Below are 72,089 nucleotides of genomic sequence, written 5' to 3' on the forward strand. Positions count from 1 at the left end.
GAATCAGCCTCAGTTGCATAAATTTTCTGGTCTTTACCAGGTTTCGGCTAAATAAATCTAGCCTTCTTCTGAAGCATAAAATTACTGTAACATGTTGTAGTAATTTTATACTTCTGCAGAAGGCTAGATTCATTTAGCCGAAACCTGGTAAAGACCAGAAAATTTGTGGAACTGAGGCTGATTCTTCAAAATATTAGTCTATCACAGTTGCTGACGGTGCTGCAATATGTTAAAAATTCTTAAAATATCTTTGAACTGTTTTTACAAACATGACAGTTTTGCGGTATTGCAGTGCCTTTATTTTTTACGGTATAGTCTGCAGTGTCCTTCATGCCTGCTTGTCTGAAGGACGTTGGAGAGTACATCGCAAAAACACAGCCATTACAAAATATTACGTCAATCCAAGACAAAAGCACGACAATAATCATAAGTCTCTCCCCGTGCGGGAATCAGAGAGGTAGTGCCAGTGCAGTTTGTGTCGTTCCTGGAGGTGTGTTCAGATGGGCGTGGCGGATACGGCGATCGGTTGCGTAAAGCGGGAAATCGGGGTTCGAGCCCTCGTCCGCCATAAATTTTCATTGTCAGTAATACATTGCACTCCTCGGGTCCGATCATACAATTGCGAATACACTTCTTGCGTGGCCGCTTTGGCGAGGTTAAGTCGGTGGATACATGACCTGATTAGTGCCCTCTATCGAAGTAAGTAAAGTACTGCGGGAAAACATTGCAACAGTGTATGGAAGGTGAACTAATTTTGTAGTATACTAATAAATTTATTAAATACCTTGAGAGCGTCTGGGTTGGAAAAATAGATACCAATAACAGTTGAGGACGGGAGAGCAACTAATCCCATATTCGTGAATATTAAGGGAGTCAATCAGAGTATATCTCAGTCTGCAGTGCAGACATTCAATTCGAGTGGTTGTTAGTACCCATAGAGTAACAACCTTCAGAGACAGATTTACGGTGAACACATGAGGATGACGATTCACCAAATCTCTCTGCATGCAGCATGATGAAACAAGGTCTGCTGACCTCCAGGTCAAAACATTATTGTATGCCGTATGACATGCATCTCTGGCTGTGCTCCTGTTAACCTCATGAAGATGAATCTCTACCAGAAACTGATCAGTGCTATGACATAAATTCCACTAACTGAATAATGTTAGTGGAATAATGTTGTCATTTAAACAATTTCTCTGGGTTTTGATTTTTTGGTGACTTCATTTGTTTCTCAATGTCGTTAGTACCGATGTTGGCATCTCTCTTGCTCGTAATGATATTTGCTGTAAGCTGAAACACATTTTAGCAATCTCTCCACATTAAAGAACATTTAAGAACAAAATTTACTCTAACATTTTCACGTAATGTCGTTGACTTAAGTTTTTTATACCTTTACCAACTGTGTGAATACTAACTATGGTAGCTCTGATAAGCTTAGAAAATCAGCGTTGTTTGGTAGTTCTCTGTTAGATTGCTTTGACTGTAGGTTATCTGTAATACTCGCTGAGGACTCAGTTCATTTTCTCTGCGAAAATCAATCAACGTGTTTCAGTTAGTAACAAGTACTTGTCTGGATTTCAGTCCATTGCTTTAAAACCGTAAATGTCAACAAATAGGCCTCGGCTGTTCGGTGCAGACAGTATAATTAAATTAGGTTAATACAGCAGCTGTTGTAGTCAGTTTTACGAGGATATTTTCAGAATAGTTCCCCATACACCAGGGTTCTCATTGTCTCTTACAAAACAGTAATTTGCCCGCTATTATACGAATAGGCAGCTGAAGTTTCCCCTGGATTCTTCAGCGATGGAATACCCATCGACGTAATGGTTCGGCATGTGCAAACAGTTTTTGACGCAACACTCACAATTCGTATCTCGGCAGGTGTACGAGACAAAAATGTGGGCTATCGACACACACTCTGACTTGTTCCACGCGTACAGTGGCCCACGGACCCCGCGCAGTAGCCGAGCGACAAGTGCGCAGGCCGAGCCCGCCTGAGGCCGCTCGCCACTCTCATTCCTCGCCCTGCGTCCTGCAGACGCGTCACGTCCTCCGCTCCTGACAAATGAAACACCGGCGTCTGTCCAGTCCTGTGGCGCACGTCACTCGGAACCCATCATTAGTCATCATTCCGTGAATTAGGCTCCGAGTGCTAATTCCTGGCCACGATCCGCCAGGGCTGATAATTCGTCGTGATCGATACTTCCGCTGTCTCTGACAGATACTCGGCCAGATCCTGGGCCGCCGGTGGTTCTCAGCTCTCCACAGCCCACCTGCGCGCGCTGTAATTTCATTACGACGGCCGAAATATTGCCGCATGTAACGGAGCGAGAACACTGGAACAGCAGAGCAGCTGTCATGCTTGGTGTCTCGCACGTAAATTCGAAAATAAAATCAGTCACACAGAGGACATTAGAAGATAGCGTGATAAATGTAACACGAAGAGACAGGTCACAAGTAAAGATATAAGGAACTACTAAAATGGCGGTGGGTAAAACATCTAAGAAGATGTGATGACAGGTGGAGAAAATTACGCCTTCCCAATAAGGACAAAGTAGTGGGGGAAGACAAAGATGAGGGACTGCCATGGCCAACGATACTACGCGGCATACATCAGTGGAACATGCTGGGAGAAGAACTTGCCCAGAAGTGTCTCACTAATGGCTAATACCTACAACAACATATAGAGACGTGGATTGTAAGATAACGACAGCGTATGGAATTTATTTAGATAAAGGACTACAGAGTATATGCGTCTAGACTGTGATATTTATTTATTTCATTAGGCAAGATTAGAGTCTTCAGGTCTATCTAACCAGACATCCGCAGTGAGTTAACATTGCAGTACGTGTAGTACATGAGCAGTACATCCCAATAATAATAATAACTTATGACATTCGCATGATCTAACAGAAATAGAGCATTGAAAATTTGTAAACATGGGGAAGTTCTTACGCTGGTCACCTGAGTGCTGTTATTGCCCTTGAGGGATGGAAAAGAGGTTGTGTGTAACAGTTCTTGCAGAAGAGTTGGTTGATTTCCCGGAGTTGTCTCGATACTTACGTACCCAAATTAGATTAAATAGGGAAGGGAATGACAGCGTTTGCCCCACCAATAAGGGTGAAATGTCATTAGCACTATCACCTACCAGCCAAAGACCCAGAAGGCAACGTAAAACGTCCCCGATTATTTTTATGTCATCCCTTTTCTACCTCCACCCTCACCACACCGCTAGGTGTGAAATGTCGTCTACACTGTTGCCACAGATATGGAATGTTTTGGGAAGGTCGCAGTTCGTAGTAATAGACGGCAAATCATCGAGTAAAACTGGAGTGATATCAGGTGTTCCCCAGGGAAGCGTCCTGGGACCTCTGCTGTTCCTGATCTATATAAATGACCTGGGTGACAATCTGAGCAGTTCTCTTAGGTTGTTAGCAGACGATGCTCTAATTTACCGTCTAGTAAGGTCATCCGAAGACCAGTATCAGTTGCAAAGCGATTTAGAAAATATTGCTGTATGGTGTGGCAGGTGGCAGTTGACGCTAAATAACGAAAAGTGTGAGGTGATCCACATGAGTTCCAAAAGAAATCCGTTGGAATTCGATTACTCGATAAATAGTACAATTCTCAAGGCTGTCAATTCAACCAAGTACCTGGGTGTAAAAATTACGAACAACTTCAGTTGGAAAGACCACATAGATAATATTGTGGGGAAGGTGAGCCAAAGGTTGTGTTTCATTGGCAGGACACTTAGAAGATGCAACAAGTCCACTAAAGAGACGGCTTACACTACTCTCGTTCGTCCTCTGTTAGAATATTGCTGCGTGGTGTGGGATCCTTACCAGGTGGGATTGACCGAGTACATCGAAAGGGTGCAAAAAAGGGCAGCTCATTTTGTATTATCGCGTAATAGGGGAGAGAGTGTGGCAGATATGATACGCGAGTTGGGATGGAAGTCATTAAAGCAAAGACGTTTTTCGTCGCGGCGAGATCTATTTACGAAATTTCAGTCACCAACTTTCTCTTCCGTATGCGAAAATACTTTGTTGAGCCCAACCTACATAGGTAGGAATGATCATCAAAATAAAATAAGAGAAATCAGAGCTGGAACAGAAAGGTTTAGGTGTTCGTTTTTCCCACGCGCTGTTCGGGAGTGGAATGGTAGGGAGATGATTGTGGCTCGATGAACCCTCTGCCAAGCACTTAAATGTGAATTGCAGAGTAATCATGTAGATGTAGCTGTAGATGTAATTTATAGCTGACACAGACATCCTTACTCATCCCCACTTCTAGTGGTGCCACAGATGTCTTACCCTCCCTCACTTCGTTTTTCCCTATCCAGTCACCCAAGTGTGTATTAAGTATGGGTTCCAGGCCTACAATAGTGACTCTTAATATACACTACTGGCCATTAAAATTGCTACACCAAGAAGAAATGCAGATGATAAACGCGTATTCATTGGACAAATATATTATACTAGAACTGACATGTCATTACATTTTCACGCGATTTGGGTGCATAGATCCTGAGAAATCAGTACCCAGAACAACTACCTGTGAGCGTAATAACGGCCTTGATACGCCTGGGCATTGAGTCAAAAAGAGCTTGGATGGCGTGTACAGGTACAGCTGCCCATGCAGTTTCAACACGATACCACCGTTCATCAAGAGTAGTGACTGGCATATTGTGACGAGCCAGTTGCTCGGCCACCATTGACCAGACTTTTTCAATTGGTGAGAGACCTGGAGAATGTGCTGCCCAGGGAAGCAGTCGAACATTTTCTGTATCCAGAAAGCCCCGTACAGGACCTGCAACATGCGGTCTTGCATTATCCTGCTGGAATGTAGGGTTTCGCAGGGATCGAATGAAGGGTAGAGCCACGGGCCGTAACACATCTGAAATGTAACGTCCACTGTTCAAAGTGCCGCCAATGCGAACAAGAGGTGACCGAGACATGTAACCAATGGCACCCCATACCATCACGCCGGTTGATACGTCAGTATGGCGATGACGAATACACGCTTCCAGTGTGCGTTCACCGCGATGTCGCCAAATACGAATGCGACCATCATGATGCTGTAAACAGAACCTGGATTCATCCGAAAAAATGACATTTTGCCATTCGCGCACCCAGATTCGTTGCTGAGTACACCATCGCAGGCGCTTCTGACTGTGATGCAGCGTCAAGGGTAACCGCAGCCATGGTCTCCGAGCTGATAGTCCATGGTGCTGTAAACGTCGTCGAACTGTTCGTGCAGATGGTTGTTGTCTTGCAAACGTCTCCATCTGTTGACTCAGGGATTGTGACGTGGCTGCACGATCCGTTACAGCCATGCGGATACTATGCCTGTCATCTCGACTGCTAGTGACACGAGGCCGTTGGGATCCAGCACGGCGTTCCGTATTACCCTCCTGAAACCACCGATTCCATATTCTGCTGACAGTCGTTGGATCTCGACCAACGCGAGCAGCAATGTCGCGATACGATAAACCGCAATCGCGATAGGCTACAATCCGACCTTTATCAAAGTCGGAAACGTGATAGTACGCATTTCTCCTCCTTACACGAGGCATCACAACAACGTTTCACCAGGCAACGCCGATCAATTGCTGTTTGTGTATGAGAAATCGGTTGGAAACCTTCCTCATGTCAGCGCGTTGTATGTGTCGCCACCGGCGCCAACCTTGTGTGAATGCTCTGAAAAGCTAATCATTTGCATATCACAGCATCTTCTTCCTGTCGGTTAAATTTCGCGTCTGTAGCACGTCATCTTCGTGGTGTAGCAATTTTAATGGCCAGTAGTGTATATAGGGTATCCCAGATGGAATGGTCAGTATTCATATATGACAGGAACGACCATTAGAAGGAAAAAACTATGGTAAATGTGGGCTACAAAAATGTATGCCTTAAGGGCTACGAGCACGTCTTCATCTTCGATACTGTGGAACACATCTCTTCTAGCGAACAAGTGCTCTTAGCTCTTAAGGTTCGGATTTTAGATCCTATGTTTCCTTGACAATCTCTTCTCCTCCCAAAATATGTAAAGCAAAGATATTTACTTCGCAGCATCGATTATGAAAAAGTGCTCATAGAAGATAATCATTTAAGAGCCTATGTGTATTGGATTCTTTTGCTATGAATGATCGTTCCTGTCACATCCCTGAATACTGACATTCCTCCCAGGACGCTCAGTATAATGTTGTACCTGTATTTCAGAACCTTGGTCTGAAGATGGTCTTGGAGGCCATCAGAGGAGTGAGTGCGGCTAGATTGCATTCGTTAACTTTATACGGACCGAGTACCTTGGGTCATCGTATGAGATGTGGATATTATCTCTGGTTTACATAGCTGGCAATTAGCACAGCAGGTTTTGAATTTCTGATCTGTTTAAACCAGTGGCTGTACCCTATCTTACAGCACTCCATGACGCTGTCTTCCAACAAAAAAATGCAACACCCCAGGTTGATCGTGCTACCCTGACCGACACTAGGCAACGTACGCTGGACTGTTGCCATGGCCAGTTCGTTCTCCAGATGTCTCACCCGCTGAAAATATCTGGCAATGGGTTGCGAAGAGACTGGCACGCCACCGCTCACAGCCCTGTTCCCTAAATTTCGTAACTCGTACACCCTGAACCACCTACAAGTTTAATCGCGTATTCGCCCTATTAACTTTTATACGTGTAAGTCAGATCTCGTGGTTTGCTATCTTCCCTGGTGTTGCAATGTTAATGTCTAGCAGTTTACACAGGGTGTCCCAGGAGGAGTGGTCATATTCAGTGATTTGACAGGAACCCTCATTTGAAGCAAAAGATTTCATGTCGACTTATGCGCTACTCCGAACGGTATCCGAACTACTGTAGTACATTTGTTTTTGGGCTATTGGCCCTCATGTATATGTCTCGCCCACTCGATCTCTCTGACGTTTTATTCTAGCCCAGTCTGCCTCGTTGCTTTCAATCTCTTGGCTCGGGATGTCTTTCTGCCGCTAAACTGGCCCACTGAATGCGCAGTCGTCCATAGTGTATTGCGAGTGAAGTGTTGCGAGGGACTGAGAGTTTATCACAGAGAAGCATCAGTTAATGTGTTTGTACAGTGTACGCTTACCGTTTCTGCGATGGTAGTGCTCCTGTTGCTGTCGGACGATACCGCCTGCGCTTTCCGACACGTCGAATTCCAGATCGTAGAGTTTTCAGCACAATGCGTGAAACAGGTATTCTTCCAAGTTCTCATTTTTCTTCTCAATGTGTACTCCAACAACCTGTGCGGGAAGAGCAACACATTTTTGTACAACACCTGTAATGTGACGTGTATGATAATGCTTAGAAGTGAATGTGTTAAAAGCACGTACCTTTCAGTCGGTACTTTTAAAAGCCATATTGTAATGTTTACTAACTGTTTTATATGCTTCAACCCGAGAATGTACTGAATAAGACAATGTACGTTAAATCTCTTCCATCTCGGAAACCATTCGGAATAGCGTATACGTCCGTATGAAGTTTTTTGCTTCAAACTATTGTTCCTGTCATATCCCAAACATTGGCCATTGCCCCCGGAAGACCTCGTATACAGCGGGGTCCAAAAAATGTAACCACTGTTTAAAAGTCCATAACTTGCAAAGTAATTGACGGAGTTGTCTCATTTTTGGTGAAAGTGTAGCTTAAAGTCCAACTTAAAGATATCACTGTAGGTGTTCGAAATGGTCTCCATTAACATTCACACACAAACGATGCCGCCGAACTGCAGCACGAACTACTGACTGCAACGTGTTCAGTTGGATATTTGCACATGAATGTACGATGGATTCTCGAAGTTCAACCAATGTGCGTGGCTTTTGTCGATAAACGACGTCCTTTAGTGTTCCCCACAGGTAAAAGTCCAGAAGAGTTACGTCTGGGGAACGTGGTGGATACTCCACAGCACCTCTACGGCCTATCCATCTTCCTGGTAGATTTTCGTCGAGATACGCCCTAACACGATTTTGGTAGTGGGCTAGGGTACCATCGTGTTGAAAGTAAACTCTTCCGTCTCCATACAAGTCTCGGATGGCAGGTAAAATGGATGTCTGAAGCTTCTGAAGATACACCTCAACGGTAACTGTGCCGTCTAACAAGAATGGCCCAATCAAGCCCCGGTAAGACAACCCACACCACACATTTACTCCTGGCAAATTCACGGCTTTGTCTACATGGACGTTCGGATTTTCGGCGGCCCAGTAGATGCAGTTGTGGCGATTTACTGTACCATTGAGTTTGAACTGCGCCTCATCAGACCACACAATCATCTCTGCAAACTCTTCATCGTTGCTCACCATGTTATTAAACCACTCGCAGTACTCCACTACGATCTGGGTCGTTCTCGTTCATTGCGTGTAGCAATCGTGGGATGTAGCACTTCCACTTTGCTGTCTTAAAAATTCGCAGAACACTTGAGCGACCCACTCCAGTTTCACGGGCACACTGTCTCACAGACTTCTGTGGTGAGCGAGTGAATCGTTGTAACACACGACGGGAGTTAGCTGGACTTGTTACTGTTACAGGTCGTCCAGATCGTTGTTTGAGTACATATTTAACACAGCCTTCGGCTTCTAATTTGTCTCGAATGCGACGGATCGTTAAACGTATCGGTGGCTCTGTTTGATACTCATTTCGCCATTGCTGTTGACCCTCATTAAAGTTTTCGTACTTAAAATACCACTCCAAACTGACTTCCTTTCATCGAATGTAAGCCTTGCGGCAGCCATGTTCAATCGAGTAACTAGGTGCAACTAAGAACAAAACACTGACTATCTGGCGACTGTCATCTGACAAAACTAAACGACGCAATACAACGCTTGTGTGGCGATTGCTGGAACTACAAACTATTACACTACCAAAGATGAGACAACTCCGTCAATTACTTTGCCAGTTATTGACTTTTAAACAGTGGACACATTTTTTGAACCCCTCTGTATATTGATACACACTAAGAAGAAACTACTGCTGTTGTTTTAGTTCTGCGAAATGATATTTTCCATTAAAATGAAAGAAACTGCTGAACGACATGTAAGCATTAATAGTGGTGGAAGATTAACATTACAACCATCTTCTTTGCCAGGAGCTAAAAGTCGAGCCACCCCATCAAATCCTGAGATGACATTCTTTCAGGGTGGAGAGAGTAAAATGCATCACTATACAGGGGAATTGGGGAACCACTGTTATGTCATGGCAACTAGTCCCACCTCGATCTTTGAAGATAGCCGACGTAATAACAATTAAAAATAAACTGGAATGAAATATTAAAAGAATATCAAGTGATATCGATAAATCACCGAAGAAATGCTTTTAAAACTGCAGTAGATTTATGATAAGTTTTCTATCAACATGAAAATCGAATAGATAACTTAATAAATATAAATCACTCCCTTGGAAAAAAGAGATTAAAACTAGCTGCAGGGAAAACTACATTGCTTACTTGCAGAATTATTAACAACATAAAGCGAATGTAAAAAATCAACGCCGGCCGATGTGGCCGAGTGTTTCTAGGCACTTTAGTCCGGAACCGCGCTGCTGCTACGGTCGCAGGTTCGAATCCTGCCTCGGGCATGGATGTGTGTGCTGTACTTAGGTTAGTTAGGTTTAAGTAGTTCTAAGTTCTAGGGGACTGATGAGCTCAGATGTTAAGTGCCATAGTGCTCAGAGCCATTTGAACCATTTTTACACATAGGCTCGAAAATAATTCAAGAAAACATTTAGAAACATTTGCCAGATATTATAATGGCGCTGCTGACGACAACGACAAAAAAGAGCATGCAAAACAGTGAAACGCATTTTCAATGAGAAAAATACTGTCATCTCAGGAACAGTCAGGAAAGATGAGATTATGATTTCTTTTAAATTTTGCTTTGTAATTTAGAGATTTCAAAGATAGATTAACTTCTATCAATTTTGCTGAGGTCACAAATGTATACATTTTGTGGAAATAAAGGCTGAACCTCCTGCTTTTAGTTTTATTCATTACTACTGCAGGCAGCACACCGATGAATTTTTATAATATCTATGTAAATTAACTTTACTGAGTTTGATAATCCCCCCCATGAACCATGAACCTAGCCGTTGGTGGGGAGGCTTACGTGCCTCAGCAATACAGATAGCCGTACCGTAGGTGCAACCAAAATGGAGGGTATCGGTTGAGAGGCCAGTCACGACGGCCGGGGTGGCCGAGGGGTTCTAGGCACTACAGTCTGGAACCGCGCGACCGCTACGGTCGCAGGTTCGAATCCTGCATCGGGCATGGATGTGTGTGATGTTCTTAGGTTGGTTAGGTTTAAGTAGTTCTAAGTTCTAGGGGACTCATGCCTCAGAAGTTAAGTCACATAGTGCTCAGAGCCATTTGAACCATTTGAGAGGCCAGACAAACGTGTGGTTCCTGAAGAGGGGAAGCAGCCTTTCCAGTGGTTGCAGGGGCAACAGTCTGGATGATTGACTGATCTGGCCTTGTAACACAAACCAAAACACCCTTGCTGTGCTGGTACTGTGAACGGCTGAAAGCAAGGGGAAACTACAGCCGTAATTTTTCCCGAGGGCATGCAACTTAACTGTATGCTTAAATGATGATGGCGTCATCTTGGGTAAAATATTTCGGAGGTAAAATAGTCCCCCATTCAGATCTCCGGGCGGGGACAACTCAAGAGGACGTCGTTATCAGGAGAAAGAAAACTGGCGTTCTACGGATCGGAACGTGGATTGTCAGATCCCTTAATCGGGCAGGTAGGATAGAAAATTTAAAAAGGGAAACGGATAGGTTAAAGTTAGATATAGTGGCAATTAGAGAAGTTCGGTGGCAGGAGGGACAAGACTTTTGCTCAGGTGAATACAGGGTTATAAATACAAAATCAAATAGGGGTAATTCATGAGTAGGTTTAATAATGAATAAAAAAGTAGGAGTGCAGGTAAGTTACTACAAACAGCATAATGAACGCATTATTGAGGCCAAGATATACACGAAGCCCATGCCTACTACAGTAGTACAAGTTTATATGCCTACTAGCTCTGCAGATGACGAAAAAATTGATGAAATGTATGATGAGATAAAAGAAATTATTCAGGTAGTGAAGGGAGACGAAAATTTTATAGTCATGGGTGACTGGAATTCGATAGTAGGAAAAGGGAGAGAAGGAAATGTAGTTGGTGAATATGGACTGGGGGGGGGGGGGGGGATGAAAGAAAAAGCCGCCTGGTAGAATTTTGCACAGAGCATAACTTAATCATAGCTAACACTTGGTTCAAGAATCATGAAAGAAGGTTTTATACATGGAAAAAGCCTGGGGATACTAGAAGGTATCAGCTAGCTTATATAATGGTAAGACAGAGATTTAGGAACCAGGTTTTAAACTGTAAGACATTTCCAGGGGCAGATGTGGACTCTGACTATATTCTATTGGTTGTGAACTGTAGATTAAAACTGAAGAAACTGCAAAAACGTGGGAATTTAAGGAGATGGGACCTGGATAAACTGACTAAACCAGAGTTTGTACAGAGCTTCAGGGAGAGCATAAGGGAACAATTGACAGGAATGGTGGAAAGAAATACAGTAGAAGAAGAATGGTAGCTTTGAGGAATGAAGTAGTGAAACCAGTAGAGGATCAAGCAGGTAAAAAGAGGAGAAATCCTTGGGTAACAGAAGAAATATTGAATTTAATTGATGAAAGGAGAAAATATAAAAATGCAGTAAATGAAGCAGGCAAAAAGGAATACAAACGTTTCAAAAATGAAATCGACAGGCAGTGCAAAATGGCTAAGCGGGAATGGGTAGAGGACAAATGTAAGGATGTAGAGGCTTATCTCACTAGGGGTAAGATAGATACTGCCTACAGGAAAATTAAAGAGACCTTTGGAGAAAAGAGAAACACTTGTATGAATATCAAGAGCTCAGATGGAAACCCAGTTCTAAGCAAAGAAGGGAAAGCAGAAAGGTGGAAGGAGTATATAGAGGGTCTATACAAGAGCGATGTACTTGAGGACAATATTATGGAAATGGAAGAGGATGTAGATGATGATGAAATGGGAGATACGGTCCTGCGTGAAGAGTTTGACAGACTACTGAAAGACCTATGTCGAAACAAGGCCCCGGGAGTAGACAACATTCCAATAGAACGACTGGTAGGCTTGGGAGAGCCAGTCCTGCCAAACTCTACCATCTGGTAAGCAAGATGTATGAGACAAGCAAAATATCCTCACACTTCAAGAAGAATATAATAATTCCAATCCCAAAGAAAGCAGGTGTTGACAGATGTGAAAAGTACCGAACTATCAGTTTAATAAGTCATGGCTGCAAAATAATACCCCGAATTCTTCACAGACGAATGAAAAAGCTGATAGGAGCCGACATCGGGGAAGATCAGTTTAGATTCCGTAGAAATATTGGAACACATGAGGCAATACTGACCCTGCGACTTATCTTAGAAGATAGATTAAGGAAAGGCAAACTTACGTTTCTAGTATTTGTAGACTTGGAGAAAGCTTTTGACAATGTAGACTGGAATACTCTCTTTCAAATTCTGAAGGTGGCAGGGGTAAAATACAGGGAGCGAAAGGCTATTTACAATTTGTACAGAAACCAGATGGCAATTATAAGAGTCGAGGGACATGAAAGGGAAGCAGTGGTTGGGAAGGGAGTGAGACAAGGTTGTAGCCTCTCCCCTATGTTATTCAATCTGCATATTGAGCATGCAGTAAAGGAAACAAAAGAAAAATTCGGAGTAGGTATTAAAATCCATGGAGAAGAAATAAAAACTTTGAGGTTCGCTGATGACATTGTAATTCTGTCAGAGACAGCAAAGGACTTGGAAGAGCAGTTGAATGGAATGGACAGTTTCTTGAAAGGAGGATATAAGATGAACATCAACAAAAGCAAAAACGAGGATAATGGAATGTAGTCGAAATAAGTCGGGTGATGCTGAGGGAATTAGATTAGGAAATGAGACACTTAAAGTAGTAAAGGAGTTTTGCTATTTGGGGAGCAAAATAACTGATGATGGTCGTAATAGAGAGGATATAAAATGTAGACTGGCAACGGCAAGGAAAGCGTTTCTGAAGAAGAGAAATTTGTTAACATCGAGTGTAGATTTAAGTGTCAGGAAGTCATTTCTGAAAGTATTTGTATGGAGTGTAGCCATGTATGGAAGTGAAACATGGACGATAAATAGTTTGGACAAGAAGAGAATAGAAGCTTTCTAAATGTGGTGCTACGGCAGAATGCTGAAGATTAGATGGGTAGATCACATAACGAAAGAGGAGGCACTGAATAGAATTGGGGAGACTAGAAGATGGGACTGGTTGGTAGGACACGTTCTTGAGGTATCAAGGTATCACCAATTTAGTATTGGAGGGCAGCGTGGAGGGTAAAAATCGTAGAGGAAGACCAAGAGATGAATACACTAAGCAGATATAGAAGGATATAGGTTGCATTAGATACTGGGTGATGATGAAGCTTGCACAGGATAGAGTAGCATGGAGAGCTGCATCAAACCAGTCTCAGGACTGAAGAGCACAACAACAACAAAACAAGTTTGGTAATAAACCCATCACCACATAGATAGTGGGCTTAATAGATTTCACTACAAGAAAAATCGTAAAAGTAAGAAAAAGAAAGAAAAACATATAAATTATCATGCAGATTTCACCAGAGGCCGAATATGGGATATCTGTACAGGAAATGAGTAATGCACACTATTAATGGCACGTTACTGAAAGTCAATAATAAAGTGTAGAGTAGATGCGTATTGTCGCCATCGGATGTACGCTTATATTGTGAGTAGATTGCAGTCTTTTTTCTGGAATTTATACCGTAAAACGACAAAAACGGCATTTAGACCGGTTTTTGCCCTGTAACCCACTTCAGTGCTTTGCAGCAGATCGAACACATGCTCAGTCTAAGCAGCACTGATTATGCCACAAAGCAACTCTCAACATTTTGTCAACAATTCCGAAAGACAAGAAACGTCTTTCATCGAATAAAACAACAACTTTACTATTGCCAGTTGTAACGTTGTTGCTTTAATTTGTTCTGAAAGCGGTGCTGATTGACAATAAAAGCGGGTTAAAAGCTGTGAGCTGTCTGGGGAAGTTAACCTTGCATTACTGAGCAACTGTTTCACCAGGTATCCAGTCTAGCTTACCAAATTCCCAACCGGACTAATGTTAATTATAATCTTGTAATAGTCATACGACAACCAGTGATATATACACTCCTGGAAATAGAAAAAAGAACACATTGACACCGGTGTGTCAGACCCACCATACTTGCTCCAGACACTGCGAGAGGGCTGTACAAGCAATGATCACACGCACGGCACAGCGGACACACCAGGAACCGCGGTGTTGGCCGTCGAATGGCGCTAGCTGCGCAGCATTTGTGCACCGCCGCCGTCAGTGTCAGCCAGTTTGCCGTGGCATACGGAGCTCCATCGCAGTCTTTTAACACTGGTAGCATGCCGCGACAGCGTGGACGTGAACCGTATGTGCAGTTGACGGACTTTGAGCGAGGGCGTATAGTGGGCATGCGGGAGGCCGGGTGGACGTACCGCCGAATTGCTCAACACGTGGGGCGTGAGGTCTCCACAGTACATCGATGTTGTCGCCAGTGGTCGGCGGAAGGTGCACGTGCCCGTCGACCTGGGACCGGACCGCAGCGACGCACGGATGCACGCTAAGACCGTAGGATCCTACGCAGTGCCGTAGGGGACCGCACCGCCACTTCCCAGCAAATTAGGGACACTGTTGCTCCTGGGGTATCGGCGAGGACCATTCGCAACCGTCTCCATGAAGCTGGGCTACGGTCCCGCACACCGTTAGGCCGTCTTCCGCTCACGCCCCAACATCGTGCAGCCCGCCTCCAGTGGTGTCGCGACAGGCGTGAATGGAGGGACGAATGGAGACGTGTCGTCTTCAGCGATGAGAGTCGCTTCTGCCTTGGTGCCAATGATGGTCGTATGCGTGTTTGGCGCCGTGCAGGTGAGCGCCACAATCAGGACTGCATACGACCGAGGCACACAGGGCCAACACCCGGCATCATGGTGTGGGGAGCGATCTCCTACACTGGCCGTACACCACTGGTGATCGTCGAGGGGACACTGAACAGTGCACGGTACTTCCAAACCGTCATCGAACCCATCGTTCTACCATTCCTAGACCGGCAAGGGAACTTGCTGTTCCAACAGGACAATGCACGTCCGCATGTATCCCGTGCCACCCAACGTGCTCTAGAAGGTGTAAGTCAACTACCCTGGCCAGCAAGATCTCCGGATCTGTCCCCCATTGAGCATGTTTGGGACTGGATGAAGCGTCGTCTCACGCGGTCTGCACGTCCAGCACGAACGCTGGTCCAACTGAGGCGCCGGGTGGAAATGGCATGGCAAGCCGTTCCACAGGACTACATCCAGCATCTCTACGATCGTCTCCATGGGAGAATAGCAGCCTGCATTGCTGCGAAAGGTGGATATACACTGTACTAGTGCCGACATTGTGCATGCTCTGTTGCCTGTGTCTATGTGCCTGTGGTTCTGTCAGTGTGATCATGTGATGAATCTGACCCCAGGAATGTGTCAATAAAGTTTCCCCTTCCTGGGACAATGAATTCACGGTGTTCTTATTTCAATTTCCAGGAGTGTATATATATATATATATATATATATATATATATATATATATAAGAGAATTTAAATAAAAATAAATAAATCAGTTTATATTTGGAAATTTATTTTAACATTGATCACTGAAATTTCAGCATATTAAACGTGAGTCATAACTAAGCTGGTGCCTTATTTAGGACTGTGAAAATGTGAGTTTGTAATCTTACGGAACACCTCAAATATGGAGACAAGATTGGGAGACTGCTTACAACACTGCATTCATAAAATAACACACGAAGAACGTTGAAACATATGCAAGAGGAAATTAACCACAACCAACCGATTCAATTTTCACCCAAAGAAGTTACGTTTGTAGCGCAATCCTGTCCGTCATGAAATTACCACACACTGGTATACTAAATTCATACTAACTCTCTGTGAAATCTTCCCGAAAAGAATAGCTGAGGGTTACTTTGATGATTACACCACATGCTTCACGTGGTCAACTTGGTTTACACAAAGAGTGTAACTCCACAATAATTTTGATAATTAAAATAAATTAGATCGAAAAGCAATTTACAAAAGAAAAACCTCGAACTGGTAACTATCGTCTTACTATTAACCTGATAGGTCAAACAATTGTAATAGCACGTGGTACTGGTCTCACAAAGTACACCCCATGTGGGTTGAACATAAAGAAAAGTTGCTATATTGAAAATTATTGTCAATATAATCTCACGTACATTCGCATTGAAGATTGATGATCTTAGTTAGAGTTACTGATCAACACGTGGTTCCACTTTACTCACAAAGTAGTGACAAAGCAACTACTGAAAGACATTCTGAACATCACACTCGAAATACACTGTGTTGCAATTTAAGATAACATTAGATATTTTAGAGCTAAAACTGAAGTAAAGGTGATTAAATTTTCAGTTAGGCTGAACTTAAGAAATCCATTGTCCTACGAACTTAGCAGACACGCGCTTAGCCAGAGATCTTACCACTTCAGACGCTTGCCGCGGACAGACTGCCCTGGTCCCTTCCTGAGGTGGCTCACAAATACAAACAGAAGTGGCCAGAGAGGCAGCTTCTTATACCAACATGACAAGGGACGGACAGAACCATACTAAGAATAGAAACCTCTCTGCTTTCAGAAAGTGTAGCTACCTGTTCCGACGTTGGTCCTACTGTTCTCTAGCAGACAGGCTTGTCTGCTACCCTCAAGCATGCAACTAGAAATACATTTGCTCATTCATCCTCTCACACAGAAGGGAAGCGGGATGACACTATCTTATCATATACAGTATATCAAAGAAAGCGGATGTAGGTTCCGTATGAGACTGTGTGACATTACATATAAAGTGTGTTTTAAAGTGTAGTAGTGTGACAGATCGTTCTTGTTTATGTGTAAAAGTAACACGTTCCACTACTCAGTCTCCTCCCAGATAGTCAGAAACGCCACAGTAAATTTAGAAGAGGAATTTATGCCATAAATGACAACAGATTTAAGAAATTAACATGAAAGGAATCCAACAGATACCTTTCACAGTCACTGTTTATTTACTACGACATCGCTTTGAGAAGGTTAAACCTCCATCATCAGGTGGTTTTTTGTGGACTAATATGGAATGTACGTATTATGTTACGACTTCGGAGAATCTGTGGCTCTGTCTAATAGAAAAAGTCAAAATGCTATTTCAGAACAGAAATAAGCAGTGTTTGGCAACAATAAACTTCGATACCAATAACAGTCACGGAGAAGACTAAGAAAAACTGTTGCATTTAAATGTCTGCCACATAGTACTACAAATGCGACCAAAACCAATCACTTCACAGCAGGACCGATCTCTCGCCATAACTGCTCGACGAAATGGAATTATGTCTACTGCTAAAATGCCTGCAGATGTTACAGCTTCCTCAAGCGTTGCGCCTTTCCAAGAATCTGTCCATCGTTGGCGTGTGTGGCTGATGTCTGTCTGTGTGTAATGTGTATGCCGTCCGCGACTGACCAGATACTTGTTACGGTGTCGACATCAGCGAGATTGTCCCACGTACAAATACTGGGATGAGATTTTACACTTTAGAGTGATTCTCTTCATACATTCGTTGCACAGGAAAGTTGTGGGAAAAGGAACCACATGGTTCTTATGGAAATAATTTAATGTTGGAGCTATCCTGTTTAGGAACATCACATCATGATTGGATTCAGGAAGCTGTACATCTTTGTGTGTTACCAGAGGAATAATGTTATGGCCCGAAGGTATACACTGGAACACATATACGAGTTTTCTGAGGTTGCATGTCGTCCAAAGTTGCTGTTCATAGTCGATTGTGCACGTCCTCATAGAGCTACTATTTTGCGTAAAGATTTCGTTGATGGTGATACTAAAGAAACAGATTGGTCAGCGACGTCTCTGCGACGACAGGATACGTATAGAGTAGACTGATAAAATGTTTGACACTTTTTTGGTTTCACTAATTATAATATTTTATACAATTACGTCACAGTGAGAGAAAAAGGAATGGTTGCCATTAAATTTGCTGCAGTTCATATAGAGCAGACCGCTTAATATCGACCATGGAACATTCATTTTCCCTCCTGTTTTAGTGTGCAGGATGTTTTATTGTGATTAAAAATGTGCATCTCGAATGGATTGGTCACGCAACACCACACAGCCAGTTCCCCGTAAATATCCTACAAGAAACAGTACAAGGATGGATAGATAGCCCAAGGATGATTGCATCTAAATTTCATAACAAGCTATACATATTGCAAGAACTTCTAACTATGTAGAAACAGAGAAGTTTGCTTTTAATAGATTCAGATTCGGAGCAGCCAACCACTTGAAAGACTGATGATGAAGATGTGTGTCATTAATTTTTTTGTTTTTGTTTCTGTATGTTAAATGTTTACTTTGTTCGTTAATCCTTTAAGTGTCAATGGTGACCTACCATTTATAATTTCTTCTGCTGATTCATTTATATGAACAATTACCACCCCGTGCCTATAATAGACATCGAAATAAATAACAAATTGAACAGTTTTGTTAATAATTATTTCCAAAGCATACATGGTGACATGTACAGTAGTTCTTTCTTGTGCAGACGAAAATATTTTTTTTCAGTTTTGGAGGTAATTCTTCAGACTCCGTGATCTAATGTAATTGGCCAACGCTACACTGTCAGTATTTATTAAAAAATACTATAAACTGGATTAGCATTTGACATGATCCAATAAAATTTCACATACGATAAATTTTTTACATCTCTATTGTAATTTTGCTTATCATTTACATCATGTTCACGTATGGATCAATGCAAAATATATGTATTAACAGAGATGTGAATTACGTAAGATTCATGTATTTTGAAATGCAAATACAAAATTTAAAATACCCATTTTTATTTTGCATTTGAAATACTTTTTTTCCAAAAGCTCTCACTATTTTATTTGCAATACTTAAAATATAGATATTTTGCATTTGTAAAATACAAAATGCTTCGCTGGAAATATTTTATTTCGTACTTCATAGTTTTGATATGTTTAATGAGCTGTTTGTTTAAATGAAAGTAGTTCTGCAATGGATACAGGAGGTGTGTCAAATGAATATGACCATGACCTTAATGATTACAAAATGCAGTAACACTTGAGTACACGTAATACATTTATCATTACTGTTTATGTAATTTAAAATGTACAAAAGTCATCTGATAACGCCAAAGTAACTGAATGAAGGAGGGAGCGAGGGCACACATGTTGCATTTAGTAGCTTCAAGAGACTAATACATAGAGAACAGTTAATGCTACAGCCATGTCAAAATTTCATGCAGTTTGGAGTTCAAGGTCTCCTAAAGCTTGTGAAACTGTTTACAATCAACTGCAAATCCCCTACTTACCCACGTCTAACATGACGGAATTCATGCTACAATTATATTCAAGGTCTACTCACAGTCAACAATACATTAAATAAAACGTATTAGCAGGTTTTAAACAAATAGAAATACAGTTTCTTAATGGATATATAATCTATTCATATCCTATTGCTCAAAGTATCAGAGCTTTAAAAGGGGACAAAGATACCTACTATCATGTCTTCTACCAGAAGTAATGAGAATGCAAAGAACGCTAGGCATGTTGCAAATGGACAGAAGTTATTACAGTAAGTCGTAATAGGAGTTTTGTGAGATTCTATAAATTAGAAGAACCAAAAGTAAAGTTGGGGTGTTAGAATCCATATCTTATCCTTTTTTCAAATCGAAATATGTTCAGAAGATTAGCAGAGAACAGATTAAGAACTGTTTATTTCAGAAGCATCGAAGATTAAACAACACGAACAAGATGTGAAGAACTTGCAACATTCAGATTAAAAACAAGGTTGAACCTTATTATATGTTTGTTGACGACTCTGATTTCTGTGCAGACAGTGATAACGGCAACATTTGTTTACCAATTTTTGCTCCTGTTGAATGACTATTTTCATTTGGTGGAATAATAATGAGGCCATATGAGCGGAACATGAAAGATGATATGTTTCAATAATTACTGGTGTTAAAACCAGTGAAATAAATAGCATGTAAAATTATCACTAACTTGAGGTACTTTATTTGAATAAATTTAGTTTGAAAATAAGTATTTAGCATTCTGTATTTAAATAATTTTATTTAAAACAATTTTGTATGTATGTCTCAAACAGAAAAACTAACCCAGTATTTGTATTTTGAATTTAAGTACTTTTTTTAAATAATTTTGCGGATCTGTATGTATAAATAGTATTTATAGTCAGACAATATTAATACAACATTACTGGGCATATTTGGTATAGCTTTTCTTAGTTTTCTCTGTTAAGTTGAATTTGGAATTGTTATTAATGTTGATTATTGAAACTTTTGGAAATTCTAAGCGAAACATTTGCTGTAAGTGAAATTCTGCCCTGTTAAAATGGTAACTCTGATAGTATTGAGACAACATTCTATCATAATATTTTTAATGTAAAATTTTGGCGAAAGTTTTACTATTAAATCTAGCAAGCTCATGTAATGTATGGTATTGTGGACCTCGTGTCGTTTGTATCGGAGCAGCGAAAAAATTTGTCAATAAAATAAGCGAAGTTAAAGCAAAAGGCCTGTGACATTTCATTTATTGCCCTGTATTTTATTTGCAATCAGCGACATCATCCCTTCAGACAAAACTGTATTGGCAACCAGAACGAGTAGTAATGGATAACGAACAGAAGATGTGTGAAAGAACATTTTAATAATTTCAACTTAAAATTATAAAAATTCTAGCTTCGTTTCTTTTTTTTTAAGGCATGAGAAAAATGCACAAAATGGATGACAGTAGAACTTGATGAAGTTTGGTTTGCTAAGAAGTATTAGCTTGATAGTAAAATAAAGAGACAGAATGTCAAGGAAATAATCCCCGAAATGGACAGCACGATCTAGGGCAGGGCACTGCACATGTGTTAGTAGTAGCAGTAGTAGTAGTAGTAGCTTTATTCATCCGTAGATCTCTTTTTACAAGGATGTAGGACATGTCAAAGTGTTTACAAATTTAGATCAATTTAAAAGAAGCTAATTCGTATACACATACATTTACAGACTTCTAGTTAGAGACACTCATTAGATTTACTCCTGGTATACAATACTTTTTTTACAAATAACTTATTAAATAATATAATGCCACATTGTTCACTCATATCTCACTGTCAGTCACTGCACACACTATACACACATTGTTTCATAACACTTCACTCACTACACACGCACACACACACACACACACACACACACACACACACACACACACACACACAGGTGATCTCTGGGCCATTTTCTGTACCGCAACTTCCCATTTGCTATCCTGGAAAACTGAGTCACCATCCCTCCATAATAAGTGAGATGTTGAGCTCAAAAAGAGGAAGACGTGTTAGTATTGTGCTATGCATAGCTTGGGGTAAGTATTTCTAGAAAGGAAAAAAAGAAGGAAAAAAATAAAGTGAAGGTGTTATGTGGAACGCTGGATGTGCTATAATCATTATTGTTATTATTTATTTGTATAGCATTCTTTAACAAACCCCTCCTTTGTTTTAGCTAAGTAATCGTTCCTTCAGTGTATAAAATGTATTGCATAACACGTACCTTTTAGCGGCCTTTTTAAATAAGTGTATGTTGGCAATTTCTGTAATCTCTTTCGGTAATTTATTGTACAGTTTTAATCCTTGGTAGAAAATGCTGTTTTGAGTTTAATGTTTATTTTTGCTTGGTAAATGTAAGTTGAGTCTATCTCTTGTTGCATGGTCATGGGCAGAGCTGTTTGTGCAGTAATTACCGATGTTATTTTTGATGTGTACAACTGACTGGTAAATGTATTTACATGGCGCAGTGAAAATCCCCTGTGTTCTGAACAGATCTTTACAATGAGCTCGACTAGTATATTTGGTTATTATTCTTATGGCTCTTTTCTGGAGTTTGAAAATTGTGTTCATATTTTGTATATTTGTTCCCCAAAAAAGAATTCCACAGCTAAGAACTGAGTGTACATATGAATAATACGTAACTAAAAGACACTGCATGTTAGACACTGATGACAGTATTCTAAGGGCTTAACATGCTGATGACATTCTGTTAGCAAGTACCTTTGTGTGTTGACTCCATATCAACTGAGAATCAATATTCATTCCTAGAAATTTTGTATTTGTTACACAGTCTATACAAGTGCCATCTACATTTAATTTAACGTTGTCATTTTTCCTCTTCAAATTGAAATTCATGGAATTAGTATTGTTTATGTTTAATGTTACTTTATTGCTTATTGACCAATCACAAACTGTCTTGAGAGTTTCATTTGCTTTCTCAGCAAGGAGTTCTCTTGTTTTCTCAGTGACTACAGGGTGTTACAAAAAGGAACGGCCAAACTTTCAGGAAACATTCTTCACACACAAATAAAGAAAATATGTTATGTGGACATGTGTGCGGAAACGCTTAGTTTCCATGTTAGAGCTCATTTTAGTTTCGTCAGTGTGTACTGTACTTCCTCGATTCACCGCCAGTTGGCCCAATTGAAGGAAGGTAATGTTGACTTCGGAGCTTGTGTTGACATGCGACTCATTGCTCTACAGTACTAGCATCAAGAACATCAGTACGTAGCATCAACAGGTTAGTGTTCATCACGAACGTGGTTTTGCATTCAGTGCAATGTTTACAAATGCGGAGTTGGCAGATGCCCATTTGATGTATGGATTAGCACGGGGCAATAGCCGTGGCGCGGTACCTTTGTATCGAGACAGATTTCCAGAAAGAAGGTGTCCCGACAAGAAGACGTTCGAAGCAATTGATCGGCGTCTTAGGGAGCACGGAACATTCCAGCCTATGACTCGCGACTGGGGAAGACCTAGAACGACGAGGACACCTGCAATGGACGAGGCAATTCTTAGTGCAGTTGACGATAACCCTAATGTCAGCGTCAGAGAAGTTGCTGCTGTACAAGGTAACGTTGACCACGTCACTGTATGGAGAGTGCTACGGGAGAACCAGTTGTTTCCGTACCATGTACAGCGTGTGCAGGCACTATCAGCAGCTGATTGCCGCCACGGGTACACTTCTGCGAATGTTTCATCCAACAATGTGTCAATCCTCATTTCAGTGCAAATGTTCTCTTTACGGATGAGGCTTCATTCCAACGTGATCAAATTGTAAATTTTCACAATCAACATGTGTGGGCTGACGAGAATCCGCACGCAATTGTGCAATCACGTCATCAACACATTTTCTGTGAACGTTTGGGCAGGCATTGTTGGATATGTCTTGATTGGCCCCATGTTCTTCCACCTACGCTCAATGGAGCACGTTATCATGATTTCATACGGGATGCTCTAGCTGTGCTGCTAGAACATGTGCCTTTACAAGTACGACACAACATGTGGTTCATGCACGATGGAGCTCCTGCACATTTCAGTCGAAGTATTCGTACGCTTCTCAACAACAGATTCGGTGACCGATGGATTGGTAGAGGCGGACCAATTCCATGGCCTCCACGCTCTCCTGACCTCAACCCTCTTGACGTTCATTTATGGGGGCATTTGAAAGCTCTTGTCTACGCAACCCCGGTACCAAATGTAGAGACTCTTCATGCTCGTATTGTGGACGGCTGTGATAAAATACGCCATTCTCCAGGGCTGCATCAGCGCATCAGGGATTCCATGCGACGGAGGGAGGATGCATGTATCCTCGCTAACAGAGGACATTTTGAACATTTCCTGTAACAAAGTGTTTGAAGTCGTGCTGGTACGTTCTGTTGCTGTGTGTTTCCATTCCATGATTAATGTGATTTGAAGAGAAGTAATAAAATGAGCTCTAACATGGAAAGTAAGCGTTTCCGGACACATGTCCACATAACGTATGTTCTTTCTTTGTGTATGAGGAATGTTTCCTGAAAGTTTGGACGTACCTTTTTGTAACACTCTGTATAATATTGCTGTCATCGGCGAAGAGTATTTTTTTACCATGAGTAACACTGCTGGGAAAGTCATTGATGTATATCAGGAACAGTATTGGTCCTAATATGCTAGCTTGCAGAACCCATATATTAATGTATTTTGATTCTGATAAGTGTCTTACTAAATGTTTAGATGTATTTGAGGTATACGTTATCTCTACTCTTTGTACTCTATCTGTTACGTATGACCGAAACCAGTCATTAGCTACCTTTCTTATTCTTTATGCTTCTAATTTATTTAATGGAATCTTGTGGTCGACTGTATGAAACGCCTTAGAAAGATCCAAAAATATGCCTGTGAGACACTCATCTTTATCAACAGCATGAACTGCAACTTTTGTGAATTCTACTATGGCTGACTCCGTATTTTTGCCACTTTGGACTCACTTAAAAAAGTGTATGTATTCAGGTAATTCAATAACCTGTCTTTCATAATTGCTTATATTATTTTTGAGAATGCCGACAGCAGGTAAATGGGCTGGTAATTTTCTGTGTCTTCTGCATTACCTTTCTTAAGCAAAGGTACAACTCTTGCCTGTTTTAACTGCTCTGGAAATGTCCCTGATGTGAAGAATTCATTTATTACATTTATTAAGCGTCCTTGTTTAATCCCTATGCATTGTTTCAGTATGCACAATGGTACTTCATCTAAGCCTACTGCACTCCGTCTTCAGGCCACAAGTGGCGCATCGGGACCATCCGACCGCCGTGTCATCCTCAGTTGAGGATGCGTTGAGGAGGAGCGTGTGGTCAGCACACGGCTCTCCCAGTCGTTATGATGGTTTTTCTTGGACCGGAGCCGCTACTATTCGGTCGAGTAGCTCCTCAATTGGCATCACGAGGCTGAGTGCACCCCGAATAAGCCTACTGACTTTTTATTTTTTAGTTTTTGAATTGTTTTACTGACTTCATTCTCTGAGGTTGGAAGTAACATCATTGTATTTTGTGCAATATTATTTACAGGTGTTATATTTGTTTGGGGGAATTTTTGCTGTAACTTCTCTGGTGGTCTGTGAACAGTGGCTGCGTTTATACACGAACGCGGTGTTACGTAACTGCTTAATCGAGTGCCACAGGCGAGTGACGAACAACGGGAGTGGAGTGGAAAAACAGTGGCCGAGGCGGCGTGTCGCCTGGAGAGAGCTGGAGGGGGAGAGACGCTGTGGCTCTGGCTGGGTGTCTGGGTCTGTGCAGGGCAATGACGCGGCCCATTAGGCGGGCCGCGGTGTCGTGCAGGGCCGAGATTAATGGTCCGCCCGCCCTGCTGTCTGCTCGCCCACCCCTGCCGCTGCCCCTGCCCCCTCTCCCGGTGAGGCCTCCGTCGTGCTGTGACATCTTGGCCCACCGCAGCCGTCTCAGCTCCCAGCAACGTGTCGACCAATCACTGCAGGCGGCGAACGTCTCTGCCCCCGATGACTTACTATTCAGAAGACTCCGTGCAAACGTGACGCCGTTTCGACATCACGCTGTATCGCAGACGAAAAGAGTTGTGTGTCGACTGTTCAATAGAAGTGTTTCACAGTAGCAAAGATGAACAAGTGCTCATAGTTTTTAAGGTATGCATTTTAGGGGCCACGTATACTAGACTTTTTTTCATCTTTTGGTACATAATATCACCTCTGAAGGCTGCCTACCCTACAATCCTAGCAACAACGGTACCAGGCGGTATCAAAACAATTTTCGCTTTTAACATTCGACTCGCTCGTTTCCGGTACAGTGTCCCTGACCTCAGATTGATACATTTATCCTTCTCCAGCATCGTAAAAGTTTGTAACGTCATCGCGGGATCACCCTGTTTGTATACATGCATTTACAGGCTCCGGTGCCTATATCTTTGACATTCTGCAGCGTCATTAGATGACGTTTCCTGACGTGGGTTCCTATCTACATCTACATTTATACTCCGCAAGCCACCCAACGGTGTGTGGCGGAGGGCACTTAACGTGCCACTGTCATTACCCCCCTTTCCCGTTCCAGTCGCGTATGGTTCGCGGGAAGAACGACTGTCTGAAAGCCTCCGTGCGCGCTCTAATCTCTCTAATTTTACATTCGTGATCTCCTCGGGAGGTATAAGTAGGGGGAAGCAATATATTCGATACCTCATCCAGAAACGCACCCTCTCGAAACCTGGACAGAAAGCTACACTGCGATGCAGAGCGCCTCTCTTGCAGAGTCTGCCACTTGAGTTTGCGAAACATCTCCGTCACGCTATCACGGTTACCAAATAACCCTGTGACGAAACGCGCCGCTCTTCTTTGGATCTTCTCTATCTCCTCCGACAACCCGATCTGGTACGGATCCCACACTGATGCGCAATACTCAAGTATAGGTCGAACGAGTGTTTTGTAAGCCACCTCCTTTGTTGATGGACTACATTTTATAAGGACTCTCCCAATGAATCTCAACCTGGTACCCGCCTTACCAACAATTAATTTTATATGATCATTCCACTTCAAATCGTTCCGCACGCATACTCCCAGATATTTTACAGAAGTAACTGCTACCAGTGTTTGTTCTGCTATCATATAATCATACAACAAAGGATCCTTCTTTCTATGTATTCGCAATACATTACATTTGTCTATGTTAAGGGTCAGTTGCCACTCCCTGCACCAAGTGCCTATCGGCTGCAGATCTTCCTGCATTTCGCTACAATTTTCTAATGCTGCAACTTCTCTGTATATTACAGCATCATCCGCGAAAAGCCGCATGGAACTTCCGACACTATCTACTAGGTCATTTATATATATTGTGAAAAGCAATGGTCCCATAACACTCCCCTGTGGCACGCCAGAGGTTACTTTAACGTCTGTAGACGTCTCTCCATTGAGATCAACACGCTGTGTTCTGTTTGCTAAAAACTCTTCAATCCAGCCACACAGCTGGTCTGATATTCCGTAGGCTCTTACTTTGTTTATCAGGCGACAGTGCGGAACTGTATCGAACGCATTCCGGAAGTCAAGGAAAATAGCATCTACCTGGGAGCCTGTATCTAATATTTTCTGGGTCTCATGAACAAATAAAGCGAGTTGGGTCTCACACGATCGCTGTTTCCGGAATCCATGTTGATTCCTACATAGTAGATTCTATGTGAGACTTGATGTACTAAGTCCCATCTACAACTTCTAGAAGAGTGGTAACATGGATTCTGAAACACCCTGAATACGTTATTGAATTCAGTGCCTACTGCCATCAGTTTTTTTCCACTTCCTTTCCTTGTAAATCAGTAAGTCATCTCACTTTAGGTATTGATAAAGGCGCATTACGGAAACTAGTTAATACAACTTTTTCAATAAGTTTTGAACTTCATTTCCACCTCGCGTGTTCTGAACCAGACGATCGCGAAAACAGATACACAGCTTCTGTCGTCTTCGATACGGCGTGTGACGTCAAAATGACGTCACATTTGCACGAAGTCTTGTGAACTGTAGGTTACCTGTCCCTACCACCGGCGTAGCAGTGCGTTAGTTGGTGATACTGGGCAGATCGGTCATTGTGATGATAGCATTTACTTCTTTGTTTACAGTAAAGAGAGGTCCAAACAAAAGAAGAGGCTACTGGTAGTCAAAACCGGGCGGAATAACACGTTTTCTTAATGCTCGGTGGCTCAGTGATAAAAGTGCCAAACTAAGTATCCAAAGGTCTTGCGTTCGATCCCAGGTCAGTCCTATGATTTTTACCCGTCACGTATCACTTTTTACCCGTCACGTATCGGAGTCCACGTTAGGCTGCAGACCCCCCCCCCCCCCCCAACAAAAAAAAAAAAAAAACGCTGGGTAAGACAGTTCAAAAGTGGGAGGAAGGCAACCACATACTACCCCCGGCAGGAACATGTCTAGTAACGCATAGTGTGATGGCTGCTTTACTTACCTGGATGTATCACGTTGAAAAGCTTGTCCAGAAACTGAACGCTGCTGTCTTCATTATAGTCATTAACACACGGGTAGCACGCCAACGTGGTTTCCACCGTGCTCGGGGCGTCCTTGAAAACGAGCTGTTAGTCACACGAAACGTGCTCCTCATCGTGATTTGTGACCACGGTGCTCTCGGTGGCAGTTGGCTGCTACAATAGACACCGATGGTCGGTTAAGACTAAAATGTTCCGAAGTGCTGAGCTTTCACTCATATCATGGAAGAAAACCCAAACACAGCGCAAAGCAAAATTTGTCTCTTGTACTTCTAAACGTTATCTTTTCAGAGTGAAATCACTACGATCAGTAAGTTATAACAATTATAAGAGTTAAAAATTAGTATTTGTTCTATGTAAATACATCAAGTAGATTTGTACTATGCTCCTGGTTGACAGGCTAACTTTCTGAAATCCTAATGAAAGTACAAAATTTATATGTTTTTTCCGTATTAGAATTGTTGATGTATTCAGACCCTTTGTAACTGTTCCCTACGAAATCGCATGCGTATTTTTCAGGCTGTTCAGTACCAGTTAATCGGTCTGTATACTGAGGATTTACGCTTTTATGTTCTAGTAGCTATCTACTGAGTAAAAGAAATGTCTCGCGGAATGCGAAAAGTTAAACGTATGTAGCACTTACAATGAAAACTCGTAACCCAGAAAAACTAGCTTCGTTCACAATGCTGCCAAATTCTACGCCCAATAGGTACGTTTTCTCTCCTCCGACAAGTTTTATTTGCTTCTGCCCAGTGTTGGTTTTCGAGTGTTGAAGTTATTGGATTTACCATAAAAATGATACTGTAATACTTTGTTTTTCCTTCGCGATTTCTGAATATTCACAAAAGGATTAACTGTTTGACTACACTTTCTCTCGTTGACTGGAAACGTAATTACTTCGTTTAAACACAATGATTAGTTTAATAGCTCGGCTAAACATCGCTCTTAAGTTCCTCTACTATCATAATTACACATAGCTGCCATCGAGAAATGTTTTCGAAGTTATTGTAACATTATTTATTTTCTTTGTAAATTGACGTCGTGCAGTTGTGTGTTATTGTTTTCCAACGTTTGGTATGTACAAATATGATGCACGAAAGAATTGTTACATAATGACGGAGTAGAACCAATGATAGTTTGTAAATTTAAACGATTTCATTTGGGACAAATATAACCTTGCCAATATAGTGAGTTACTTACTCAGTTTTCAAATAACTTCCTGGAATTCAGCCAGGTAACAGTTTCAGCGACCACCGATATTTCGGCGGGAGAACACCCCGCCATTTTCAAAGCAACTGCAACGGACAGGCGACGTACATGCAAATTTAAAACCTCGGTTCTCGGACTGAAGCAGGAAAGATAACACACACACTGAACACTAGTGCCACCAAAGAAGACCTAAGTCAGAGCTATCGATAGCGAGACTACGAATTCGCAACTAAGGTAGCATTGACTGTCCCTCTGTTTTTTTTGACAAGGGAAAGAGCCGGCTTCCAAACAGAGTTTAAACAAAAAACCTCCATCCCTGTTAACGAGGTTGCTCCCTAATTTAATCTCAACTGCCTCCTTAATAACACTGTCCCAATAGCTGGACGTGTATGCCAACATCTCGGTGTCATTATATAACATGAGGTGACCAGTATCCAAGCAATGTTCCGCAATAGCAGATCTACTTGGTTGCTGTAATCGTGTGTGCCGTTTATGCTCAGTACATCGGTCCTCCACAGTCCTGATAGTTTGACCAATATACGAGGGTCACTCCAAAAGAAATGCACACTATTTTTGTAAAAATACAGTTTTCATTCTGCATGTGTGAAAGTCTTACAGTGTGTAGATACATCCTTCCCGCTTGTTTTCAAACTTAGTTCAATCTGTTCCCGTGAGTGGCGCCGTCACAGCATGTCTTCAAGATGGCTGCTACACTTGACGTTCGTCAGAAGCAACGTGCTGTCATAGGATTCCTGTGCTGTAAAAACGAGACAGTGGGAAACATCCACAAGAGGTTGAAAAAGGTGTATGGAGATGCTGCTGTCGATCGCAGTACAGTTAGTCGGTGGGCAAGCCGGTTACGTGATGAAAGCGGGCACGGCAGTATTGAGGATTGTCGTCGCAGCGGCAGGCCTCGTACTGCACACACTCCAGACAATGCGCACGGTGCCAAACAGAGGCTCCAACAGGTTGGTCCAGACTTTTACCGTGCAGCTATACGGGCGCTGGTTCCAAGATGGCGTAAGGCAGTTGAGAGGGATGGAAATTGTGTGAAGAAATGAAAATATTGTTCCTAAAGGATGTATCTACACACTGTAAAACTTTCAAACATGTAGAACAAAAGATGGATTTAAAAAAAAATAGTGTGCATTTCTTTTGGAGTGACCCTCGTATGCCATGTCGTAGCTACAAGGAATGCGATATACACGCGCCTTACGCAGACCAAGATCATCCTTAACCGAACTCAAAAGCACTCTAATTTTTAGATGGAGGTCGAAAAACACACTTCACGTCGTATTTCCGTAAAATACGACCGATCTTGTTAGAAGTGTTTCCTACGTAAGGCAAAAAGGCAGTAGACTTATGTGTCGACTCAGAATTATCATCAATCTCCCGCCGAAATATCGGCTGTCGCTGGAAGTGTTATCTGGCTGAATTCCTGGAAGCCATTTGAAAGTTATATACGCCAGGAGAAACTCAGGTCTCATATATACTCAATGTTTGCTACTTATTCAGTTCACTAAGAAGTTTTACAAGCCTCCATGAAAATAAAGAAGCGAATCGAAATGCTTAAGTTCTTGAATGGCGTACTTGTGTTTTGCTATTTAGTCTTGTTGCCTCGTGTACAGTTGTTTCTTTGTTTGTTAAAGAAGTGAAATGAACAGTTCTATAACACAAAGAAAAAAATAAGTAAATAGATAAGACAGAAATAAGTGTTATCAGTTAAAAAGCAACGTTACACATACACGATAACAGCTGCTTTATTTCCCAGCCTCCCCCACATCGTGTCTCAACTTGCTACTCTGGACCTCAGACTTCGCAGATTGTTTTACGACAGCCGCTTTTGATGTTATCCGAGCGTCAAGCAAGCCAATGTCTTAATTTCTACATGCCTTTTTATTGGAAGACACTTATTATATTGTTAATTTTGACTGGAGACCAATTTAGTCTTTACATTATGTGATAAATAACAATAAAGAGGGCTCCCTCACAGAGGTCTCTTTCTTCTTTCATGCTGGTAACGTCAATAAGGTAATGGTCGAATTGAGTTGGCATAAGGATGGCAGCACTAGAAACATATAAAATCAAATTTAGCGAAACATTATTAAAACAAAAATTAATTTTAACGTCATCGTTATATTTATTGACCGACTACATTTGGTTTGAGGAACAGCAGCATGGTTTCATATCTTGTCTAGGTAACTTGTAAGTAAAGTATTCAGTGCTTTTGTGCCAATGTCGTAATTGAATCACATTAATTAAAATATGTTTTGTGAGGGAGATGGAAGTCTGAACAAACGTTTTTTCACTTACTGCACCGAGAAATGTAGCTGAATTGATTTAATTATAAAATGGAACTATAATGAAGTACTGTAGTGCTATCGAGTAATAGGTTTGTTGGGAATAGATCGCAAAAGCAGTTTCCTGCGAAACCTAACATGTGACTGTGAACAGAAAGTGATTTTGTCACTCTATAAATGTAAGAATATTTGATCATGTCATGATCTGACAGGGAACTCCAACGAAAAAAATACGTCATATTTTAATTTAGGTTTGAATAGCTGTATGTAACTGGTGTGAAAAGAAAGAAATAATTACAAGCAATTCTGTACTGTACTGGAACGCTGTGTTATGTTACACGAAAACCAACTTATGGTGATTTTAAGCTGGAGAATCAAAGACCTGTGACTCTGAAGCAATCAACTCGTTATCGATCGTATACTTACTATCGATTTTTCAATACGGGGAAAGGTGAACTCATGAGAGTTATATCATAATAGGGAGTCATCCACTTCATTCATTCATCGCGTTCCATGGATCCTGTCTACAGGAAGAAACTTCACAAATTTCGAACGAGTCAAGGTATACATAACAAAGACAAGGAACTCATAGCAACGACATCTGCATACTATTTTAGTGTCTATCACTATTCCACTTAGTGCTACTCTTGCTTATGACAGCTATATTTAGTCGAGTAAATTAGAAAGAAAGCTGAAGAAGTAAAAAAAAGAAGGTGCTGTCTCCCAGCATATAATATTTAACTATGTCTGTGATTAGAACCTCAATATAGCTTTATTGAAATCGTGATTTGCAAAGAAAATGAGTTCTACTTACAGCACATTACTGCCTGTCATGCTGCAACTTCACAACAAACACTGTCACGTGCCATGCAACAAAACTTTTCAGTCGCTGAAGTGAGATATTCAGATAATTTGTTGAAATATTAGCCAATTTTCTTTTGACTTAGAAGCACTTCCCGATTTCTTGGATCATGTTAGGTGGGAGCTTGTTGAATATGTTTGCAGCAGAGTACAGAAACTCCACTCTGAACATTGATTATTGCTCAGCCAAAACTGATTTTCATTATCAGCAACAAAAAACATTAATGATTAAATCTACCGTGAAGTAATTGTGAGATTTGCAAATGCAAAAGAAAGGCTTTTGCAAGATGTGCAGTTATCTACTTTACACAATACTCTTACTGCTTACTCCTGTTGAACAAACATTCTATTTTCTTTCTATGCACTGTATCAGAAGATAATTCCGTAAGACAACAAGGAGTTAAAATATGCCAGATAACCCAAAAATCTTGTACTTAAGTCAGTACAGCGAGAGCGCTTCCTGAGAGCTTCTGGATTAGTCTTTACATACATTGACTCGATTTTAATTTATTAAGCAACTGGATCCCAAGGAATATCCCATAGTATATTGTGTTCAGCGTATGAACATTAATGACTACTTCTGCTGATAACAGTGCTGTTTCAAAGAACATACTATGAATCTTTGTGAGATTAATTCTTAAACTGTCAGCCGCGCACAACTTGTAGGCCTGTTCATATATATACTAAGCTGTGTCTGAGGTCGAGTTTCGCTGTGTCTGATGTTGAGTTTCGATCCTTTATTAGTATGTTCGTTTCATCAGTAAATGTTACTCCCAATGAAATTTCCTGTAATGATAACTTACTTAGGTTAGAAACAAGTGTCGGCCAGTATCAATCCGTCGGGTATTCTACATGTTATGTTCCACAGTTGTGAGTTCATTTCCTTTCCTCAAACACAAACTGTCAACAAGACGCTCGCTTTCTGTTAAGATGGTAAGACTTCATCCATTGGAGAGGGATATCACTAATGCCATAACACTTCAATTTGACTAGTATATTTTTGTCATTTTTGTCATCGGCGCTATCAAAGGCTTTGTCAGTGTCACAAAATGTACCAACTGGATAGTTCTTGTTTACCTCTGCTAGCACTTTCCTTGTGTTGGCTTGTATTGTTCCTTTTTGTGAAGATCCTCTTACAAAAGACGAAGTACGAGGCAAGTGAACTGTTATGTTCAGTTAAATGAGTCCCTATTCTGTGATAGGCCACATACTGAAACACTTTTGAATGGAATGTATGGAGTGAATTAGGTCTGTAATTAGAGGTTGTTTACTTATCTCCAGTGTTGTAAATATAACATATTTAACTCCGTCAGAAATAATCCCTGTATCTTCAGTTGATTATAAAGATGTATAATTTGTTTTAGCGGAAAACAAGACTTAAACTACTGTAGGAATATGTTTAAGAAATAGTTAAATTTTCATCATTACCATCCGCTTTACAAACTTCTCCGTAATGTTCAGCACCAAAGTGCTTAAAGAATCCTCGCTTTAGAAGAACGTATGTTCCCGTGCCCAGTGTTGATTCCATTAAAATTATTTTAGGTATACTGCTGCGTTATAGTAAAAAATCGACGTTACCACCTTGTTGTGGTAGGTGTATCGTCAACGTATCTCACCTGGCGTGATAAATATTATGAGGTAACGGACGGAGAGTCCGTGTCCACACTAGCTAGAGCCCCCACTAGCTGTAGCACTGACATCTCCGTGCAGTCTTTTGATCGAACTGCACTAAAGTCCACGCACTTGGACACTGGCTGCGATACTTATATCAAGCAATTACCAAAAACATGCAGTTTGAGTAGGATCAAGATAGTAACTATGAGTCTCCGTTGCTGGGCGTGTATGCCCCCAAAGTAATCGGAACCCCCCCACCCCCACCCCCACCCCCCGCTCCCCAAAAGTCGATACGTACACCGCCGCGCGCTATCGTTATCCGGCTCAGATGTTCTGCACCTACTGCATAGCCGAGCCCACAGCGTGAAAGATATATATGTAGGATCAAACGGGAACCCAGAGAACAACATAGGGATCAAATGCATGGTCCGATTCCACCCGTCTGCTTTGATCGTGACGTCCTGTTTATGTTTGTTTGCCGTCGCAATTGTCTATCTTGTAGTCGCCATCTTGAAGGATGTAAGCGGCCTGTTATCAAATGTTACCTGTGGTTGTCTTAGTAACCCGTGTAAACTATGCTGTTTATTCCAAATATGACGTCAAATTTCTTCCGAGCCAACAAAAACGACACCCAAATACGAAGAAGAGTTACAATGTCCGGCGAAAGCAAACAGAAAACTATGTACACGACTAGCTTCGGAAGGTGCATTTATTCGATGCCAAGGGCATCAGCAAACGATTAATGAACATGTTTTGTCGTAAAGGAATCAAACCAATATTCCGAAGCCGCTGCAGGGTCCAGGATTCGAAAGATTTAACAAAGGATGACATAGAAGCTCTCAGTAGTGCAGGCGTGAGTCCAGTGTTGCCCACATAACGGCAATTAGAAGTCACCGTGTAGCAGAACACGAATGTTGCTTTCGACTGGGACAGCATAAATCGTCGAAATCTACTCACCATCGTGACTGCGGTCACTCAAGTCCCGGTAGGCCCTACTGCTTCCGATATAACCTGTGGCCTCCACATTGAAATAAGTGAAGCGATAGAAATTTTGAAGCATCCCAGGAAGATCAGCAGGCTCTCGACCGCCTCGACGTCAGCGATTCTTACACAGCTGTCAGCGAGCAGTTGCTAGGCAGCTATCTCACAGGACCTTGTTGTGACCGTGATAAACCAAATGCAAGGGCAAAACCGGCGATGTATTCTCGTAACTACGAACAGGGAAATGCGGTCCTCTACGTCCATCATCCTCAGTGAGCTACCAGTTATCAGCAAGCTTCGAAATACGAATAGCTTCTTTTCTTCTGCGACATGTACTATTAAGGATCAACTTATAACTTAAGATACTGACATCGGTGTTCTTATGACATCGGGTGTGATACTGTATATAGGAGCAAAAACCTCTAGCTGCAACACGGGCGCAACGTCATTTTTTTTAGTTATTTTTTCTTTCCTGTTATTGGAAGGGCTTATTGCAATAGTCGTACAAGTCCATTTTTGTTCATTCTCAGATACAGAGTCCTAAAGTTAAAAGAGCACTGAAAAATCTGCAGTTGAGATATCAGAAATATTGAAGTATATACTTTAATATAACTGGTATCTCAACTGCAGATTTTTCAGCGCTCTTTTAACTTTAGTATATACTTAAATATTTCTGGTATCCCAACTGCAGATTTCTCAGCGCTCTTTTAACTTTAGGTCTCTGTATCTCAGAATGAACAAAAATGGTTTTGTACCACTACTGAAATAAGCCTTTCATTTCATCCTCCCCTCGCCCCACATGGCCTGGGCGGGCATGGTGGGAGGGGGGTGTTGATTGTTAGCGGTACATTCCACGCTCTCTTCAGCCAAGGGACAGGTAAAACTAAGTTACACAATCAAACATGCTAACATAAATGACAGATGTAAAGGTGCAAGCAATGCACGTTTTTGTATATAACAAAAAACAATTATTTTTTCGTTTTTAATTTAAAGAATAGTAATAACATAAAGTTAAAATTAAAAACAGCAAGAGTACATTTAAAATACTATGTTAAACATTGATCTTAAAGAGAAGAACTTCTCTGTCACTAAAACTGGAAGTACCTGCTCTAAGAAAGGTCGTCTGTTGTTGAAGGGGAAAAGCTTGGGCACTGAGGGAGTAGGAGACTAGATTTCAAGGATGGAGGACTGATGGCGTAGAATCGACTGAGTATGTGAGGATGTTGGGTGACAAGAAGTGAGGGGTAGTTGGGAGTATCGGTAAGACCATAATCTGTAAGGGAAAAAGGGGGTGAACAGAGTAGGAGGGAAGGGGAAAAGGAGTACAGAAATATAGGGAGGGAAGGAAAAAGGAGCCATGATGAAATGGAATGGTTGGGGTGGATTTATAGTTGGTAAGATGGGTAAATGTATGATGGAATTAATGGCCTGGGAGAAGAAGACGGTTGAAATTGCGTTGGAAGAGGACATGGATGGTGTGCTGCTGTAGGGTTGGTGGGAAGTGTCAGTAAGATTGGAAATCTTAGGGGAAACAATAGGATTATTCGATCAATTTTGCGTATGATGTAGGTTGCTCGAAGGTGTTCAGTGTGAGTGAGGAGATGTGGGAATTTGATGAAATGTATTAGTCATTTTTTACCTTAATAGTTAGTTCAGTTGCCGACAAAGTAAGCAGGCTGGCAAACGACACAAACCGCTCTTCAGCTAGAGGTTACACGTATTTAAGAGATGGTTAAAATGTATAAAAAGATGACTAGAACAGGTGATTTTCCTTAGAAATACGTTGATGGACTATATTTATGATTTTTATTTGAAAACGGATGACAATAAATTAAGTTTTCTTTCAAATAACGCCTACATAGAAACCAATTATGATTTTTAAAAAAACTTGTGTGACCATTTTATATTTCAGTTAAAATATAGTTATGATGATAATATGATGATACCATGGTGTAATGCTGATACTCGTGATTCATGAAAGTGATAATGGTTGTGATGACGGTGAAATGATGAATATAGTTATTGGGCCCGTAGAACCAAAGAAAGCGACTAAAAGTCAACACGTGGAGGACGGTGGAAGAAAAAAATGGAAGCACAGCGTTAGGTGGACATTGGGACTGTGGTTGGAAAACGGATGCATCTCGGTACGGGTTTCGAGGTTGTGGCGTGGGAGACAGTTGAAATCCCTTAGAGAGGGGTTGGATAATATATGAACATGCATGGAATGTTTAATATGAATCTATTGTTGCGGAAGGTACCTGTGTTTGTAATTGGGGGTGGGAAGCTGAGCGCCGGGAATGGGTTTTGCGATTAATTTATTGGATCGGAAGGTGCTCTAGAAAGAGAAGATGTGGGATGTGGATGAGTTGGTGTAGGATGCTATTAGAGATCGGTACGTGGATGTGGAAGGCGAAGCGGAGTGCATGTCTTTCCAAGATTTCAAGAGACTTGTAGAATTTAGGGGAAGTGGAGGTTCAGGCAACGTTGTCTTAGGTAAGGTTGGAGCGGATGAGATATTTATGGTTCAAATGGCTCTGAGCACTATGGGACTTAGCATCTGAGGTCATCAGTCCCCTAGACTTAGAACTACTGAAACCTAACTAACCTAAAGACATCACACATACCCGAGGCAGGATTCGAACCTGCGACCGTAGCAGACGCGCTGTTCCAGACTGAAGCGTACATACGCGGAAATAAAGAGGAAGGCAGGCAGAAGAAGGGAATAGCGTAAGCTGCAAACCAACCTCACGGTGGAACACTAAAGAGAGAAGATATACAGGGTGAGTCACCTAACGTTACCGCTGGATATATTTCGTAAACCACATCAAATACTGACGAACCGATTCAACAGACCGAACGTGAGGAGAGAGGCTAGTGTAATTGTTCAATACCAACCATACAAAAATGCACGGAAATGTGTTTTTTAACACAAACCTACCTTTTTTTAAATGGAACCACGTTAGTTTTGTTAGCACATCTGAACATATAAACAAATACGTAATCAGTGCCGTTTGTTGCATTGTAAAATGTTAATTACATCCGGAGATATTGTAACCTAAAGTTGACGCTTGACACCTCCGACGTTCAGTTGCGTGTTGTAACAAACACGGGCCACGGTCGGCGAGCAGCATCTGCAGGGACATGTTTACGATGACGACCGTGTTTACGAGTATGGCTGTAGTGCACTGTTGTGATTTGGTCTAGCTGTCGCAGTGTCCGCATTTAGCGCTTGCTGCTATTGTTATTCTGCATTCGTCTCCGCACGCAGACCAACTGTAGTACACCGTGTTACCAGACGTCTGTGATAGTGTAGTGTTGTAGGAACTGTGACCATGGTGTATTCGAACTCTGAAAAGGCGGAGATGATACTCATCTATGGTGAGTGTCGACGAAATGCAGCTGAAGCCTGCAGGGAGTATGCAGAACGGTACCCGGACAGAGAGCATCCAACGTGCCGCACATTGCAAAACATCTACCGCCAACTGTATGCAACAGGTATGGTCGTAGCACGCAAACGGGTCCGTAACAGGCCCGTCACAGGAGAAGCGGGTGTAGTTGGTGTGTTAGCTGCTGTTGCCATGAACCCACACATGAGTACACAGGATATTGTGAGAGCCGGTGGACTGAGTCAAAGTAGTGTCATGCGCATACTGCATCGTCACCGCTTTCACCCGTTTCATGTGTCGCTATATCAGCAATTACATGGTGATGAATTTAATCATCGAGTGCAATTCTGTCAACGGGCATTAACAAAGAATGCGTTGCAGTTCTACCTGTTTACCGATGAAGCGGGTTTCACAAACCACGGGGCAGTGAATCTACGGAACATGCATTACTGGTCCGTGGACAATCCTCGCTGGCTCAGACAGGTAGAGCGACAGCGACCGTGGACTGTAAATGTATGGTGCGGAATCATTGGCGACCACCTCATTGGTCCTCGCTTCATTGCAGGGGCCCAAACAGCTGCAACATACATCGCGTTTCTACAGAATGATCTGCCAACGTTGCTCGAAAATGTCCCACTGGAAACGCGTCGACATATGTGGTATCAGCATGATGGTGCACCTGCACATTCCGCAATTAACACTACGCTGACCCTTGACAGGATGTTCGACGGGCGTTTCATAGGACGTGGAGGACGCATAAATTGGCCAGCCCATTCTCCTGATCTTACACCTCTGGACTTCTTTCTGTGGGGTACGTTAAAGGAGAATGCGTACCGTGATGTGCCTACAACCCCAGATGATATGAAACAACGTATTGTGGCAGCCTGCGGCGACATTACACCAGATGTACTGCGGCGTGTACGACATTGATTATGCCAGAGATTGCAGTTGTGTGCAGCAAATGATGGCCACCACATTGAACATCTATTGGCGTGACATGTCTGGACACACTGTATTCCACTCCGTAATTGAAAACGGAAACCACGTGTGTACGTGTACCTCACCCCTCATGGTAATGTACATATGCGTCAGTGAAAAAGACCAATAGAAAGGTGTTAGCATGTGGACGTAATGTGCTGTTCCAGTCTCTTCTGTACCTAAGGACCATCACCGTTCCCTTTGGATCCCTACGTAATTCGGTGCTCTCCGATACACACGATCTAACAGCGGAGGAGTGGTACTCAAGCGTCAACTTTAGGTTACAATATCTCCGGATGTAATTAACAGTTTACACTGCAACAAACGGCACTGATTACGTATTTGTTTATATGTTCAGATGTGCTAACAAAACTAACGTGGTTCCATTTTAAAAAACGTATGTTTGTGTTAAAAACCATACTTCCGTGCATTTTTGTATGGTTTGTATTAACCAATTACACTAGCCCTTCTCCTCACGTTCGGTCTGTGGAATCGATTCGTCAGTATTTGATGTGGTTTACGAAATATATCCAGCGGTAATGTTAGGTGACTCACCCTGTATATTACTATATTAAAGTCCGTCGCCGTATTTTTGTGTCTGCATGTGAACGTTAACCACAGGAACTACGGTAGGGATTTTGATAGGGTTTTCACTAATGCATAGACTGACTGATGAGGAAAGTTTGTGAGTTAATTCATTACCGCTACGACACACAAGTCGATTGGCCGTCGATCCTTAGTGCTGACCGAGCAAGTAGAGGGAAGATCGTTAGTTTTATGTTATGACGCGGCTGTGCACTTAAAGGATTTTAATAAAACCTCGGAGTTACGGGAACACGTGGGAGAGGGATTTACAAAATCTCTGCAATAACATTTTAGGATTGAGTGTGGAAGTTACTCATAGCGACGTATTAGTGCGTTAGAGAGTCTAAAGCATACTGTTCTTCTCCGAACACAGAACCCCGAGAAAGTGGGCCGACAACTTCAAAAGCAGCAATAAACTGAACCGTCTGGTGTGATATTCCAGTGAACAGTAAACAAACTAACGTGGCAAAAAATCAGTATCGGAATAACTGTATCAAAATAACGAAGCTCACAGAATACTAGGTACCGAAAGCTGGTTAAAACCCGAAACTTACAGCAGTGAGAGTTGTGGAGAATATTTAGGTGTACATCGTAAGGATAACGAGCTCCGCGTTCAGACCCTGAAGGCTCAAGGGATATCGCTCGGCCGCCGTGTCATCCTTTCACGCACTGCCGTCATGCGCATGTGGTATGTCGGGGCGTATGGTCAGCACACTGCTCTCCCGTTCTGCCGACTTTCCATGCGTTGGAGCCGCCACTAGTCAGTGAACTAGCTTCTCAATTACCATTACGAGGCAGAGTGCGCCCTCTAGCAGTCTTCCTACAAAGTAAAACTCCTTGGTAGTAGCGGTAATCGAACCTGGGTACTCCACATGGTATCCTGCTACGCTAAGTACTCGGATACGGTGGCGGACAATCGAAAAGGTTAAGTTAATGGAATATCGAGTTGGTGTATTTGTCGCTGTGGCAAGAAATCGAGAAAATGAAACTGCATTTGCGATTTTCTGGGAAAGAGTCATTACCAAGGGTAGATACAAACTTACAGTCGGATCCTTCTATCGATCACCAGACTCACCTGTAGATGTAACCAAAAATTTTAGTCAAAACCTCAGTCCTCTAGTACGTAAGTTGTAAAATCATTCTGTAGTCATTGGGGAATACTTCAGTTATCCAACAATCAGTTCGGGTAATTACAGTTTTCCTAATAGTCAGCGTGACAAGAGATCTTACGAAATGTTACTAAACGCCGTCTCTGAAAACTACCTAGAACTGACAGTTCGGAATGTCAGTAATGATGGATTTAATGGCAAACAATAAAATTGATCTTTTTGAGGATGTACTCATTGAAACTGGTATGAATGACAAAGAGCAGTTGTATGAACAATAGCAAAGTACAGACACTGTAAATAACCTCCTAAAGAAACATGGAATGCTGCATAACAGCTATAAAACAGAGCTTAGGGTTGTAAGTAATGAGACGATGAATGTAACGTGTTTGACTGCCAAGAGACCAATGCATGAAGCCTTCAGTGTCCACCGTAACAGAATACTATAGAATGATCTTTCAAAAAACCCAAACAAATTCTTGTCCTATGTAAAAGCTGGTAGTGGCACCAAAGTTTGTGTTCAGACAATCATGAACGAGACAGGGTCCGATATTGAGCAAAAGGAGAAATGGTGAAGACCTTTCTCAAACCTTCCTTTACGAATGAAAACCCAGGAGCAATGCCATAATTTAATTCTCGTACCACTTCAAAGATGACTGAAATAAATATTAGCGTCAGCGTTGTTGAAAAATGGCTGAAGTCGTTAAAACTGAACAAAGTTCCAGAGGCCGATGAAGTTCCTATGCCGAATTTGCAGGTGCGTTAGTCCCTCTTTTAACCATAATGTTCCGCTGCTCCCTCGAATAAAAAATTTTTCCCAATGGGCGGAATGAAGCACAGGTCACACACAACTACAAGAAGGACAGCAGAAATAATCCAGTAAACTACCTTTCAATATCCTTGACATCCGTTTGTTATGGAATCTTAGAATATACTGTGATCTCTTAATGAGGTACGTCCAACAGAATGATATGGATGGTGAGCCATCGACAGGTGAAGAAGTAACTTCAGGTATGCCCCACGGAAGTGTGATGGAAGCTTTGGTGTTCATGTAGTATAGTAATTATATTTCATACAATAGGAATAGTAACTTGTGAATTTTCGCTGATGATACAGTTATTTATAACGAAGTACTGTGTGAAAAAAGCTGTACAAATTTTCAGTCAGATCTTTATAAAGTTTCAAATTGATTCAGAAATAAGTAACTCACTTTAAATGATCGGAATTTTAAAACTGTGCATTACCCTAAACAAAAGAACCTACTATACAATGCTATTATATCAGTGACTCGGAGCTGGAATTGATGAACTCATACCTTGGTGTAATAACTTGTAGCGACATGAAATGGAGCAAATCACATTGGCTCAGTCGTAGATAAAGCAGGTGGCGGACCTCGTTTTATTCGTAGACTACCAGCAAAATACCATCAGTATACAGAGCAGATTGCTTACAAAACACTCGTACTCTAAAATATTGCTCAAGTGTGTGGGACCGGTACCAGATTGAACTGACAGAGGATATTGGACTTATACACAGAAGGGCAGTACGAATAGTTACTTATATGTGTAACCACCGGGAGAGTGCCACGGACATACTGAAAGAACTGAAATGGCAGACGTTTGACGATAGACTTCATCTATCATGCGAAAGTCTACTTAGACAGATTGAACAATGATGGCTCTACGGACATACTACAGCTCCCTTCTTATCATTTCTATATGTACTGTGAAGACAAAATTAGGCTAATTATGGAGCGCACAGAGGTGTTTGAGCAATGATTCTTCTCGCCCTTTCTAAGTGAAAAAGTGCCTGATAACTGGTACAATGAATGGGATGTACCGTCTAATGTAGATGTAGATGCCGATTTAGATGTAGATGGAGAACCCACCAGACGCCCAAAACTGTGGCGTTACAAACTTTCCGCAACACTGTTCGCGTCAAGTCACTCTCCTTTTTTTTTTTCAGACCCCGTGTGCATCACAAATATCCAAAGAGTTTAAATGACGGCATTTATAGCATGCTGTAAAGGAGAGGTGGAGAGTGTAGCGGCAACTTTGCCGCTGCCTGCTTTCACAATATCCACAACATTTCTAAACGTGGGGGGTTCGTAGGCGTGGGCAGCAGGAAGCTAAATGCTAAGCAGCGTAGGCCTACCTTGCTGCTGGCAGTAAAGGCGGAGTCTGGCGTGAGACCCCCACTTCGCGGTGTTTACAACGCACTAGCCGATTCTGGCTGCCGTGCCTTACAATTGCAGCATGTTTTAAGTCTTACCATTATGAAGAAAAGCATCCATATTCCTGTATCTCGCCTGATACAAGAATTAAAGCAGATGAAACATATAACAAACTTACTGACTACTCGGCGTACTCGCACTTGCCAAAAATCTCGTTTAGATGCCTTGAACCATTTGCGAAACAAATATATATTTGGAAACGACATGGAGAGATAGTGTCACATTAGATTCCTTCGTATAAGAACGTGGCATAGGCTAAGTATGCGAAGATTTTAGTGAAGTAACTTGCATTGAATGAAACAAACTGTGGCCCGTAGGCAGCGGTAGTATAATAAGTTTCACACTAAGGTTTGAAGATTACATCTAAAAAAATATGGTGCTACTGACTTTAATGAAAGCTATAAAAATAATTCGAGACCATGCTGAAAAGTAATACCTTTGAATTTTTACGCGAAAACTAGCTGTCTAAATAAAACAAACTTTATTAACATTTTCCATCTTTATTCATTATGTCTAAGTATCTATTTGTCAACATAGTCACCCTGGTGGCGAACACATTTCTCCCAACTAGACACCAGTTTGTTGATACCGGTTGACGGAGCTATCACCTCACCCCACCGCTTCATCATTATCAAAGTGAAGGCCTGGAAGATGTTCATTAATTTTTGGAAACAGGTGAAAATGAGATAGAGTGAAGCCGAGACTGTTTGCAGGAAGGTAGATGGCAGTGAATCGAAGGAGTCGGATCGTTACAGATGTCGAAGAGCTCGTGTGTAATCTGGATTGTCATTCTGAAGGGGAGAGTGTTCCATGCGTAGAAGAGTGTTCTCTGTCGTTAGAAATTCGATTACAGCACGTTTTTCTTCCGGAACGTAAAACTACAACTAGTCACCTTTTTAAATATTTGTTTATCCCTATAAACACTTTTTCAGGCACACCTTCGATGGTACACATAGAAGTTACATCTTTATTTCTATAGTGTGGTGCTGGGTACAGTCTACGTGACAGGGAGACATGAAGAAAAATGCGACATCATGGGCAGGATTCTATTTCTTCTGGCACTTTCAGTTTTATTTGTCTACTAGCTTAGCGCCCAGTGCTTCCCTCATGTAGACAGTATGGCCTGCAGAGATGGCTATTTTACTAATTCGAATTTTTATATCTGGGAGTATGCGTGCGGAACGATTTGAAGTGGAATGATCATATAAAATTAATTGTTGGTAAGGCGGGTACCAGGTTGAGATTCATTGGGAGAGTCCTTAGAAAATGTAGTCCATCAACAAAGGAGGTGGCTTACAAAACACTCGTTCGACCTATACTTGAGTATTGCTCATCAGTGTGGGATCCGTACCAGGTCGGGTTGACGGAGGAGATAGAGAAGATTCAAAGAAGAGCGGCGCGTTTCGTCACAGGGTTATTTGGTAACCGTGATAGCGTTACGGAGATGTTTAACAAACTCAAGTGGCGGACTCTGCAAGAGAGGCGCTCTGCTTCGCGGTGTAGCTTGCTCGCCAGGTTTCGAGAGGGTGCGTTTCTGGATGAGGTATCGAATATATTGCTTCCCCCTACTTATACCTCCCGAGGAGATCACGAATGTAAAATTAGAGAGATTAGAGCGCGCACAGAGGCTTTCAGACAGTCGTTCTTCCCGCGAACCATACGCGACTGGAACAGGAAAGGGAGGTAATGACAGTGGCATGTAAAGTGCCCTCCGCCACACACCGTGGGTGGCTTGCGGAGTATAAATGTAGATGTAGATGTAAATTGCAACATCTTTTAAACTTTTCACGCTAATTGAGGCCATATAAGGATGCTCTTTTCCGAATTTACTTCTCACAAAAATTCGATTCTGCCATCTGGAGTCCAAAGTTATTGTTAATCGTGCCTGTCGCGTTCTTGTGGAGACATTTCCATAGCAACTTTCGTCCCATAACAAATATTTCTTTATATTTAATTCAGAAGTGAAATACCAATTTTCATAAATTGAGCTTTAAAATATTTTGAATGTGATGAAATATTTTCTTAAAAATTTTCATTCCTGAGGGGTTGAACATCTGGAAACACTGAAACATGTATTTTTCTTATTTCTATTCGAGAAGTTAATTACCAGTTTTCATAGATGTAGCCTTAAAAATCCTTTACTAGTTCTGTAGTAATTATTTATTTTTCAAAAACACTTTCACCCACTATTTTACCTCCTTAGTGGTTGAATTTCCAAAAGTGCTGAAACACGTATTTTTTTTATTTTCTGACTGAAAAACCAAATACCAGTTTTCGCAGTTCGAGCTTCAAAATTTCCTTAATAGCGATATACTTATAAAAAGCCTTTCATCCCGTATTTCACCCCCTTTGATGTGGAATTTCTGACAATCACTTCTTAAACGATGTCTACAGTATAAGATCCACACCTTCTCCAAATTTCAATTTTCTATCCTTAGCGGTTTGGGCTGGGCGATAATGAGTCGTGAATCCGCCTCGAACTATTTCACCCCCTTAAGGGTTGAATTTCCAAAAACAGTGACGCACGTATGATTTATTTCTAACAGAGAAGCAAAATACAAATTTTCATAGCTTTAGCTTTAAAATTATTTCATAATAAAATATTTTCATAAAAATCTCATCCCCTATTTCAACCCCATAAATGTTCAATTTACAAAAACACTGAAACACGTATTTTTTCATTTGTAACAGAGAAGTCAAATATCAATGTACATAGATGTGAAACGTCCCCTTAAAAAAATTTATGAATTACTGTGCTGATAAACTTCTTACATTATTTGCTTTTCAAACAGCTGAGCAAAACTGAACATACTCAAACATTCACTAAAGTGACACACAATATTTTTTTTAGTGCAACGCAATCTGACTTTCAATAATCCCTACAAAAGAATGGCCCTGACTAACGTTAACCTATACCTTTCACAAATCACTTACCTCACAAAAATCTTCGTTACTCGAACTACTGCAATACAGCGAGCGCCACTACTCCCAGCTAAATAAAAGATTCAAACTACGGAAGGCACTAACTACTGATAGGCATAGTTAGCAAATGAAAGATTTTAATAGAGAACAAACGATGTATTTACCTTAATAGTCATAATATATATAGCAGTTCATGACATCCAGTCTTACAAATTTCAAAACTCCGCCATTTCTCTCCCCACATCCACCACTGCTGGCGGCTCACCTCCAACTGCGCAACGCTACGCGCTGTTAACATCCAGCTGCCCAACACTACAATGGCAGACAACAATGCAAACTACCCACAGACTGTGCACAGCACAGCCAGTGATTTTTCATACAGAGCGCTACGTGGCGTTACCAATAAGAAAACCTAAAAGCCTACTTACATAGCCCCCATGCTCCCCACAAAAAGTTTTACAAATTGTTTTGGGCAGTGGCCAATAATGATTTGATAAAATTTTTCGTAATTACAATAACAAAGATATCAAATGCACACACTTATTGATACAATGTTGGTCAAAAGCTAAAATTTTCTCACAGTCCCATAAAGACAGTCCTGATCATTCATCACAGTAAAATTACAGTGTTTTTTTTCTCAAAGTCTGAGTAGTAAAAGAAAATGCACATGGAATTAGTGGATTTCCATGCCATCTTGAAGAAGTAGTGTTATCCTTCCAACGGAAAGACAGTGCTGACTCTTGATATGCACACAGGTAATGGGCCACAACAGAGCAACCCCACAGCAGAGTCAGTCAAAGTTTTGAAGAATATTGGTAGGTAGGCCATCACAGAGCAGACCCACTGTAGTCCTGGTAGAGATTACGGTATTGGTGGGCCACCAGAGCTGCAGACCCACTGCAGTCCTTGTAGAAATAATGGTATTGGTGAGTCATCAAAGGTGCAGACCCACTGTAGTCCTTATAGAAATAATGGTATTGGTGGGTCATCAAAGATGCAGACCCACTGTAGTCCTTGTAGAGATGGCTAGCAGTCATCTGTTGTGACTGTGCAGGTGCACAATCACCATTGAAGAGTCTTGCGGATAATATAGCAAGTCCATAATCACCACTTATGCACTCACAAAGTTTTTTGGAATTGTCCTTAGAACCAGCAATGCTGTTATCCAGTCCCTTGCTGAATTATTAACACACGCACAAACACTAACAGTCCCTACTTCTCACATATTGTCCATATACTATGACCAACAGAAACGTGTGCAGTGAAATGTAACTTACAAGTTAATAATATGATGAACTGGTGACAATTACAATTTTATAACATGAGAATACAATTACAAAGATACAGAAAACATCATTAAAAACATAATAATACAGATAACATTTGTAGTAATACAGGCTTTACAAAAGAATCGAAATAACATATACATCAGTGTTACAGGAATTATGACATAAGTACATACATAAAAGATCAGAATTGCTTTCGAAACATCGACTTCACACATGAGCATTAAAACAGAACAGAATAAATAATGTCTAAACATCAGAAAAATTCTACAATGTAAATCTTATTAGCTAAACACATAAAGGCAGGAAAAACACAAATTCACATAGCATAATAACCCAAAGGGACAGGACAGGGTTTGTTTTCAGTGTGACATTTGGTACTGCAGTCCAACCCAAAACTTCATTCTGTAGATCTTTCCTCTTATTTCAACATTTGTTTCCACCAAAAAAATCCTATCCAAGCATGATTTCTGTATTCCTCTTTCAAAATTAGTTTTTCTCCACTGTACACTACTTTTTTGGCCAAACCATTTTCTTATAGCTTCTCAAAGCATTTCTTCCAATTCTTCATAGTTAGTTTCTTATATAGCCTACCCCCTCTTAAGCTAACTTAAATCTACTGAGCCCAGATATATACACTAAGGGACGAGGCAATGCAGCAGCACATAACAAATTAACACAAACAGCAATGACAAAAAATGACAATTTGCAAAGCAAGCAGCAGTAAATCTAAATTAACAGATAAAATGCAAAATTACAACTAATGTGCAGCAACAAGGAAAATAAATCAGTAGTAAAACTGAAACTTCCTGGCAGATTAAAACTGTGTGCCCGACCGAGAGTCGAACTCGGGACCTTTGCCTTTTGCAGGCAAGTGCTCTACCATCTGAGCTACCGAAGCACGACTCACGCCCAGTACTCACAGCTTTACTTCTGCCAGTACCTCGTCCCCTACCTTACAAACTTTACAGAAGCTCTCCTGCGAACCTTCCTGTTTTGTGAGTAAAAACTGTGGAATGTGCCTGTAAAATCTCAAAAAGGTCTTGCCTATCACTGTCATTACAATTCTCAATTGTTTGAATTTTATTCTGAATCAACTCATTAGTATCAAATCCGCCATCGATATCATCCCTGTTAGTACTTGCAGAGTGATTGTTAGTGTCAAGTTCCGTCGAAAATTCCGAACTGTTGTCTAACAGGGGGTAAAGCTGATTAATTTCTTCGTCATGGTTTGAGAACCAATCTTCAAATTTCAAAGCTATTGACCTACCTTCTTTCCCTAAACTTATTTCAGCATCGTGAAAGTTTAAGATTGCTTTGTATTCATTCAAAAAGTCTACTCCCAGTATAATTTCCGTCGACAATAATGGAACAATAAGAAAGTTCATAGAGAAGCTGTGGCTTTGACAAAAGAATTCTAAGTTGGTTTGTTGGCGTACATCTACACTTTTTCCAATGATTGCACCTTGTAATTTAATCTTACGTAACGGAAGTGTGGGACAATCGTTCAGTCTGTTGCATTTGCTAAAGGATGTTTCACTAATTACTAAAATGGGACTGCCAGAGTCAAGTACTGCCGTAAATTTTACGTCATTTACTGTAATGTGAATCACAGGATATGCAATGTTGTTATGTTTTACATCGTGCTCCTGGAGTAAGATGTCCCTAATGTCTTCCATTTTTACGTAATTACTAGCTATAGCAGCTGCGTCATCAGTTTCATAAGTACGTTTTGTGGCTGCCAGCGGTATGAGTCATTGCCTATTGTGTCTTTGTTGGCGCGCATCATTATTGGGATTTGGAGACCTAACTTCTACAAATTCACCTTGTCGAGAGGGCCCTGCTTTGTTTGAATCCCACCAGTTCTGATGCAATTCAGCTCTGTCGTTACGATCATATCGTCTGTCGTCATGTCGGTAGATTCCATAGTTTATTTCTTGTCGGTCACGTGGTGGAGAATTTCTCCCTGAATCGTAACTGCGCGCTGGACCGTTGCATCTAAAGTTATTCTGTCTCCCTTGATAATAATTATTTTGGTTCCCATATTGTCTGTTTCTCTGATTGTCTCTGTGATAGTCACTACTGCGGAGAGGTGATCTTTCCCTGTAATTATTACTACTCTGCCAACGGTTGTCATACGGGTGGTGTCTGTTTTGGTCACGATTTGTGTTGTGAGAATAGCCTTGTCGTGTCCAGTTATTATTTATTTCATCTCGGAATTGTGACGCATGTGCCCTGTAATTGTTGTGTTCCTGTTTACGCGTTCCGCGATTGTCAGTGTCAATTTCTAATTCTTGTAAGAGTCCCTGAAAAGCTTCAATGTCATCTTTGGAACGTCCTGCCAAAATAATATGTCGTAAATGATCAGGTAATTTGATTAAGCAAATGCGGATGAGTTCTGAGGGGCTGTATGGGTTTGACAGGTACTGATTCTTGTGCAACATGTCTTCAAAATATTTCACAAGACTGGAAAATTCATATTTTTCGAAATGTTTCATCATTATGATGCTATGTTTTACTCGGTCTTGTGTAGCTTGAGACCAATATGGTGAGAGGAAGGCATGGTAAAATTCTCCTTCACTGTGACAATCGTGAATGACCGATCGCATTCTTACAGATGGTTCATTCTCTAAATAGCCACACATAAATTCTAATCTGTGCTCTAACGACCAGTTGGGAGGAAAACAATGAGAGAATTGATGAAGCCACGCTTGTGGATGAATGTCGTTGGCAGAATTCTTAAATGTTTTAAATTTACATGTAGTAATGAACAGCTTATAGTCAAAATCATCATGTCGGCGAGTCGCATATCGGTCATTGTTATGTCGTTTCGGCGGTTCCATTTCAAAATTCGGTGCACCTTGCCAATTTCTTTCATAATTTCCGAAATGCGCTGTGTTATTATTTTGTGGCTGTTCCATATTTCTATGTCCCTCTTCCCATATTGGGGCGCGAGTGTCCTCTGAAATATGTAATTCTTGTATTACCTGTGTCAGCTGATCTTGTACTTCCCGGATTTCTCTTTGGTGTTGCGTATTAATTTGATTGTGATTTTGTTTGAATTTACTAATTTGTTCGCACTCTTCTGTGTCATTAAAGACTACCGGTTTTGTGTCATTCAGATTATCATCTACCTTCGTAGATAAATTATTTAGCTGATGCGAAAGTTCAACTACTTTCTCTAATAATGAACTAATTTCTCCATGTGTCTTTATGAACCAATTTTCTGAGTATCTACTGTGTCCTTTAAGTTTTCCTGAGTTTTTGCAAGTTGCGTAACCGAATCGGTAGATGCAACTGAGTCAATTTTAGCTTGCAAGGTCTCTTGATTTTCATGGACAATAGTTTGCAGTTCTTTTATGGCTGCTTCGTGATTCTGTAATGCATTGTCATGCCGCGAAGAAATAGGTTGAAAATGCTCACAAATTTGTGTTTTTATGTCGTTACAGACTTTTTGACATTTCGATTCAATGTTATGTAACTCAGTAGTTAAATCTTCACGTGTTTGTTGAAGTGCGGTGTATAACTTTTGAAGCTTTTGCTGTGTTTGTCTCTGATTTTGTTCCATTGTGTCTAACTTTCGAAGATTTTCTTCGATTGTGTCTAACTTTTGAAGCTTTTGCTGTGTTTGTCCCATTTGTTGTATTAATTGTAATAACAATGCACTGGTGTCTGAAACATGTTCCTCAGTGCTTTTCGGCAGTGAATTTGCACCGGCAACATTCACATTTTGACAAGCAGATAATGTGTGTTGACTTATTTGTGAAAACAGTGAGGACGCAGAACCTGATTCTACAGTATTTGCAAGATTGTGTCCTGTCATTTCGGATTCCTGAGGCGAGCTGTTGCCGACCGATCGATCGATAATGCTTCCCTGTTCACTAATTGTTTCACTGCCTACACCAATATTTGCAGCCCGCTCCATTTCCCTATGCACAATTACCAAATTACTACTTTGAACATTACTTAATTCATTACTCGGCGGCGCTGATAAGCTACGCTCGTCGTCACTATTATTTTTCAGTTTACTTTGGAGCCTAGTGTTATGTTTTTCACACGCCATTATTGTCACAATATTTCACACAATAACACAGAAAAGCACAATTTGAAGAGCAAAAATAAGAGAACACATTAACATAGCACTGAAAATAATATCTCGTTAATTGCAAGCGCAGCTGCGAAATACTTGGTGCAAATCTACATGCATGCCACAACTGTTTTACTGTACAACAATGAAAGACTGCAACTACGAAGGAGATTCTCTCTACAATTACGCGCTAGCAATAAACAAAAGCTACCCTAATTACACAAACTACAAGAAAAAATCAGAAGATTCCAGTGAGGTATCCTCAGCTAAGGGACGACATATGAAACGTCCCCTTAGAAAAATTTATGAATTACTGTGCTGATAAACTTCTTACATTATTTGCTTTTCAAACAGCTGAGCAAAACTGAACGTACTCAAACATTCACTAAAGCGACACACAATATTTTTTTTTAGCGCAACGCAATCTGACTTTCAATAATCCCTACAAAAGAATGGCCCTGACTAACATTAACCTATACCTTTCACAAATCACTTACCTCACAAAAATCTTCGTTACTCGAACTACTGCAATACAGCGAGCGCCACTACTCCCAGCTAAATAAAAGATTCAAACTACGGAAGGCACTAACTACTGATAGGCATAGTTAGCAAATGAAAGATTTTAATAGAGAACAAACAATGTATTTACCTTAATAGTCATAATATATATAGCAGTTCATGACATCCAGTCTTCAAATTTCAAAACTCCGCCATTTCTCTCCCCACATCCACCACTGCTGGCGGCTCACCTCCAACCGCGCAACGCTACGCGCTGTTAACATCCAGCTGCCCAACACTACAATGGCAGACAACAATGCAAACTACCCACAGACTGTGCACAGCACAGCCAGTGATTTTTCATACAGAGCGCTACGTGGCGTTACCAATAAGAAAACCTAGAAGCCTACTTACAGATGTAGCGTTACAAATACTTCAGTAGTTCTTTAGTATTGATGTATTTTCAACAAAAGCATTCACCCATTAAATTTCCAAAAATGCTGAAACATGTATTTCTTTATTTCTGACGAAGAAACTAAATATCATCATATCCTGATGTGTCAGGGAATCTTTAATTTGGTAACAGAGTAAACTGCGGGGTAAAAATTGTAGGGAGGGACCAAGGACGATTATACTCAGCAGCTTTAAAGGGATGTACGTTGCAGTAGTTATTCGCAGTGCAGAGCCGTGCACAGGATAGATTAGCACAGAAAAATGAAAATGGCTCTAGGCACTATGGGACTTAACGTCTGAGCTCATCAGTCCCTAGACTTAGAACTACTTAAAACTAACTAACCTAAGGATATCACACACATCCATGCCCGAGGCAGGATTCGAACCTGCGACCTTAGCGGTGGCGTGGTTCCAGACTGATGTGTGTGCTGTCCTTAGGTTAGTTAGGTTTAAGTAGTTCTAAGTTCTAGGGGACTGATGACCTCAGATGTTAAGTTCCATAGTGCTCAGAGCTATTTAAACCATTTTTGAACATCTTCATTCGATGTTAACAAATTTCCCTTCTTGAGAAACGCTTTTCTTGCCATTAGCAACCTACATTTACAATCTCTCTACTTCAGCCGTCATCAGTTATTTTGTTGCTCAAATAGCAAAACTCATCTACTACTTTTAGTGTCGCGTTTGCTAACCTAAGTGCCCCAGCATTACCTGATTTAATTCGACTACATTCCATTTCCTTGTTTTGAGTTTTTTTATGTTTATTGTACAACCAGACAGTAGAGCTGCATGCCCTTGGGAAACATTACGGCTGCAGTTTCCCCTTGTTTCCAGCCGATCGCAGCACCAGCACATCAAGACCATTTTGGTTGTTGTTACTAGGGCAGTATTCGCACTGATTAATTCTGTTCACATGTGGTACACTCACGCCCCCTCTTCAACTTTTCCTATTCCATTCTAATAGAAATTAAAGCGAACACATCAAGCCCACCGCAGCACTTGTTAAAAGACTTTATAAACTAAAATTTTTTCCACAATTTCCAGAAAAACACAAAAACTTACATTTTCGTTAACAATTTAGACAACTTATGTAGGAAAAACCGCTTTTTATTTCCAACTTCCATTGAAGCAAAACATGATTTAGGCAAACGAATATTATTTTTTCCTAAGAAAGTATTTACTATAAGTTTGTCACACACTCCAACAATTATCTGTAAAACAAATTGTTTCTCAGTTTAATCATGCTGAGGATATCATTGTATTCTTGGACGTGTTTAATACCTCTCTCTGCAAACAACTGACTCCTGAATTTTTCATTTTCACTTTTATAATCAGAATAATTCTTCCATGTTGACGGCTCTTTATCGAGAGGCTATGGTTATATAAAAGTAAGCTAAAGGAAGTTTTTGTTCCAAGGGTAACTGGATGTCCGTGAAGAATAAAAATCACTATGATGCAGATTGTACCTCTTAGATTAACTTTTTTCTTCATACTTTTGTTCAGCTTCGTCTGCCTGCGTCACATTTACTAAGACCGCTATTGGAACATCATCATCAAATAAGAACAGAAAGACAGCTTCAGAAATCAGAATCAGAAATGGTAGCAAATTTTTGTTGCAAAATTACTGTCTTCTAGATCGATATATTAATAATTTATTGGCCGACCGCGGTGGCCACGTGGTTCTAGGCGCGGCAGTCCGGAACCGCGCGACTGCTACGGTCGCAGGTTCGAATCTTGCCTCGGGCATGGATGTGTGTGATGTCCTTAAGTTAGTTAGATTTAAGTAGTTCTAAGTTCTAGGGGGCTGATGACCTCAGATGTTAAGTCCCATAGTGCTCCGAGCCATATGAACTATTTTTTTAATAATTTATTAGTTGACCTATAAATAGGGAATCACGATTACCGGATCTAATTGCTTCTTATGTCAGACACAATGCTCTTATATACATTACACCTTACTTTTTCTTATAGATTTTTCCCCTACGAGAAACATTTTGAGGGAGTGTGTCTTGAATATGAAAACTACCTTTGTCATTGATCTAGCGTGGCTTACAGCTTCTGGTACACGAACTGATTTCCCACCATTCGGAATGCCGCCAGGTACCTCCAGAAGTTGTCGAGACTCATCTTTCTTTAGCTTCTGCATGGAGGTGTGAATATCTAGTAAACAATGACGGGTTGCTCTTCTCGTGATAATGCTCAGAGACTACTAGCATTAGCTCCTTGCCTTGAAAATTTACAGTTATTGCCGATCTATCAACCTTTTCAACACAGCTGCAGCTTTCCACCGCAATCCAACACAAATTCTAGGCAGTCGTGAACCTTCAATTCGCGCCTTTTTTCTGTGTTTCATTACTCTAATTCTTTTGAGTCTTTGAACAGCTGTACGATTCATTATATGATTTTCACTATCGTGCCCGAAAGCTTCTCAACATCCATTAGAACGTAAAACTGCTTTCTACCAGTGGTGTTCCACCAACCAGCAATAACAAAGCCAGAGACCGTAAGTAAAAGATTGTAGTCTACCTTAACTTGCTGGAATTGTTGCTGCTGCTTTTGTCTGATGTTTCTGATATTTTCTGAATGATGGTAGACGATCTTTCACTGTCGTCTCCAACATCACTTCTTTTGGCAGTTGGTGTTAAATAGTCAGTTTCATATGCACCAAACTGACGAGTGGCAGGAAGTTTCTTCACTGATCCATAAGTCCCTTTTGTCTTGGCAGTTTCCACTGGAGTGAGCTTCACTGGTCCTTCTTCATCGTGGTTTGGTTTTTGTTCTATACCTACCATGTAGGCCAGTCGCCCCGTTTGGCGTTAAACTTTAGGAATTTCTTAAACTCTTTTTTTTTTCATCTGTTCCAAAGCATTAATTGAACTACGTCAAATTGATAATCAGTCATTTCCATAAAAAGATCTTTTTTCCCGTATCTGCAGGACTAGTCAAATGTTTCTATAAATTTTTCGTTATACAGTTTGGATGATTTAGCAACGCCTTCGTCATTTCTTCATGTAGGAATTAGCGCTTTTTTTCCAAAAAGTGGCAACTTTTTGAATCACCACTGCTGCACTTTCCTTTATTATAATCTTATAACTCTAAATTTGTAGAAGGAAACTTGTAACACGTACTGGTTTGGCTCCAACGATTTGACTGAAAACGTAGGCAACTAGAGAGACGTAAAAATTATTATTTAATTTGTGTGGAGAGCTACGGCAGTGAGCTGATGACATTTTATACGTATAGGAATATCATACCACACAGGTCCATTCGCCTGAGCAGCACAAATTGTTTGAAATAATAATTGAAAAATCAGTCATGAAAGATAAATAAATAAACCAGATACAAAATTATATAATAAATTTATCAAATAATATTAACAGTTTAAGTCTATTAATAACAATAGAAGTATGTCTAATAATATTTATGAACAATCGTGTAACATAGTTCGCATGTAAGACCAACCGTGTGTTCTCTTATTATCATTGAAATGACAAATGATGTTCTATTGGCAATAAATATCGTATGTCACAAAAACTAAAGAAAACTCGCATTAATTTTTTTGTCACTAGCGTCTACAAGTGAATTGAAATGAAGCCATTTAAGAAAAAATTCTAAAAGAGGCAAACGGGGTAGGATTTCAGACTTTTATGCTCGTCAGGGACGCTTGTTTGATTGACTTAAAAACCAGAGTAGATCGTTGTTGTGTTAGCTGAAAAAAGATAACGCGGAGAGAGCAGAAAAAACAGGAGCCACCTTTCAATGTATTATAGAGGACAGGGCAGCCTCAACTTTTACATGGCCCACAGCATTCACTGTATTGAATCATCGTCGTTCACACTGCCTGATCAATAGCGACGTAGGCACACTGTGCATGTCAGATTTTTGTATGGAACATGTTATTTCTGGGGGTTTCCCTTCGTTGTAAGGAAAAAGCTGGAACTGGAAATATCCCTCTCCCAGACCCTTCCCACAATACTCCCAAATGGGACTCCAATGCCCTACTATCAGAATGTTTGGTATTTGGCTGGACGAAAGCTGCCACTAACAGGGGTCGAAAGTCGAACAGCACGTTTGATCTTTATGGATGTAGACTGAAGAATATTTAAAGGAAACACTCGTCTTATCTTGTCAGAGTTGTGCTTATCTGTCCTCTGACATGTACACGTTGGCCACGAGCCGCGGAGTATGTGGCCGCGACTTCAATGTCAACACCGAAATGACTCTAAGCACTGGGGACTTAACATCTGATGCCATCAGTCCCCTAGACTTAGAACTGCTTAAACAGACTAACCTAAGGACATCACACACATCCATGCCCGAGGCAGGATTCGAACCAGCGACCGTAGCACCGGCGCGGTTCCGGACTGAAGCGCCTTGAACCGCTAGGTCATAGCGGCCGGCAATGTCAACACCCCAAGTGAACACAACGTCCACGAGATGATGGATCCAATCTTTATTGCCTGTTCTCTCCTACTACAGCATTCGTAAAGTTCCTGTAATTTATGTTTACCCACAGCATGGGCAGGGTTAAACCATGTGGAGCTCCGGGACTCGAAGAAATGTGTGGCGCCTGCTTAACTCATGAAAGTTAATACATTTCTGTGAAAGTACAATACGAAAAATAAAGGAATACACGTATTTTTACGACAGCAACCATGCCATCCATTAGCTGATATAATACCTAATGGACCTTAAAGTTGCATTTACAAAATACGCAAAGCTACCCTATTACATAAGCAATAAATAAAAAAAGAGAGCCTCAAAAATTTCTTTTCCTCGTTTTCGCCCTAGCGAAGTCCTCCACCACATCGTGGAAGTCTAGAGAACTCGTCAATGATATTAGGGAAGGAAGTAAGGAAGATTAGATTTAACGTCCCGTTGACATCGAGGTCATTAGTGGCGTAGCACAAGCTAGGTTTGACCGGCCGCTGTGGCCAAGCGGTTCTAGGCGCTTCAGTCCGGAACCGCGCTGCTGCTACGGTCGCAAGTTCGAATCCTGCCTCGGGCATAGATGTGTGTGATGTCCTTAGGTTAGTTAGGTTTAAGTAGTTCTAAGTCTAGGGGACTGATGACCTCAGTTGTTAAGTCCCATAGTGCTTAGAGTCAATTTTGAACAAGCTAGGTTTGTAGTAAGGACAGGGAAGGAAACCAACCGTACCCTTTCAAAGGAACCATCCCGGCATTTGCCTGGAACGATTTAGGGAAATCACGGAAAATGTAAATCTGGATGGCTGGACGCTGGTTTGAGCTATCGTTCACCCGAACTGCGGCGAGAGAGGAAATACCTTCGTCTTGCGTTGTACCACGTAATTTGTTGTTGATAAGGGCTATTTTGGAAAATCATTTCTCAGCTTCACAATTCGCAGTTGGTACATCACCAAGATCATTATCATATAATTGGACTGGTAAAATGTTTAGCAGTCTTTCATTTGAAAGAAAACTTCAAATATTCACTAAAATGAAGAATTTCACAACAAAAACTTTCTTCATCGAGATCACTTCGGTATTTTTCAGAAAGTTTCTGTTAAGAGTTCTTTAGCTTCTTGCTTTACTATATTTTTTGTTAACGGTAGGAAAATATCGACTACTTCGCAATACTTCACTTCTCCTTTTTATAGTTCTGCTTGTAATTTATTAACGACTGCAGTACGTGCCACACGAAATTTATCGCATCCACTCCACTCCATTCAACTCTTTCTCCATTAGAGAATCTTTTTATTTTGCGTTTCGTTTCGTCGCTATATTCGTGATACACATACTCACTTTGGCTCCTAGCTTCGTTTTCATATTCATCAAAATTTTCCCTAACATGACTAAAAAACGGGATCAATGATCGCAGCGCTTGCCACCCACTAATTAAATCCGGTCCAGGGGTTTGCGAATATTTGTTAGTTTCCTCCATTCGAGACAACACGTCCTCTCTGAAAACAGACAACATTGCTGTCTCTAGTTTTTTTGTTTTCTCCGAAGCGATTCTGTCTCATTTCTTGTCGCTGCCTTTTCTTCTTTGTTCTCGACCATTTCTTCAAATGACACATGAACGGATTCGAAATTCTGTCAAACAACTGATATTGCTTCCTCACGACACGATCATCTAGTATAGGACAATGTCTTAAGTCGCCCATTATTCTTCACAAGAATGTGATAACGATGAGTGGAGGCTACAAAAAAGTCATATAGTCATTGGAAAACTTGAAACAAACGAACCGATTCTAATGATTGCTCTGCATTGTTCTGGGCCATGTGGTTTAAGGAGTGCGCAACGCAGGGCACATAAAAAGCTAGTGAATTTAGTTCCTTTATCTTTGCACTTAAACCTTAATATTTGTAACTCTTGTTACTGATATTGGCGTAGGACTGAGAACGACAACCTTCTATCCTAATATTATATTTTCCAAAGAGATCTAGAATCACCTTCCTAACACTTTCTCCCATGTGACTGTCTATGGAACAAAACACAAAATCTATCGTAAGCTCTTCCCTCGAATCAATACCTTACTACAACAGCCAATTGATATTCATGTGCCGTGTATATCGCTGAATCTACAACTAGTCCGTAGTATTTTGCCTTTGAGTTTCTTCAAACATTTTACTTAATACCTTATTTCTCATGAGGCCGATGAATTCTTCACAAAAAGTCTTGGACACATAGGACTGTTGGTCACGACCTTTGAGAGTCCTGCTCTTGGATGTGTTGTTGCAAAAATGGGTCAAAATGAGTAATTAGTTCAAGGGAACCTAAATAGTTACCATTATTTTCGGCTCCAAAAATTTCATTATCACCAGGAAAACCAAGTCCTCTTATTGCTAAATATTTAATTACTTCTGCAACGTCCCGAAGCACCCCCTGCCAATAATTTTCCTCTGCTTTAATCATATACTGCAGTTCATTGTCGATACATCCTTCGTTTTTTCTATCCGAATTTTTGCCATGATTACCGTTGTTTCGATGAGACGCCGCTTTTTCTTCCCTCTTTTTCCAATCAGGAACTCCACAGGTTGAAAATTGACTACGCAAGGCCCATGTTGTCACTTAATGATTTACAGGAAATACAAAATACATATCCTGTAGATTCGGAGTACAACAGCCTTTTCTTTCATTTTCTTTTCCATTTAGCAGTCTTCTGAAGAAGAAGTTTTTGGATGCGTAGCTTCTTTGTGATTTGTAGACACGTTCTGATTTACTTAGATCATCTACATTTTTCTTAAAATAGTCTAAACCTTTCGCTAAATATAGTTCCACGAATTCGCTCTCACGTTTTTCTGTTTCTCCGGATCTTTCTCCAGTGTTGGGGACTTCATTAATTCGTTGTAGGTACTGCCACCGGTTTCGGTTTTATGATCGCCTAGTTCAATATTCGCATTCACCACCGACTCACTTACAAAAATTTCAGATTCACCAGAACTTGTCACACACCCCTTAGAGGTAGTAGGCACAGGTACAGGATGTTCTGGTTCAGTACAAACTTCATTAACATTACCAATGGAATAATCTTTCTTCGCAAATACGAAATCACTTTTTGCAGTTTTTTTGCAAATTTAGCTGCTTCTTTCTGTGCTTTTCTTTTGCTGCGACCACTGGAAAACTTTCTCACGTGATGAGATTCCATTCGAGCACCTAAAACCAAAAATGAAACTCAAAGATGAGTTACTCACTAACTGATTGGAATAAACAGTGTCGTCCCAGGTACTAACAACAGCCAGTCTGCAAATATACTGTGCATTACAACGCTCTATACAATATTGCCATACAAATTAACAGTTCAGCACTACAACAATAGGCAAGCGATAAAACCAGCGAACAACAGAAAGAAGGGCAGAGGGATGAGTGCATCTCACAGCTCAAAAAAGCGTTTGAAGTTATCTGCCTACTGTTGTGGTCAAAAAATTCTACCCATCTCCGTGTATGCGGAGGGAACTTGTTGACATGAAACAAATATATCCTACTGTGCAACTAAGCAGTGACTTAATTTTTCGCTGGATTGGAACTAGATGTTCGGTAACTATATGAGACTGCGGAACACTTCTTTTCAACAAGAAAATATGAATCACGATTATCATACACTATATTCGATGTTCTTCTTTAAAACTGATTATGCTAATTTATTAAGATGATGAATGTAACAAACGAATAAATTTGTTGCACATTTTTGATCGTATTTTATCCTATGATGACGACTGTACCTTGAATGATGTTTATTAGTCAGCCAGCTGAGAACTCGATCAGAATGGAGACCTCCATCCACCTGGAGGTCTGGGTCTAGAGGCCCACCCCCCCTACGCACCTCTCCCTCCCCCCTAAATCCAACCGTGACCTGGAGATACACACGGCATCACACTTTGTCACTGCTATTCGAAGCCTCGTGGCCTGTGCTTCACTTCTCCTACCCCTGATCCACAGAACCAGTGAACCGAGTAATATGAATGACGTTATATCATTATTGTGCAGTTTTGGGCGAAGTGTATACCACACAATTAAAGTATCCATCAGATATGGAATAACCTAAAAGTGTTCTATCTTAAATTTCTGAGAAATAGAAAATTATTTCAGGATATATTTGATGTTTTTTTTTTCTAGAATTACTAAAGGTGCTCAATATCGAAAAGAGAAAAGTGAGATTTTGCTTGAAGCTAAACAATGAAAACAGAACAAAGGAACGTAAAAATGTAGCAGTTTGTTCCAAAAAAAATGATTTGTTAACTCGATTACTTTCTACATTTACATATATTAATAGCTAATCAAGAAGTCTAAGGACAATTTTTACACTCAAGGAGCAACGACATACATTTAATCTCAAAGGAAATTACATAATTTCCATACAAGGAAGATTCTGTTTGCTTCAGCAAGGGAGCATGTGATCTCCCGCCGTAGAAAAACTGTCCTGCGCGTCGCATTGTGCCTCGTTGACTTTTAATTCGTAGATGAGCAGATGCATCTCCAGTTTTTAAAATCTTCGACAGATTTTATTGACAATAACTTGGAGTACATTCAGTTAGTTACTAATTCTAAACCATAAAAGAAACCTCTACGTAGCAATTGCGACTTTTTATTTCTTGACCAGTAAACTATTAACAAATTTTGAACGAAATACGATAAAATTCTTTTGTGGCACATAATCGTTTGTGACTAAGCACCTCAGGTTATTCATAATATTAACTATAGAACGTGAATAGTCATAAAATGTTTGGTGAAGTTCTTGAACACCGGGTTGTGTGGGTCACATATCAAACTATAACTGTCCCTTATAGGCTGACTGCCTGAATTCCTGTTACAAAATTTGTAAATTTCATGTGGACTGCACGAAAATATTCAATACGAGAACTCCTAGAGAGAGAGATACGATACAATGACAGAAATGTAACGTTTTGATATCTTTCCTACGATTATAAATTATCTCTAAACGACTAATAACAGCTAATGGATGTCAAATACAGCCACTCACAGTAGTATACAAAATAGAACAAAGTTAGGATCAGTTCACATGCGAACTCTTGAAGGATAAGCAACTGTGACTGATAAAACACCATAAATGCCACAGGTATAATAAACACTGACTTAGGCTATTTGTCTTTCTCTACCTCTTCTCTCTCTCTCTCTAAGCTGCACAGACAGTTACCGTCAGTATTTGACATACATCATTTTGTAAGGATCCGTAAACAATTAGAAGGTATTATTCGTCAGCTGAGATAAACATGGGAAAAGGAGTTTGAGGAAAACATGTTACCTATAAACGAAGGGACGTGTAGAGCAAATCAGACATGCCTATATAAGGTTGAACAGCTGAGGGGATATGTTGAAAAACATGATGTGGAACAGTAAGCCACACACATTTTTTTGGTGATTATTTGCCGAAAGGGCTATTCGCTAACTGTGAAAACAGTGAGTCACCATTTATGACTTCCTAATAATAATAGGGTGTATGTAAACGGTAAGTGAAAAAAAAATACCGAGCGAGGTGGTGCAGTTGCTAGCGCACTGGACTCGCATTTGGGAGGACGATGGTTCAATCCCACGTCCGACCATCCTGCCTTAAGTTTTCCGTAATTTCCCTAAATCGCTCCAGGCAAATGCCGGATGGTTCCTTTGAAAGGGCACGGCCTACTTCCTTCCCCGTCCTTCCCTACTTCTCTAATCCGATAAGACCTATGACCTCGCTATCTGGTCTCCTTCTCCGAAACAACCTCCCCCCTACCCCCCCAACCCCCACCCCCCACCCCCTCATCAGCGAAACTTATCTTGAAAAAAATTAATACAATGAAAGGCTACGTAAAATTCGAAATTGTAGAGACGTCAGGTATAAACATTACTAAATAGGTATCAGAGAACCATGTAAAGAATTTTAACTTCTTACGTATCCAATTATTGTTCATGATCCACAGATATTCGAGTTCGGGAAACGAGTTGCTGATTTTACTTAATTAGTCAGATTCTTTTGTAGGTTTGATAGTGTGACAACTTGGCATATTTCTTAATTTTATTAAAAACATTCGAGCTGAGAGACCGTGATCACAATATAAAACTACTCCCTGCCGTTATCTACGACTGTGGAAGATATCTTCGGAGATAAAACGGCAACCTCAGCAGACGTCTCTCGCAATCAGGAACGAAGGACACACACACTGTATGTTTTGGCATACGACTTTAGGCAACTTTCCTTGGAAGTCGTCTCATACACAATGAAAACTTAGTACACTAACAGCAAAGAATATAGGAAAACTTTCAAAATGATAAGCGCTTTACTTATTCCTCACGGTGAGGTATGTGTGTTTTTTGACACTGCCTTTATAATCGTTATAAAATGTCTGGAGCGTCTTGAAAGTAAACTGGTGACGTTGTAATATCCTTGACAGTAACTATTATCCGATTTTTGCCATCACCATAAATTCTAATTTAGACTGAAAAGGTAATGTTCAAATATTTTTACCGATTAGTCGATTCTCTTCTTCAGTAAATAAGTAGTACACTTTTATTTTGTTTAGTTTCCAACGTTCTGGTGAATGTAAACAGAATTTTTCATGAAATTTAGTCGTAATAAAAGAGGGAACAACTTAGAAGCTGGACACATACTTCATCGACCTGCTTTTTGGCGAAGTTCACTTGCCATTAAGGTCTTTTCGAATGGAGGGAATAAAGTGAATTATCTGAACAGGTAATCATCTGGAATGGTATGGGAAATACATATATCATCAGGCACCGAAGTTTCACAAGTCGGCATGCAGCCCAACGAAACCTTCTCATGCCATACTTTATCCATACCCATATACAGGAAAAAAGCCAGTAAACTTTAAGTTAAGTTACTATTTCATGTCTTCTACAGCATTTATTCGCATACACGAAGGCTTATTCTCATTAACACTTCCTTTGATAAGTAACTCTGTAATTAACATTCCCAGCTGGCAGCCGGGGTAGTTTTGTGCCACTTTTTACGATTTTTTAAAAATACCGAAAGAGAATAAATTACACATCACAACAGACATTGTAACATTTTACATCTGTAGTTATTGAGTGCTTGGAAAATTGAAAATGTGTACTAACTAGAACTAACTAGTACTAACTCTTAAAATAAAATTTCGATTTTAATGCCGGGACAAAGCTACACTGTCATTCAGGATAACTTAAGACGAATCTTCAAGAAACAAAGAATTTTCCCTGTATCTAATGCTCTGGGTAAATTTAGATCTTTCCAGAAGGAAATCAGGTGTTAATAAGAAGTAAAAACAAACATTGTTAATTCAGTACTGCAGGTTTACTTTGAAATATCAAGATATTTGTATCAAACTGGCATTGTTCAACATAAATCACTGCTTTCTTCACAGTCAATTCAGTTAAAGGATAAACAGGAGCCTAACAGCTTGTAGGAAGTTGGAAAGACAGCGTAAATAATAACTGGAACTCACAGAGGTAAATAAACTGTTGCGTCCAGTATTAAATAACCGGAGTGTGTGGGGCAGCAGCCATTTGAAACTAAAGTGGCAAGTAGTACAAAAATACCCTGACCGGTAAATAGTTATCCTGATTGACTATCTCTGTCGTATTAAAGTATGAAATTAGTGATACGCTGATGTAAGTACATCTTACGAAAATATGGTTGCCATGCAGTTTAGTATATCGTTGCAAGGCATAGTAACTAGCAGATGAAATAAGGTACACTAAATAGCATAATAATTCCGAGCAAGTTATACATTAGTTCCTGTGTAAGCGCCGTGACTATGATTACAGACAGCAACCTCCATCTGTTGGGCGACTGCTTCAAACAACTGCGCACGCTCGACCTGGGCGACAACGACATCTGTGTCCTGGAAGACGTACTAACTACGCTTCGGGACCTGAAACATCTCCGCAGCCTACGTCTAGAGGGAAACCCATGCTCTGTAAGTGTTTTCATTTTACGGTTTACCAAACTCTTTCCCTTATACAAAGTCCTTCAATAGACTCATAACATAGAATACTCAAATCAAAATTTCTCTGCATGTACTGCTCATGGTGAGATTCTACTTCTTACACAATACTCTTCGTTTACTGAACCATTAATTTTCTGTTCTTGTGTGTGTGTGTGTGTGTGTGTGTGTGTGTGTGTGTTGACTCCTAGAGGAAAGATTTCGCATAATACTAAACGTTTTCTACCAAAGGTAATTGATCTACGGATCTTATTTACATCAATAAGAAACAACATAAGAAACAGTAACATGAAATTTTTCCTCCTGTGCAACATGGACTCCAATACCCACAAAGACTTTCTTCTCAGTAAATTTCGTGTTTTAATGAGACCATTGTTTCGCTTCTTGGATTAATTGTATTCGACATCATCGGAAGCAGAGATGATGCATTATGACTAACTCCTTCTGCAAAGACTTAGATACGGCGTGTTGAATTATTTGAGTTCAAAAAAACCTTCCTTCTACGTTACTGATACTTGTGTAAGGTACATAAAGTAGAAGATTATTATGCGATATGGTGTCGAAAATCGGCGAAACTGGAGGACTGCAATAACATTTCCAAAGAAGCACTCTGATCGTTCTACTGAAGAAATAAGAAAAGGGTGAATGTGAAAACTGCCGTACTATCAGCCTTGCACACAAAAACATACAGGAAAGTAGGAGGAAACTGTGATGGAATTCTGGAAGATGATCTGTTTGATTGCAGGAGAGGTAAAGGTACCAGGGTACCAGACCTTACTTGGCGTAGAAGGAGTATAATGGAAGTCAGGACAGCTTTTGTCTGTATATGCAGCCGGCCGCGGTGGCCGTGCGGTTCTGGCGCTGCAGTCCGGAACCGCGGGACTGCTACGGTCGCAGGTTCGAATCCTGCCTCGGGCATGGGTGTGTGTGATGTCCTTAGGTTAGTTAGGTTTAAGTAGTTCTAAGTTCTAGGGGACTTATGACCTAAGATGTTGAGTCCCATAGTGCTCAGAGCCATTTGAACCAATCTGTATATGCTTTGGTGACACAGAGAAAGCCTTCAACAGTGTAATGAGTTGTTCAAAAGTCTGAGACTAACAGTATTAAAGGTCTATCTATGCCTTAGGGTTAACTTGAGTAATCTCCAGTATGTGTCGCTGGGGGAGACAAAAATGGAGTGTTAAAAAAGAAAGTAGTTAACAAAGCTGTGAAAGGGGTGAAAAAAGTTGTAGGAAAACAAGGATCAGTATAGGGTGAACAGTTATCAAAGCTAATGTTTACAGGTGACGTATCTATTGAGACTGGAAATAACAAGACCTATAACACTTGCTGAACAGAATATTTATTTCTCTAGACTCTTACTCCGTATTATGAGCTATCGTGAAAGCGATAAACAATAGTAGAAGGAAGAACAACGAATCACTTAACATCAGAATAATAGCTGGAGCCCACCCAAGCTTATGTTGCAGACATTTAAGGACATAGGAATACTCACAGTAGCTTCACAGTATACAAGTGTACCTGAAATGAAAGTAGAAAATGAGACCACTGGTAGAGTGGTCATAACAAACAAGCCACATAGTAACCCATGTCCGCACCCCTCAGCGTAAGGGGCTAGGCGTCGTTAACTGCGTCGCGCGCTGCCAAGAGGGTAGGCGCACAACATCCGAGCTGTCATGGTAGCAGGTCTGTAAGGCAACGATTTCAAGGTACACACATCAAAAAAAGTTTTGCATCACCCCACTTCCCAGAACTCATGACGTTGACTGTCGACATTGTATCACAGATATAGTCACTTTGACTGTTCAGAGAGGCCACTAAACACGCCCAAAGATGTAAACATCCATGCATGAGCAGCGCCTATTAGACGGAGGGAGTCCGACAGTCGAATAACTCCAGTCATTCCACCAGGGAAGAGGTATACTGCTCGTGTTGTTTGTAGTTCAACCATACCTCGACGGTCAATATCGGCGTTCGATCGCGTCCGCACTATTACAGGGTTATTACAAATGATTGAAGCGATTTCACAGCTCTACAATAACTTTATTATTTGAGATATTTTCACAATGCTTTGCACACACATACAAAAACTCAAAAAGTTTTTTTAGGCATTCACAAATGTTCGATATGTGCCCCTTTAGTGATTCGGCAGATATCAAGCCGATAATCAAGTTCCTCCCACACTTGGCGCAGCATGTCCCCATCAATGAGTTCGAAAGCATCGTTGATGCGAGCTCGCAGTTCTGGCACGTTTCTTGGTAGAGGAGGTTTAAACACTGAATCTTTCACATAACCCCACAGAAAGAAATCGCATGGGGTTAAGTGGGGAGAGCGTAGAGGCCATGACATGAATTGCTGATCATGATCTCCACCACGACCGATCCATCGGTTTTCCAATCTCCTGTTTAAGAAATGCCGAACATCATGATGGAAGTGCGGTGGAGCACCATCCTGTTGAAAGATGAAGTCGGCGCTGTCGGTCTCCAGTTGCGGCATGAGCCAATTTTCCAGCATGTCCAGATACACGTGCCCTGTAACGTTTTTTTCGCAGAAGAAAAAGCGGCCGTAAACTTTAAACCGTGAGATTGCACAAAACACGTTAACTTTTGGTGAATTGCGAATATGCTGCACGAATGCGTGAGGATTCTCTACCGCCCAGATTCGTACATTGTGTCTGTTCACTTCACCATTAAGAAAAAATGTTGCTTCATCACTGAAAACAAGTTTCGCACTGAACGCATCCTCTTCCATGAGCTGTTGTAACCGCGCCGAAAATTCAAAGCGTTTGACTTTGTCATCGGGTGTCAGGGCTTGTAGCAATTGTAAACGGTAAGGCTTCTGCTTTAGCCTTTTCCGTAAGATTTTTCAAACCGTCGGCTGTGGTACGTTTAGCTCCCTGCTTGCTTTATTCGTCGACTTCCGCGGGCTACGCGTGAAACTTGCCCGCACGCGTTCAACCGTTTCTTCGCTCACTGCAGGCCGACCCGTTGATTTCCCCTTACAGAGGCATCCAGAAGCTTTAAACTGCGCATACCATCGCCGAATGGAGTTAGCAGTTGGTGGATCTTTGTTGAACTTCGTCCTGAAGTGTCTTTGCACTGTTATGACTGACTGATGTGAGTGCATTTCAAGCACGACATACGCTTTCTCGGCTCCTGTCGCCATTTTGTCTCACTGCGCTCTCCAGCGCTCTGGCGACAGAAACCTGAAGTGCGGCTTCAGCCGAACAAAACTTTATGAGTTTTTCTACGTATCTGTAGTGTGTCGTGACCATATGTCAATGAATGGAGCTACAGTAAATTTATGAAATCGCTTCAATCATTTGTAATAGCCCTGTACTTTGTGCCAAGAAGGGCTCTCAACAAGGGAAGTGTCCAGGCGTCTCGGAGTGAACCGAAGCGATGTTGTTCGAACAAACTGTCGATGACATGCCTCGCTCAGGCTGCCCAGGAGCTACTACTGCAGTGGATAACAGCTACCTACGGCTTATGGCTCGGAGGAACCCTGACAGCAACGCCACCGTGTTGAATAATGCTTTTCGTGCAGCCACAGGACGTCGTGTTACGACTCAAACTGTGCGCAGTAGGCTGCACGATGAGCAACTTCACTCCCGACGTCCATGGTGAGGTCCATCTTTGCAGCCACGACACCATGCAGCACGGTACAGATCGGCCCAACAACATCCCGAATGGACCGCTCAGGACTGGCATCACGTTTTCACCGGTGAGTGTCACATATGCCTACAACCAGACAACCGTCGGAACGTCTTTGGAGGCAACCCGCTCAGGCTGAACGACTTAGACACACTGTCCAGCGAGAGAAGCAAGGAGGAGGTTCCCTGCTGTTTTGGGGTGGCATTATGTGGGGCCGACGTACGCCGCTGGTGTCATGGAAAGCGCCGTAACGGCTGTACGATACGTGAATGCCGTTCTCCGACCGATAGTGCAACCATATCGGCAGCATATTGGCGAAAAGTAGAATAACATGACATGACCGAAATAAAGAATAATAAAAGTGAAGTTAAAAAAAGCTTCCTTCTGTAATGTAATAAAATAAAAATAGTTGTCTCTTTTTCTTTACTAGCAGTATGATGTAATAGAATGAATATGAGCCGTGACTTATATAAAAAATAAACACATATTAATGCAATAGCATAAAAGAGAAATAACTAATGTAGGAATATTATCAACAGTGTAATATGTTGTTTAATTTATCCCGACGAGTATAAGCACTCAGTAAACTAGCTCAGTCCTCAGGAATTACGGAATTGTAAATACTCATTTGTTTAACTATTAAAACACCACAGTTATTCCTCAATATATGCCTAGTCGACGTCAAGTTAAAAGTCGTGTGCTGATAGCACCAGAGAATATTTCACGAGTCTGTTCACTGTACAACAATAAATTCCGTAACTCAAAAACGTGGTCTCGTCTTGATTCAAGATAACAAGCGTAGCTTTTGCAAATAAAATCTTATACCAGAACTAGAATCCTGTGACCAAGCCTTCCTGCCTGGGATGTTAGCTTGTAATTTTGAGAAAATCTGCAGCGACCGCCAGGCTCGTAGAATCTGGAAGAAAGGCTTAATTTTCTAACCGGCGGCACGTCTCTACGATGAGTTGAAAGAAAGTTCTTAATTATTTTTTAAGATGGTGCCTAACAATGAAGAATTTCCGTTAAGGCCCATGTCTACTCGAGACAAACAAGACTTAGGATTACAAATGATTTCAACACGGACACAATTTTTAAATCACAAACAACTCTATTTTCAGTTTTGTTAATTACTCGCATTGGCTGATACAGCAAGATGAACCTTCGTTAAACGCTCCTTACGGCTCGCGTCCAGATCATAAGCCAAGAAGGAGTGTAGTAATGACAAAAGAGGTCAGAGTTCAAACACAGAATCTCAATTCCATGGAACAGGCATACATTGTAGCATAATATATTGTTCCTTGGTAAAACTCGCAAGTTACTCATACAATACTTATCGTAAAAACATGTAATCTATACATTTCACATTCATGTCCATCCAGGAGAAACAGTGCACTTCAACAGAACAATATTACTATTATCACACATTGGCACCGAATTAAGGACAATACTCTTTAAACTGTAAAACCAAACAATAATCAACGTGTTGCATAGAAGAAATTTAAGTTCTTTGCCGGATTGGGGCACTCAGTGCCCTTCTCAGAAGTCTGAATAAGTAGAAGTCAGATAAAAATATTAAAATTAAGAACGAAAAGTTTAATAATTTTTAATTTTTTTAAAGATAAAAAACGGTCATACTTATACCTACTGAATTATTTGAGAGTGCAACAATAAAAATCATACAGCAAAATGCCGTGCTCCTGAAAAAGCTGCAGGTCTTTCGAGATTACTTCCCAGATTTCTCATCCACAGCGCCACTTGTCGTTGATATTAACTTATTTGATTTATCATTAGGTTTTTATATTACTTTTTTATATTACTTATTACGCTATTTATGTCCACCTACATTTTTGTTTATGCGTTATGACAAATACAGTTGTTTTGTTTTATAATTTTATCGTACTTTCACCCCCACCCTGAGGAAAACTTCAAGATACGTATCTCATTAGTTGATTAGCTTCTGTTCTGGTATGATGTCTGCACTTGTTGTTTCGCTTCTTTATACAACACTGAAGAGCCAAACAAACTGGTACACCTGCGTAATATTGTGTAGGGGCCCCACGAGCACGAAGAAGTGCTGCAACACGATGTGGTATGGACTCTACAAATGTCTGAAGTAGTGTCAGGGGGAACTGACACCATGAAGCCCGCAGGGCTGTCCACAAATCCGTAAGAGTACGACGGGGTGGAGACCTCTTCTGAACACCATGTTGCAAGACATCCCAAATATCCTCAATAATGTTCATGTCTGGGAAGTTTGGTGGCCAGCTAAAGTGTTTAAACTCAGAAGAGTGTTCCTGGAGCCATTCTGTAGCAATTATGAACGTGAGGGGTGTCGCATTGTCCTGCTGGTACTGCCCAAGTTCGTCGGAATGCACAGTAGACATGAACAGATGCAGGTGATCAGACAAGATTCACACACGTATCACCTGTCAGAGTCGTATCTAGACGTTTCAGAGGTCCCATATCACTCCAACTGCACACGCCTCATACCATTACAGAGTCTCCACTAACTTGAACAGTCCCCTGATGACATGCAGGGTCCATGGCTTCATGAGGTTGTCTCCATATCCGTACACGTCTATTCGCTAGATACAATTTGAAACAAGATTCGTCCGACCAGGCAACGTGTTTCCAGTGATCAACAGTCCAATATCAGTGTTGACGGGCCCAGGCGAGGCGTAAAGCTTTGTGTCGTGCAGTCACCAAGGGTACATAAGTGGGCCTTCGGCTCCGAAAGCTCATATCGATGATGTTTCATTGAACGGTTCGCACGCTGACACTTGTTAATGTCCCAACATTGAAATGTGAAGCAGTTTGTAGAATGGTTGCGCTTCTGTCACGTTGACCGATTCTCTTCAGTTGCCGTTGTTCCCGTTCTTGCTAGATCTTTTCCCGGCTGCAGTGATGTCGAAGATTTGATGTTTCACCGGATTCCTGATATTCACGATACAGTCGTGAAATGTTCGTGCGGGAAAAGCACCACTTCTTCGCTTCGGAGATACTGTGTCCCGTTGCTCGTGCGCCGACTATAACACCACGTTCAAACTCACTTAAATCTTGGTAATCTGCCATTGTAGCAGCAGTAACCGTTCTGACAACTGCACCAGACACTTGTGGTCTTATGTAGGTGTTACCGACCGCAGCGCCGAATTCTTCCTGTTTATGTATCTCTGTATTCGAATAAGCATGCCTATACCAGTTTGTTTGGCGCTTCATTGTATTTGTACAGGCTCCATGAACCACATGTAAGCTTCTACGACCTCTTTTTGTACGTGTGAATGGATTCAATATTGTATTACTTACTGCTCCTATATTTTTAGGACCACAACATTTTACTACATGCATGTTATTGTTGATACTTGCAAATAAAGCGATAGGTATAACTAAGTACAATTTTAGCTTTAAATTTTTAAAAAGTTTTAAGCGTTTCGTCCTTAATTTTAATATTCTTCTCTGATCTCTACTTATTTGTAGTGTTTTTCCCCGTACAGCCCTCTAAAGGAGGGCACTGCGTGCTCGTAAC

Source organism: Schistocerca cancellata, chromosome 6 (genome assembly GCF_023864275.1).
Source record: "Schistocerca cancellata isolate TAMUIC-IGC-003103 chromosome 6, iqSchCanc2.1, whole genome shotgun sequence".
Classification (NCBI taxonomy): domain Eukaryota; kingdom Metazoa; phylum Arthropoda; class Insecta; order Orthoptera; family Acrididae; genus Schistocerca; species Schistocerca cancellata.